The sequence below is a fragment of the Lycium barbarum genome, chromosome 5, assembly GCF_019175385.1.
Source record: "Lycium barbarum isolate Lr01 chromosome 5, ASM1917538v2, whole genome shotgun sequence".
Classification (NCBI taxonomy): domain Eukaryota; kingdom Viridiplantae; phylum Streptophyta; class Magnoliopsida; order Solanales; family Solanaceae; genus Lycium; species Lycium barbarum.
In genome coordinates, this window is record NC_083341.1 from 137,315,209 (window position 1) to 137,387,297 (window position 72,089).

The 72,089-nt window shown below is 36.1% G+C and overlaps 1 protein-coding gene and 4 long non-coding RNA genes across 5 annotated transcripts; all 5 read right to left on the minus strand.

Annotated features, from left to right (window-relative positions):
- Positions 1-7,648: 7,648 nt before the first annotated feature.
- Positions 7,649-10,427, minus strand: LOC132641804 (uncharacterized). The gene is made up of 3 exons (XR_009582976.1): positions 10,301-10,427; positions 9,711-10,226; positions 7,649-8,526 (listed from the first exon to the last, which is right to left on the minus strand). It is a non-coding gene; the product is annotated as an uncharacterized LOC132641804 (long non-coding RNA).
- Positions 10,428-29,157: 18,730 nt separating this feature from the next.
- LOC132641805 (uncharacterized) lies at positions 29,158-49,756 on the minus strand. Its single transcript, XR_009582977.1, has 5 exons — positions 49,395-49,756; positions 30,532-30,602; positions 30,369-30,439; positions 29,604-29,703; positions 29,158-29,491 (listed from the first exon to the last, which is right to left on the minus strand). It is a non-coding gene; the product is annotated as an uncharacterized LOC132641805 (long non-coding RNA).
- Positions 45,339-49,368, minus strand: LOC132641806 (uncharacterized). Its single transcript, XR_009582978.1, has 3 exons — positions 47,617-49,368; positions 46,631-46,698; positions 45,339-45,701 (listed from the first exon to the last, which is right to left on the minus strand). It is a non-coding gene; the product is annotated as an uncharacterized LOC132641806 (long non-coding RNA).
- A 1,334-nt stretch (positions 49,757-51,090) lies between the features above and the next one.
- Positions 51,091-54,362, minus strand: LOC132639885 (uncharacterized). The gene is made up of 3 exons (XM_060356270.1): positions 54,284-54,362; positions 54,000-54,214; positions 51,091-51,252 (listed from the first exon to the last, which is right to left on the minus strand). Exons 1-3 carry the CDS (start codon positions 54,360-54,362, stop codon positions 51,178-51,180), a joined length of 369 nt encoding a protein of 122 aa, XP_060212253.1. The 3' UTR covers positions 51,091-51,177.
- An 11,994-nt stretch (positions 54,363-66,356) lies between these two features.
- On the minus strand, positions 66,357-67,247 carry LOC132642800 (uncharacterized). Its single transcript, XR_009583344.1, has 2 exons — positions 66,751-67,247; positions 66,357-66,399 (listed from the first exon to the last, which is right to left on the minus strand). It is a non-coding gene; the product is annotated as an uncharacterized LOC132642800 (long non-coding RNA).
- Between the last annotated feature and the right edge of the window lie 4,842 nt (positions 67,248-72,089).

Genomic DNA, 72,089 nt, shown 5'->3' on the forward strand with positions numbered 1-72,089 from the left:
TTGCTGTTCTGTTTTGACTTCTTTTTTTTTATTAAAAAACAATTGAGTTGATCCATATCCAATTTGAACAATTGAGCTTTTTTTTAATTTTAAATACATGATAGGTATATGACTGATAACTGATAAGCTTTTATAATATCTCAAGAATCCATTAATTAATAAAACTTGCATATTATTCAATAATTAAAAATCATACATACTAATATGCCTTTTGGCTCTCTTTTTTTTAAATAAAAATAAAAATTAGTCTAGACTCTATATCCACATCCTACCCAATTAGGGTCTTTGAATTTGAACTGATTACAACTTCTCATTATGATTTTAGTGTTTTATCATTATCCTAACAATATGCATCGATTTTAAATTTGAATTGATCCATATCAACCTAACCAATTAAGAGGACACTAAGCTTCATAAGTATAAAAGAGGATAGTGAGCTTGAAAATTAAGCCAAGAGCTACGGTCATCTATCCTCATTTCCATTTTTATGTTTACATAAGAGAATTTATCAATATCTGCTCACATTGCATTTTATATAATTTTGAAATTGATACTATTGGTGCTTTCTCTATTGAAAATTGGAAGCATTCCAATGGAGTCAATTTGAACTATGCATTCTATTCTTTGAAGGATTCTTCATTGAATTTTTGTATGCTTTGGTTGCAGGAAATATTCGAAACTGTGGAAAGAACGGGATAAATATTACACATTAAATCAAGTTTTTCTCGATTTTTTCTTAAATTATAAGATTTTGCAGAAGCTATGCTCTTCTACATGAAGAGTGTAATTACGACGACTGGTTTAGAATTAAGTCAAGCGCGTCTTCACATCCAAGAACTCGATGGGTCATAAACCATCATCTCATTTCCATGCTTACGTAAGAATTCATTTGTATATGTTCATATTGTATTTTTATATAACTTTGACTTCTTACTATTTTTTATTTCTCTACTGAAAATTAGAAGCATTCCAAAGGTTTTGTTGAATGTAGAGGTGTATATAGATATTCTTATTATTTGGTTGCAGGAATTAGAGAAGCTACAAAAATATTGAATATAAAGAAATTCAAGTATCACATTAAAAATTTAAGAATTAAATTAATTTCTTATGTGGGTAACTCTAAAATATGGCATTTATAAGTTCTTTTTCTTTCCAAATCATATTTAAAAGTAAGTTACTAAACTAATAATTATGTCCAGTAAACCTTTTATTTTATAATGATATGATCTTTTTTATATGTTATAGATCAACAATTAATTAGGATTGTATAATGAACAGGGTTAATCATCACGAGATTTAGATTTTGTTAAATTAATATAATCTAATGTGTTCAAATAAGAAAAAAATATAATTAAAATTGCACAAATTATTAATTTATATATGTCAATGATATTTTTCTATTATATCAACCAAATAAGGTGATAATTTTTTATGATTAGTTTCATTTGAAACCGGTTGCGCATCGCGCGGGTACGAATACTAATTTACAAATAAGAAGACAAAAAGGCAAGGGCAATAATAGCCTGCACAAGTAGAAATGGACATGGGACCCACCACAAGAGATCATTAAAAGATTACAACAAACCAATAATAAATGTCCACCCAGAGTGCTCTTCACAAAATGAATTGAGGAAACAACCAAAAGCCAATTTACAACATGCACGTGTAAGCATAAAACATTGAAATTCCCATTGAGCCCCTGTGAGGACGACGATCCTTAGTAGAGAACTCATGCTTCTATTATAGTAGAAACTAGATTGTCTATGCGCACGGACTCAACACTTTAAATTATAGTATATTTATGTGTATGTAATTATTTTTGAATAGTGATAATATATATATATATATATATATATATACATAAAGTATATATTATGTTCAAAATATGATTAATATAACATTGTAGTTTGTGCTCCGTATCTAAAATTTTATTATATTAATGTTCGCTATGAACACAAAATCGGCAAATTTATTAATATTTTTTAAAAGAGAAGACTTGTTTAAAAGGAAACTATTTTCTTCTCTTTGAAATAAAACAATAGCAATATTTAAGCATCAGTTGATACTTTCAATTTTAATTTGATTAATTTAAAGGTGTAAAATACTTATTATTTTTTTTATCAAATTTTGATTTGAACAATTATAATTCAAATTATTAAATTAATTTTATATGTTTAAAACGAAACAAAGTAGAAATTGATTTTTTATTTAAACGAATAAATACTACTTTTTAATTTTTAGTAAATATTCTCGGTTTACCTCATTTTACTTGTCATGTTATCTTTTGCATGATTTTTTAAGAAAACGTCGATTAGAATTATAATTTGACTAATTTACCTTATTCATTATTTGATCTGCAGTTGATATTTTTTTTACGACATTAATTTCTTTTCACATTTATTAGAGTAAGAATAAAAATAAAAAAATAATTAAATTCTATCTTATTTTAAAATATAAATATTTTAAGTATATTTATTTTAGTAAACATAACAAATAAATGACATGGCGGAATAGCAAATACAACAGTTTAATAGCTAGATTAGATCTCAGGCTAATATAAAAAAAGAAAGAAAATTGTATGTTTTGACTACTTAACTTTTTGAAGAAAAGCAATTTCATGGATTGACACGCACGTGATAATGAATTCATCATTATTGACTTAATGAGATACATTGGAAATTACATGAATATTATTTGATTTTTTAATAGGGGTGCACTTTTTTTTTTTTTTGACATTATTAATTTGCACTATTTTTATGCATATATATATATATATATATATATATACTATGTTCAAAACACGATTAATATAACATTGTAGTTTGTACTCGATTTTATTAATATGGGGTCCACTTTTTTTTTATATTGCTTGATGTCGTTTAGTATGGGGTCCACCCTTTATGGGGTGCACTTTTTTTTTTGGACATTATTAGTTTGTACTATTTTTATGCATATAATATATATACATATATTATGTTCAAAACACGATTACTATAACATTATAGTTTGTGCTCCGTATCTAAAACTTTATTATATTAGTGTTTGCTACGAATATAAAGTCTGCACTTTTTTTTTTAACATTATATTTTTTTAATATGGGGTTCACTTATATATATATATATATATATATATATATATATATATATATATATATATATATATATATATATATATATAGTATGTTCAAAACACGATTAATATAACATTATAGTTCGTGCTCCGTATCTAAAACTTTATTATATTAGTATTTGCTATGAATACAAAGTCTGCACTTGTTTTTGACATTGTTTATTTTTTTAATATAAGATTCACTTTTTCTTTTTTATATTGCTTGATTTTGTCAATATGGGATACACTGTTCAAAACAAGATTAATATAACATTGTAGTTTGTGCTCCGTATCTAAAACTTTATTATATTAGTGTTTGCTACGAATACAAAGTCTGCACTTTTTTTTTACATTGTTTGTTTTTTTAAATATGAGATTCACATTTTTTTTATATTGCTTGATTTTGTTAATATGGAGTCCACCTTTTTTTTTCTCGTGAGTTTGGAGATGGTGGGTTCCACTTTATTTACTTCTTTTTTTTTTAAAAACAAATATTGGTTGGTGTTTTTTTTAATTTTTTAATATTGGTTGGTGTTTAATATGGGGACCACACTTTTTTTTAAACGCTTAATTGGTTGATATTTTTTGAATTTTTTAATATTAGTTGGTGTTTAATATGGGGACCACACTTTTTTTTAAAGTATTTTAAGTATGTTGCTGTACAATAATTTCATTTGCTCCCACTAATGGGTTGGTACGCATGTGACAATAAATCCATCATTATTGATTTAATTGTTTGGTTTTCTAAGCACTTTTGTATTTTAAGTATGTTGTTGTACAATAATTTCATTTGCTCCCTCTAATGGGTTGATACGCATGTGGCAATGAATCCATCAGGCCATATGGGCCCACAATTTTTTTTTCAAAAATTGGAAAACGGATATATATAAGTATTTTAAGTATGTTGCTGTACAATAGTTTCATTTGCTCCCACTAATGGGTTGATACGCATGTGGCAATAAATCCATCATTATTGATTTAATTGTTTGATTTTCTAAGAATTTTTGTATTTTAAGTATGTTGCTGTACAATAATTTCATTTGCTCCCTCTCAAAAATTACAAAACGGATATATATATAAGTATTTTAAGTATGTTGCTGTACAATAATTTCATTTTCTCTCACGAATGGGTTGATACGCATGTGGCAATAAATCCATCATTATTGATTTAATTGTTTGATTTGCTAAGCATTTTTGTATTTTAAGTATGTTATTGTACAATAATTTCATTTGCTCCCTCTAATGGGTTGATACGCATGTGGCAATGAATCCATCATTATTGATTTAATTGTTTGATTTTCTAAGCACTTTTTTTTAACATTGTTTGTTTTTTAATATGGGATTCACTTTTTTTTTTAATATTGCTTGATTTTGTTAATATGGGATCCACTTTTTTTTCCCCGTTAGTTTGGATGTGGCGGGTTTCACTTTTTATTTTTTTATTTTTTTATTACTGGTTGGTGTTTAATATGGGGCCCACAATTTTAAAAAAAATATTAGTAGTGGTTTAAAATATGTGGGCCACAATTATTTTTTAAAATATTAGTAGTTGTTTTTAAATATTAGTAGTTATTTAAAATATGTGAGCCCACATTTAAAAAAAAAAGATTAGTAGTTGTTTAAAATATGTGGGCCCACAATTTTTTTTGGGCCCACAAACGAACGACGAAACTGATAACGTCCAAATCCACTCCTCAAAGAGAAAGTGTGCACAGTCGTATGCAATATAATTTATCCAACTATGAGTCGGGGTCGATCCCACGGAGAACAATATACTAGGCGATTAAGAAAATAAGGAACTATCACCAACTAAGCTAAAGCCAAACGATAGATAATATTTTGGTTTTTGAAGAAATTATAACTAATGCGGAAATGTAAACTAACCTAGAAAGCAAGTAAAATGATCAATGACCACAAGCATGAATACAAGGGAAATTACTCTCTAATAACGATCCAATGTATTTTACAATTTTACAACTAAGAGAGGGTTTATGTTAATAGATAATGATTTCTAAAATCTCATTGAAAGTCTTCCAACCAAATCAATGAATTTCACTCTAAGCTTTTCCAAGCCTTAGAGTGTGATATTAGGCACAATCAATTTAACCTCAAGTAACTATCATCTTCCGAGCTCAAGTTATTAGATGGGTTTAATGACCCAAATCCTTGCTATCCAACTCTTTTCCTAGCTTTCACTTTCTTTCTCAAGCAAAGTAAAAGTACTTAGGCACAAATAATGTTTACAATCATTAAGAGACATTTAAGCATGAAGAGTTGATAGAAAAACATTAACCCACTTCATTAGAAATAAAAATCATTCAATACATAAGCATAACAAGAGATTTAATCCAACACTTGATAATGAATAATATCATAAACAAGATTCAAGTGAAAGAAGAAAATACTACACACTTAAATATTCAATACAAAACAAGGAATTGAAGAAAGGATTAAGAAATATCTCATTGAAGTGCTTCCAATCTTCTCTTCCAATTGTGTAGATGAAACCCCAGCCTCCAAGAACTTGTGTGCTATGCCAAAGATATGTTTAACAAACCCTAGTTGGCTTTTTAAAGGAACTGGAATAGCAGAAATCGTCAAAGCCCAAGTTCTGCTCGGACTGGGCCGAAAAACCTTCAACGCGAACGCGCCACTTTTCTGCGTGAACGCGTGGAATCACTTTCTTTCTTCAGCACGAACGCGTGACATCCGACCGCGAACGCGCAGAGTCACTGACGCGCGTAGGCGAGATCGCGTGACTTTACTGCGCGAACGCGCAGAGTAATAGTTCAGCCAATATTTCCAGAATGTCCAATTGTTTTCAGTTTTGCAGCTTTTTTTTTCTTTTTTTTGCTTGTTTTCCACACTTAGGCTCTAGGGACCCCGTATTGCCTGAAACATATTAAAACCACGTAAAATAACATAGACTTGCTTAAAAACAAGTAAAACTTATAGCCGAAAGACATCGATTGTGGCGTAAAATCACGCCACATCACAACCCCCAACTTAAAGTATTTGCTTGTCCTCAAGCAAGCCATACAAAACGACGACTCAATCTAACACCTAGATATCATAGAGTAACAATGTCTACATTGGTTTTGATTCTAAACTATCGGCATGCATGTTTTTCTTCCAAGGACCACCCCAATTTTCTATTTTAAAGCAATATACACAACTCAGGAACACTACGACTAACAATGAAGCTTCAATGCATGACATTACATTATCGAACTCATTATGATGCTCCCAAATGCCACTTTAGGTGGTCACTTTATTTTGCTCGATTCTCATCCTTATGCCCTCACATAGACCAAAGAATGTCCCAACACACATATATACAACAAGAATGGGACGAAGACGAAAGAGAAGAGAAAAACACTCACACTCACAAAGAAATTCATATCTACACATGCAAATATCATAGCACTACAAAAAAAACAGCATTTAGCGACGGACATATTCTGTCACTAAACAGCATATTTTCGTCGCTAAACCAGTTTGGCGACAGATTAACGACAGATTCAAGTTTGTCGCTAAAATGCTCATAGCTAAGCTCGTAGCGACGAAAAATACAAATCCGTCGCAAGACTAGCGACGGAATATATCCGTAGCCAAGTTTAGCGACTGTCGCTATTTTGACTAATTTTGTCGCTAAAGTTCATAACAAAATTCGTCATTTGTTATTAATAGCGACAGAAGTGTCCGTCGCCAGTCATTTTATAGCTAATTCTCCTTGATTTTGGCGACAAAAATCTTTTTTAGTCAATTTGTCGCAAGATTTAATTTTATGAAAAATATCCGTCGCTAATATTTTTAATATTCTTTTTATTTATAATTAAAAATATACCCTATTCAAGCATATTACATGAACGCTTAAATACACTTAATTAAAGTAACCGATATTCATATATATTAATATTCAACAAGGTCCAAAGGATAAAGCATAATGCATATAATTGTATCGTTAAGTACAAACCATCCACAAACACTACCAAATCCAAACAAAATAGGCTAACTATTGTGAGGCTGGAGTGTCCCGGGTCAAACAAAATAGGCTAACTATTTCCTGGTCTAAGCAATATTCCGTTAAGTACAAACCATCCACAAACACCACCAAATCCAAACAAAATAGGCTAACTATCGTGAGGCTGGAGTCTCACGGGTCAAACAAAATAGGCTAACTATTTCCTGGTCTAAGCAATATTCCTTTAGTCCTCCTGCATCTTCTAATCAAATTGGGTAGTGGGTTATGGCATATCAACAACATCCATCAGTTCCAGGTTCGGGTTACCTTGCAGGGGTAGTGGAATTCCATTCTTTAATCATCAGAACCCAATGCATGAACCTCATCAAAGTTAGCAGCAGGAGAGGTAGGAACTGTAAGTGTCACAACTGATGGGTGGTTGGTAAGATCAATATTTGGCTGATGCGAGGGCGAAGAAACTAATCCTCGTACCCGCTCAACGATCACAGGAATTATATGCTCTGTCAATACAGGAATCAAACGCATCACAAACTCCAATGATCACAGGAACAACAAGGTCCAAAGGATAAAGCATAATGCATATAATTGTATCGTTAAGTACAAACCATCCACAAACACTACCAAATCCAAACAAAATAGGCTAACTATTGTGAGGCTGGAGTGTCCCGGGTCAAACAAAATAGGCTAACTATTTCCTGGTCTAAGCAATATTCCGTTAAGTACAAACCATCCATAAACACCACCAAATCCAAACAAAATAGGCTAACTATCGTGAGGCTGGAGTCTCACGGGTCAAACAAAATAGGCTAACTATTTCCTGGTCTAAGCAATATTCCTTTAGTCCTCCTGCATCTTCTAATCAAATTGGGTAGTGGGTTATGGCATATCAACAACATCCATCAGTTCCAGGTTCGGGTTACCTTGCAGGGGTAGTGGAATTCCATTCTTTAATCATCAGAACCCAATGCATGAACCTCATCAAAGTTAGCAGCAGGAGAGGTAGGAACTGTAAGTGTCACAACTGATGGGTGGTTGGTAAGATCAATATTTGGCTGATGCGAGGGCGAAGAAACTAATCCTCGTACCCGCTCAACGATCACAGGAATTATATGCTCTGTCAATACAGGAATCAAACGCATCACAAACTCCAATGATCACAGGAACAATATGCTCTGTCAATACAGGAATCAAACGCATCTCAAACTCATCCAGATTTCCTGTTGGTGTTGATTGAGCAATCGGAGGTGCTCCTGAAGATGTAGCATCGAATCCGAAAGAATCACAGAGATTCTGCCCATACTAGCATTTTGCTTGAGATCCAAGACTATATACTTTTCTTTTCTTTCTCCTCCCGCGGCTTGATAATATGCTTGACACTGATCAACATCAGACTGAGTCAATGTTTTTTGTTGTAATATTTCCTGATATTTTTCCTGTAGAAGAGTTTAATAATTAATGAGATTTAAATATTAAAGATTTTTTCCATCTGTACAGTCATGTCGTAGTAAGTTACTTTCAAAAGAGAAGTGGAGATCGTTTTATTACTTTTTCTCAAACCATAACAAGCCCAGTTTACAATGAACATGCATATACAAACAACGCAGATTACGTGGTTTAGTTTGGTCCTATGTAAAGTATTTACGCAAATCAGCCATAAGAAATAATAGTAGAAGTCTAGCAGAAGTACCACCTAGTTTTCTACAGCACCAGTTTCTCAAAAAAAAAAAAAAAAGCACCACCTGATTTTCTGCCCTTATCTTAGTTGATTTACTTCGTTTGCATAAGTCATGTTCAAGTAGAAGCTTGCACTAGAACATAAAGCTGCCTTCAAACATATTTGGGATATTATCCATAAGACAACTACTTGAGAAGATCAAATAATGGAAAGTAGCTTCTCGCATTTGTACGGATATCATAATATTTACTTGGTTCTTTTATTTTCTTTGTGCTTAGGATGGAGAACTTATGCTTATTTTCGAGAATTGTAGAGTTCCGTTGTAACACACAACATATCCACCCTACATAAGTCTAATGGAGTATTACAATCACTATGACCTGCGATGGAATCAGATAAGCCATCTGATGCAACCACCAATGCTTTTGCGGATGTGGAGTCACACAGTATGTGAGACCATGACTTGTAAAAAGAGGTTTCTCTAAGCATGAAAAAGAGGTTTCTCTGAGCATGCTGGTACCTAGCTTTTACTTTTTTGCATAGTGCAATTTTGTAAAAATTCTTAATGATAAACTTTTATGTTATCTCTTTAATTTATGCTAAAACCGAAACCCTCTTAGGGTAAACACTACTCCATGAAATAAAAAATGAGAATCAAGAATGTCAACTAGATATGCTTTGTTACTTCAAATCAGTAGAAGTGCTCTTTGAAGTAAATATTTGATAGGCTGTTTAGATTTTTTTGCAGATATACCAGTTAAAAAAAAAACTAATATAGATACTCCACAAAATATACGCAAAAACCTCTAAGATTTAAGAAATCAAACATGTATTCCTTGAACACAAAAAAATCCCTATCTAAGAAAATAGCAGTTGTTCTAGGAGAGAATAGAAGTGCACAGGTATGGTAAACAATAAGGACAACAGAAAAAGTTGACTTACATGTACGATTTGGGATTTCTTACCAACAAAAGATGTTCCATCATGACCATGTGTATGGACGTGCAAATGCATCTCACTTTGTGTTGGATCTCGACCCTTTTCAACAGCCTATACAAAAGTTACTCAATTCAGAAGATTGGCAAAAGAAATTTTTGTGTACAATTGAGATTGAAAATAACATAGAGAAAATATTAGTCTCTGTTCATTCATAATATAACTCATGAATTCTTCAATCACCCCATCTGCTCTTCTTTGACTTGTGAACCAAAAACATTGATTTCCATCCATGTCTCGTATCTACAACTACAACCAACTATTTTTGCCTCATATCCCCTTCTGAAGAGACAAAGCATCTCGAAATTTCCAATTATATATGTGGTAATGTAGCGTTCATGTACTGCCAATTCATGTAGCATCAAGATTGAGTTCCTACCTTTAAGTCTAAAAGAAACACAACTAAAATTCCTTCAACCAACTGCTATCTTCAAGCTAGGCACACTTTTTAAATTCGGATTACTGCAAAATTAAATGAAATTTTCAGATTCGGATTAGTGCAAACTTAAATGAGATTTTTCGATGTTTACACTTACAAGTCTCTTGCGATGCTCCCCTACATTGATAGAGCCACCCGTGTGAGTCCCAGTGGCAACTCACATGAGTACATTTTTCTAATACAAAAGAAAGAGCAGACATAGTATAAAGCCAAAATAAGAAATACTACTTCAATCATGTTAGACATAATATAAAGCCAGAATAAGAAATACTACTTCAATCATGTTACAGATTTTCTAGAGTTTCTATAGCAAGAAACCTTTGAAGCTTTGTACATTTTAGACAATTTAAGTTCAAGACTGTAATTCTGCATATCATTGTACTGATACAGATCCGAAAATGTTCAAATAATTTGTTAATTGTTCCTAAATTAGTTGAAATTGCTCGGAGAGAAGATAAGCAGCATACCAATGGAATTAATCCCAATTTAGGTTTGAGACCCACCATGAAAATCACCTCTAGAAGACATCTCACTGGTCACATTATTTACCCTTGATACTTCCAGATAAAATAGTTCTCAACAAATCCATACAGAAAAAGGTGCAATTCAACGGTTTCGACATCCATGCATTTCATGTTGTCACATTTTTTACATGGACATCTAACATTGTCACCACTCATGCGATTGCGCTGAGAAAAAGCAAACTGGATAAACTTATTCACACCTGTTATGAAACTGGAAGTATTACTACCTCGGCCATCCAACCTTTTGTATATCCAACCTCTAGATTATTTAGCTCTTTTGAAGAATATAAATATTCCTCAATCAGTTCCAATAGTGCACTGCAATCCCTATTCAATATTTTGAAGCACAGATAATCAATTGTACTTAGAAAATTGATTTGTTTAAGTTATAACAGACTAACTGAAGAATGCTAACTATCAGAATAGCCAAAGGAATATTTAAAGAGATGATCGTTCTTTTCGGAAGGAACAACAGACAATTTCAGATTCACGAAGTTAATCACATTACAAAGTTCAATAAGAAAAATTACCGAGAGAAGTCCTAATGCTACACAAGAGGTTCATTAATGATAATATCCTGTTTCTCTAGTTTATGTTGTGACTTCCAATGCTTAGAGAAGAAATTAAAGGAAAACAAGCATCAAAGTTAAGAAGTGAGCTAAGTACAACCAAATGTTAAGAATGAGTAGTCGATTGTATGTTAGATGTACATATACATTATATTAATAGTCTATATCCAAGGGAAAAAAACATACATAGCTTGTAGAAATACTGTCGAGATAGCCAACAAAGAACTTCAAAGTTAGAATCTGTCACTTGCACTGAATAATCTTAAAGTAAGATCCAAAAAACTGCAATCAAACTCATCATGTTTATGAGATAAAGCATATCAACAAGCAATTGAAGCGTGAATGGGTAAATCCCTGTTGAAATCTAATCCCTAAAATCGACTGAAGTGTGAATGGGGAAATCCCTAATAAGAACATTCCAGTTGAAATCTGAACCCTAAAATAGTATCAATTTTTCATCTACCCAAAACATCATTATTTACCGTATTATATCCTTGAAACTAAAAAGTACTACTGTCAAACTTAAAAAGTTCACAAATTATTCTAAACCTAAATTGTGAAGTAAATATTTATGAACATCCAAGTACGTTTTGTAACTTAGAAAGCAAAGGAAATGGGGATAAAAGTTACCTGAACAAAGACAAGAATAATGGTGGAGAGAGACTGAATTTCTAAGCACTTTCAGAATTTCTACAAGCAAATAATTCTGCAATTTGTAATTTTTTTTAATCCAACCTCTAATTTTATGTTTCCAACTTTCCATTGCATAAGAGCCTTATATTCACGCCCAATTTATTGGATTGGAATAAAAAAAACTCACATTATAGAAGAATAGAGCAAGAGGTAAGGTTTTTGAGAGAGGAGCTAATACGAGGTATGTGAGCAGATTTGTGCCCTAAATAAACTTAAATCCACATAGCGACGGATATAGCTACGGATCTAAATTTTGTCTCCAATAATAACTTTAGCTATTTTAGTTTTAAAAATTTAGCGACGAAATTTTCCGTCCCAACGAATTCGAAAATGTTTTGATAACTAAAATAAGAACAACCATGGATTATTTGTCATTAAATTCGTCGCTACTTTTTAGTAATTTTTGCACCCCATTTCGTCGTTAATTTTGTAGGTAATTTTAGGCGTCAAAATTTCCCGCCAATTTTTAGCAACGGATATATATATATTTGTCGCTAATCCGTCGCTATATTTGATACTAATTATTTTGTAGCTTATTAGGCGACAAAATTATAATTGGTCGCTAATACGTCGCTATTTAGCTACAGATTATGGTTTGTCGCTAAACGTTGTTTTTTTTGTAGTGTTATAGGCTTGCCCTTATTTTCTATGTTTTCGTCCTAGGCTAGTTCGATTGTGATCACATTAGGACTTGTTTTGGCTTGTAATGTAGGCTTAGGGACGGGTAGGATACTTTTTGGATATTAGTGACTCACCCTCCTTGAACACTACAATATCTCTTCACCTTAACTTACCTCTTTTCTTTCCAACCCTTTTATTTTCATTCAAGTTTACGACCTCGATGTGGTTTTACTCCTAACCAACTTACACTCTTTTTTTTTGTTACAATTTTCTGATTTTTTTTTCATATATATATATATATATATATATATATGCAACTACCACATCGAATCTCTACTAGCAGATTCCACCACCCCCAACTTATGTTTTTAGCATCTACTCCACATTTAATTCACCCCCAACTTAGGCATTTTGCCTCGTCTCTCTAGTAGCATCAAGGAGGGAACGGATGCGAAGACGGGTTAATTGCACAAAGGGTAAGGTTTCATAATTGGCTAGCCAAGAAAAGGGGTCAAAAGGCTCAAAAAGGGAAACTAGGGATATTTTCAGCTTTTGGTAAGGTTTATTTAGGCAAAGTGATTATTTACACAAAGAAAGCCTAAGATCATTTTACAACCAAACTCACTTTCGGATTTCATACAAGACCAACCGGGCAAGTTCTAGATTATACATGCATAAACAGAACCAAACTAACAGCTCACACACACATTGGCATAAGGACACTTATTTTTACACTTGTGACCTCATAAGTAGTCATTTATCACACACAATACCCTAATAATCATAATGTCATATAAAGAATCAATCATGTCAACCAATAAATGTTCTAAGTATGTATTTTTTAAAATTTTGAGGGGTCCATATTTTCCAACAAACCACAATACATGCCATCAGTTACAAAGTAATACCAAATAAGCCAAAATTACTCTACTCAACCTAAGCAACATCCTAAACATGCCAGTTTCAACAAAATAACCCCCCCCCCCCCCCCCCCCCCAGGAAAAGAACTCTGGCAAAGAAAAGCCGAGGGGGTTCCTAAACACATATTTATAATACAACAATACCATATAGCCACCCCCAACTTAAAAATTTGCAGTGTCCTCACTGCATCACATAAGCATACAAAAAAAATCCTAGGCATACTGCTAGCACTGAGTGCTATGATCATCTATGCTCACCCTCGGAACTGGAGCTGCTGGGCTCTAGCAGAACAAAATCTTCCTCATTTTCCTCCTCTTCATGCTGTGCTCCGCATACACTCCTTAGAATACTCATCATCTTGTTCAAAAACTTGCTTTGCTTTTTGGCGTGCTCTCTTGCCTTTTTCTGCCTCCTCTCCATCTTACCCTGCTTTTCCTTTATATGCTTCAGTTCCTCCACCACACCTGCTAATGTCGGACCACCAGGACCAGAATGAGCTATAGATGTGCCCTCTCCACATGGGCCCGAAGGGAGACTAGCCACTAGCTGCTGAATCCGAGTGTCCACCCCATGGACCTGGGTGGAGATATACTGAAAAGGCCTGGCGGCTTCTTGCAGTGGTGGCAAGAGTGGTATAGCCGTGGGAGGAGCAGGTGCCCCACCAGTCGAATCCGATGCAGTAGAGGTGAACTGCCCAAATGGCGGGGCTGCTACATCAATCCTACTTTTCTTCTGCACATTACTGGGCCCTCTCTTCTTCAATGGATGAATCGGTCCACCGGGCCCCTTTTCTTTGTCACCTGGCCTTGTGGGCACCCCATCAGTGGAGCACAAATAAGTGATCAACGATGGGAAGAATAGACTCTTAGTCCTTTCAAGCACCACTGATAAGTTGGTATTTTACCAACTTATTTCTTCTTTAATCTTAGATTATTGCTATATTTTGATTGAGAAAATAGTGCATTTAATGTCGTTTATTTCCATTTTATAGGTTTATGTGATTTAGAAGTGATCGGAAGAAACCAAGCGAAAATAAAGTCAAAAAGAGGCCAAATTGGACAAAAACTGCACAGTTTTGCAAAACTGTCAAAAGTGAACAGTTTTGCAAAAACGGGACAGAACTGCAAATAACGGGCAGAACTGCAAAAACTGAAATCTGGGGCATATTTTGTCATTTTTTGAACTTGGAAAAATTAGGCAACTACAAAAGGAGAGAAAAGGACAAAAATGGTCCCTTAACTATGATAGTAGGTTCAAAATAGTCCCTTAACTATGCACTTAACGGTTTTAGTCCTTTAAGTTTGTTACAAGTTAACAAAAATGGTCCCTTAACTATGAGAGTAGGTTCAAAATAGTCCTTTAACTATGCACTTAACGGTTTTGGTCCTTTAAGTTTGCCATAAGTTGACAAAAATGGTCCCTTAACTATGAGGGTTGGTTAAAAATAGTCTCTTAAGTATGCACTTAACGGTTTGATAATGTCAGAAAATTGTGTCTCGAAACACAAAGACCGACAGACTCTATCGATTAAAACTGAGGGAATCCATCAACTAAATAAAATACACTAGACTTTATAAATAAATTAGAAATAGCAGAAACTAAAAAAGTTGTCACTACAAAAAACAAGCGAAAAAACGATGGACTGAAACCGATGGATAAAATCGAGGGACACTATTTTTTTTTTTTAATTTTTATTGTTTTTTATGAAAACCAACGGAAGTCCATCGGTTATTTTTGAGGAAAAATGCGCGGAAACTATTTAAAAAAAAAGGAATCACTACACTGGAAGTATTTAGTTTTCTCTAGTTTTCAGTAAAAATGAATCTAGTGTATTTTACTTAGCGAATGGAATCCCTCGATTTTAATTGACAGAATCCGTCGATCTTTGTGCTCCGAGACACTATTTTTTTACATTATCAAGTCTGTAGGTTTTTCCTCAGTTTTTTCCTATAACCGACTAACGTCCGTCGATTTTGTCTCGAGTTATTTGACCGATCTAGAGTTCTCACTAATTTTTCCCTTTTTTTTCATAGTTCTCGTCAAATCTAACAAATAGAGTTCGATGAATATTTTGTCGAGACTAAAACTGTCAACTTATGGCAAACTTAAAGGACCAAAACCGTTAAGTGCATAGTTAAGGGACTATTTTGAACCTACTCTCATAGTTAAGGGACCGTTTTTGTTAACTTGTAACAAACTTAAAGGACTAAAACCGTTAAGTGCATAGTTAAGGGACTATTTTGAACCTACTATCATAGTTAAGGGACCATTTTTGTCCTTTTCTCACAAAAGGAAGACAAGGGAGCAATTTTATTCATCTTTGGCCATATTTCATACAAGTTTGGAGGCTAGGGTTTCATCTACACCATTGGAGGAGAAGATTGGAAGCACTTTAATGAGATATTTCTTAATCCTTTCTTCAATTCCTTGTTTTGTATTGATTATCTAAGTGTGTAGCTTTCTATTCTATTACTTGAATCTTGTTTATGAAAATATTCTTGATTAAAGTTTGGTTTGAAATTCTTGTTATGCTTATGTATTGAATTATTTTTATTCCTAATGAAGTGGGTTATTGTTTCTTTAATTAATCTCGTTCTTGAATATTTCCAAAGGGATTAGCTAACCCTAGGACTCACCCATTTAATTTGATTTGAGCTCGAGAGAGGAAAGTCAATTTGGAAAAGATTAGTTAACAAGGATTTGGGTCATTAAACCCATCTAATAACTTGAGCTCGGAAGAGGATAATTACTTGGGGTTAAATTGATTGTTCCTAATATCACACTCTAAGGCTTGGAAAAGCTTAGAATGAAATTCATTGATTTGGTTGGAAGACTTTCAATGAGATTTTAGAAAATCATTATCTATTAACAAAAATCCGCTCTTAGTTGTAAAATCGTGAAATACATTGTATCGTTACTTGAGTGTAATTTCCTTTGTATCCAAACTTGTGGCCATTGATCATTTTACTCGCTTTCTAGGTTAGTTTACATTTCCGCATTAGTTATAATTTTCTCAAACAAAACCAAAATATTATCTATCGTTTGGCTTTAGCGTAGTTGGTGAAAGTTCCTTACTTTCTTAATCGCCTAGCATATTGCTCCCTGTGGGATTGACCCCGACTCATAGTTGGGTAAATTATATTGCATACGACCGTGTACACTTTCTCTTTGAGGAGTGGATTTGGACGTTATAAAAAATGGCGCCGTTGCCGGGGAACAATTTGGCGTATTTGAGTTAGTTTGGGATTCAAGCTTACTCGCTTTGGTCCAAACTTGTTGTTTTGTTGCTTTATCTTATTTTTATATATATAAAAAAATGGCATCCTATAATGAAAATTGATCGGATGGTAGTTGTTCATACTTTGATGACCCATGTCCATATTGTGGAGGATCCCACTTTTGGCAAGATTGTGAAAATTTTCCCGGGAGAGAGATGCGCGCACCGTCTCAATTCTATGATGGGAATATTTGTAATATATGTGGTGGTCAAGGTGGACATTGGGGTGATTGTCCCAATTATTTTGCTTCCCCTCTTCCAAGTTGTTCTAACGAAAATGCTAGTTGTACTTTTGAGTTTGATAGGGACAATGACATGACAAGTGAAGGGAAAAGTGCCGGATTTGAAGGAATCATGGCAATGCTCCAAACATACTTAGATCGAGAAGCTAAAATAGAGGAAGAACGAAAGCTCGTCCATCAATCCATTTTAGAAAATGGAGAAGCTATGAAAAGAATGAATGATTCATTTGAGGATGCCAATTCCTCAATTGTCATGGAGGTGTCTACTCCTCAAAATGAATTGGTTGAAGAAGAGATTTCAAGTTTAAAAGATGAGCCCGAACATTCTTGTGAGCACAACGAAAGTTGTGAAATTGAAGAAATGGTTCAACTTGAAGATGAAGAGCAAAATCTTGAAAAAGAAATCTCCAATTCTCAAAAAGAAGAAGTTGAGGAAATTTTGAAAAGCATAATGGAGAGGAATGAAAAATATGGACAAGTCTTGACCAAATTGTGGGAAGAAGTTCAACATGGAGATGATAAAACTGTCCAAAAGGTGTATCTCACCATGGATGGATTCTTACAAGAGCTGGACGACTCTCACAATGAAGAAAAACTTGACAAAATGGAAATTTTGAGCCAAGATTGGCTAATGAATCAAGCTCAACAACTTGAAGCCTATGGAGATCACCGTGAAGGCATTTCATGGATGATGGAAGAATTTCTAAAAATGCATGTTGAGCAAAGTCAAGAAGTGGAACTACTTGAAATTGCTATCCGGAAATTGGAGGCCGAATTGAATGCAAAGATTGAAGCATGTAATGCTCAATATCAAAGGGCCATGTATTGTAATTCTGAGTTGGTTTCCAATGAAGAAGAGGTCAAGATTGATTTTCATGAGCTAATAGTGAATTGCCAACCGACTAATCCAAAAATAATGCAAGATGCCGAAGTTGAAGAAATGATACTAGAGTTGCATAAAAAAGTTCATGAAATGGTTTTTGAAGACTCTAGTTCATTTTTGGGTGAGGATGTAAAAAATGAAGCGAATTTGAAAATGGAGCGCCTTAGACCACATTCCAACCATTTTTCAACATTATGCTTGGTTAGTGAAATGGAAGTTGAACTAACTGAGCCTATCGAGAATTTTGGAGATGAAGAAGAAAGCGTTTTCATTTTGAAGTTTGCTATGCCAAGAAGACAAAATGGCATGCCTCACTTACGGGCCAAGAAGTGCAAAATGCGACACCCGAGAGTTGGCCTCTTTGCTTTTCTACCACCGCCCCATGAGCGTCATCATAATCTTGATTCAAAGTTGGGGCGCAAATTCATATCTTCCAAATGGAGGGAAAAGTGGTAAAGTAACCGTCGTACCGCGACATTAACTTAAGCGCTTGGTGGGAGGCAACCCATCATTTTAAATTTTTTTAATCGTTTTTGAAATTTTATTTTTTAGAATAGTTTAGTTTATGGTTTTTGACTAATCTGCAAAGTTTCAGAATATTTGGAGTTGTTTTGAGCATGTCGGATATCCGGACAACCCCCAAACCAGTAAAAGCTGCAAAAAAAAAAATTCTGGTGGCATAACTTGCGAATCGTAGGTCAGGTCGCAAAGTGTGACAGAGATAATTTTTTTTTCCAGGTGACATCACCTGCGAATCGCAGGTCATGCCTGTGAGTCGCAGGTCGTGACAGTAAAAAACAAAAAATTAATTGCTCTCAAACTATTTTATGTTTTGTTTCGATTATGTGCAGTAGCCGAGGGTCTTTCGGAAACAACCGCCCTACCTTTCGAGCTGGGGGTCAGGTCTGCATACACTCTACCCTCCCCAGACCCCATATGGTGGGATTATATTGGGTTGTTGTTGTTGTTGTTGTTGTTGTTTCGATTATGTGCAGTGAGGACACTGCAATGTTTGTAGTTGGGGGTGGCATGTGGTAGCACATTATATTTCAGTTATGCTTGATTTGTGCCCTTGTCGGGCTTTTGTCTTATGTATGAATATTGTGTGCCCTTGCCGGGCTTGTTTTATGATTGTTGGTGTGGCTATGGATAGTTGTTGTTACAAATGGAACTTGCTCAAAGTTTTGAAAACCTTTTTGTTGGCATGTTGTGGATTAGTTACTTTTATTATTTTATTTCCGTTCTTAGTTATGTGGTTTAGGAGTAAAAATGGTGTTCCCCTTGACCAATTTTGGCTTGCTTGGTACCAACTTATTTAAACCTTGGCGTATGAATTCTTGATTTAAAAAAAAAACGATTGAAGTAAAGATTCTTGTTGTGACATTTAGACTCAATTTTTGTCTCTTACTTTCACTAATTAGTCTCTTTAGGCTATGGTTGACATTGTGAGTTCATTTTGTTCAATTGATTTTTGGATACATATTTCACTTGAGTTTGCATGTGCCATGTGTGGTAAGGTTTTGTGAGTTCTTTTGCATTACTTGTGGTCTAGAACTTGCCCGGAATGTGTTTCAAGGCGAAATCCTAGTCTACACTTGGTTTAAAAAATGATGTTAGGCCTTCCTTGGACGGTTTTTGCGCCTTAAATATCCTACCCTTGCATGTTTTCCCTAGTTAACCCCTTTTGAGCCTTTAACCTTTTCTTTGACAACCATGTTACAAGCTTTACCTTGTTCTTCATTGATCCATCTTTTGGTACTCTACCTCCTTAAGTGCGTTGAAAGTGCAAACATAGGCTAAAAGCCTAAGTTTGGGGGTGATGGTTGGAAAAGTTGTTATGTGGGAGTTACTTTAAAAGTGAAAAGGTGAAATTTTTTTTGTAAACTTCCTTGTTATTTTGAAAAAGAAAAAAAAATGAAGGAAGAATAAAGAGTGTGATTAATGGGAAGACTAAGTGGTGAAATGAAAAAAAATGAAGAAAGGAATGGAAAAGTTTCAAAGGAAGTGTGCTTTGAATGTTGAAAATTGTAGTGCTTAGGGAGGTTTTGAGTCACTTTTACCCTAATTGTGTCCTACCTTAACCAAAAGCCTAAATTACAACCCTTTAAGTCCTAATTGATTTTGAACCAAGTGTGTCTACATTAGTGGAGAAATACATGAAGGGCAAGCTTATGGTACTACTTGTGTGCATTTGAACATCTTTGTGAGAGAGAGAGCTAATTCTTTCTATTTGATATCTCATTTGAATTACATTTTTTAAGTGTGGGATTCTCTCTTGAGTGTGAGGGCACATGAGAATTTAAGTTATGAATTTGTTACATTTTCCAATTGAGAGGAATGAACAAAAGAAAGTTGTTTTGTGATAATGAGGCAAATTTTGAAGCTTTATTGTCATGACGTGATTGCTACTTTGATTAACTTGGTGTTTGGACACTTGAAATGAAAATGAAGTTTTTGAGAAGAAGTTGGTGATTCCTATGTTTTGGATTAATTGTTGGTACCAATCAAAGTCATGTGTTTGTGCTTAAAGTAGACCTTTTTGACTTGGTATGATGTTGGTGCACTTTTGAATGGAGTCCTTTGAAGGAAATTATAATTTGATTTGCTTGAGGACAAGCAATAGTTTAAGTTTGGAGGTTTGATAAGTTGGTATTTTACCAACTTATTTCTTCTTTAATCTTAGATTATTGCTATGTTTTGATTGAGAAAATAGTGCATTTAATGTCGTTTATTTCCATTTTATAGGTTTATGTGATTTAGAAGTGATCGGAAGAAACCAAGTGAAAATAAAGTCAAAAAGAGGCCAAATTGGACAAAAACTGCACAGTTTTGCGAAACTGTCAAAAGTGGACAGTTTTGCAAAAACGGGACAGAACTGCAAAAACTGAAATCTGGGGCATATTTTGTCATTTTTTGAACTTGGAAAAATTAGGCAACTACAAAAGGAAGATAAGGGAGCAATTTTATTCATCGTTGGCCATTTTTCATACAAGTTTGGAGACTAGGATTTCATCTACACCATTGGAGGAGAAGATTGGAAGCACTTTAATGAGATATTTCTTAATCCTTTCTTCAATTCCTTGTTTTGTATTGATTATCTATGTGTGTAGCTTTCTATTCCATTACTTGAATCTTGTTTATGAAAATATTCTTGATTAAAGTTTGGTTTGAAACTCTTGTTATGCTTATGTATTGAATTATTTTTATTCCTAATGAAGTGGGTTATTGTTTCTTTAATTAATCTCGTTCTTGAATATTTCCAAAGGGATTAGCTAACCCTAGGACTCACCCATTTAATTTGATTTGAGCTCGAGAGAGGAAAGTCAATTTGGGAAAGATTAGTTAACAAGGATTTGGGTCATTAAACCCATCTAATAACTTGAGTTCGGAAGAGGATAGTTACTTGAGGTTAAATTGATTGTGCCTAATATCACACTCTAAGGCTTGGAAAAGCTTAGAGTGAAATTCATTAATTTGGTTGGAAGACTTTCAATGAGATTTTAGAAAATCATTATCTATTAACATAAATCCGCTCTTAGTTGTAAAATCGTGAAATGCATTGGATCGTTACTTGAGTGTAATTTCCTTTGTATCCAAACTTGTGGCCATTGATCATTTTACTCGCTTTCTAGGTTAGTTTACATTTCCGCATTAGTTATAATTTTCTCAAACAAAACCAAAATATTATCTATCGTTTGGCTTTAGCGTAGTTGGTGAAAGTTCCTTACTTTCTTAATCGCCTAGCATATTGTTCCTTATGGGATCGATCCCGACTCATAGTTGGGTAAATTATATTGCATACGACCATGTACACTTTCTCTTTGAGGAGTGGATTTGGACGTTATCAACCACCTCCCGTATTTCTCGCTTAATAAGACTCCCCACGTCAACAGACAATCCTTCCATCACAGCACAAATTAATTTATCCCTCTCAAGGGGCACCTCTGAATCATGTTTAGAAGGCAACACCCTGGATGTCACAATATCTAGCCAAGTTTTGGCCTCAGCAGTGAATTCTGTGGAGTCAATCTTCCTTTGCATTGTGGTCAACCACTTTGGTTGCTCCCCACCGTGAAGGTGGGTCACAAACCATTGTTGCTTCATTTGTTCGTACCTCTACGCCATCTCACTATTGTCACCATCCTGCAGATTGTAGTAGGCATTGATTCGAGAAGCATTGCACAGGACATCTACGCCTATGACTTTGACAATCGCCAGATCTGTAATGTCTGCCTCTGCAGCATTTGCATAGAATTCCCTCACAAGGGTATAATTTGCCTTGATTGGTTCATCCGCAAAACGTATCCATCTGCTTATTACCAACCTTTCATAGAACTCGGGCATCTTTTCTTCCAAATTTTCTGTTACAATGCCCCTTTCTTCGATGAAGCTCTTTTCCAGCAGTCTATCATAGAGCTTCGAACATTTTGCTGACTGAAAGGTGGTGGTATCGTAGTATTCAATCAAGGGCACTTGGGCAACATTGGATGTTGAAGCCATTTTTCAAGCTTAAGTACCTACAAAACAAAAGCACATGTCGAACATACATATAAATACCTAAAACGATGTATAATGAGGCAATTAGGCCAAGGAAATTGGTCACCAAAGTTTCTAGCAACTCTGTGCGAGCATTCTGTTTGTGCACTGCCTGTTTTCCTTCAGCGCGATCGCGCAACAAATGGGCGCGTTCGCGCTATTTTAATTTATTCGTTCTGCGCGATCGCACAACAAAGGGTCACGTTCGCGCCATTTTGAATCATCTTTCCAGCGCGTTCGCGCAGTGTATCAGCGCGATCGCGCTGAGTCGGTTCAGATTTTCATAAGGCATTTTCAAAAACAGGTTATGGGCATGATTTTTGGGGCTTCATTTTAATGGTTTTAAGCACGTATTTTGCCCCATCTTTTGCACACATCAGCATCCAACTCTCAACTCACATCACTCAACAACTAATAACAATTTACATGACAGGAAATTCAACAATTTCATCAAATTTTTATGCTTAAGCAAGTGAAAGTCAAAATTTTCTTTCACAATTTCTAACATGAAAAGATGATAAAAACAACCCTATGAACAAGAGAATGAGAGAATCACATACCTTGTGGTTGCAAGTTGAAGAATTTTTCTTAAAATTTGAAGTTGGGTTTGAGAGAAAAGTGAGGGAAATGGGGGTTATACCCCCTTTTTCTTCTGTTTTGTATACTTGGGAACTGCGCGTTGGCGCGTTCGCGCTGAACAATTTTTTTTTTTACACACTGTCACGACTTGAGACCCGACCTGCGACTCGCAGGCATGACCTGCGATTCGCAGGTTATGTCACCTGAAAAAAAAATTTCAGTAGCTTTTACTGGTTTGGGGGCTGTCCGGAAATCCGACATGCTCAAAACAACTCAAAATATTCTGAAACTTTGCAGATTAGTCAAAAATCATAAACTAAACTATTCTAAAAAATAAAATTTCAAAAATGATTAAAAATTTTTAAAACGATGGGTTGCCTCCCACCAAGCGCTTAAGTTAACGTCGCGGCACGACGGTTACCTTTACCACTTTTCCCTCCACTTGGAGGATATGAATTTTCACCCCAACTTTGAATCAAGATTATGATGACGCTCCTGGGGCGGTGGTAGAAAAGCAAAGAGGCCAACTCTCGGGTGTCGCATTTTGCACTTCTTGGCCAGTAAGTGAGGCATACCATTTTGTCTTCTTGGCATAACAAACTTCAAAATGAAAACGCTTTCTTCTTCATCTTCAAAATTCTCCACAGGCTCGGTTAGTTCAACTTCCATATCATCAACCAAGCACAATGTTGAAAAATGTTTGGAATGTGGTCCAGTGCGCATCAATTTCAATTCGCTTCATTTTTGACATCCTCACCCAAAAATGAACTAGAGTCTTCAAAAATTATTTTGTGAACCTTGTTATTCAACTCTAGTATCACTTCTTCAACTTTGGCATCTTGCATTATTTTTGGGTTGGTCGGTTGGCAATTCACCATTAGCTCATGAAAATCAATCTTGACCTCTTCTTCATTGGAAACCAACTCAAAATTATAATCCATGTCCCTTTGATATTGAGCATTACATGCTTCAATCTTTGCATTCAATTCGGCCTCCAATTTCCGGATAGCAATTTCAAGTAGCTCAATTTCTTGACTTGGCTCAACATGCATTTTTAGAAATTCTTCTATCATCCGTGAAATGCCTTCACGGTGATCTCCATAGGCTTCAAGTTGTTGAGCTTGATTCATTAGCCAATCTTGGCTCAAAATTTTCATTTTGTCAAGTTTTTCTTCATTGTGAGAGTCGTTCAACTCTTGTAAAAATCCATCCAGGGTGAGATACACCTTTTGGACAGTTTCATCATCTTCCCATAATTTGGTCAAGACTTGCCCATATTTTTCATTCCTCCCCCTTATGATTTTCAAAATTTCCTCAACTTCTTCTTTTTGAGAATTGAAGATTTCTTCTTCAAGATTTTTCTCTTCTTCAAGTTGAACCATTTCTTCAATTTCACAACTTTCGTTGTGGTCACCAGAATTTTCGGGCTCATCTTTTAAATTTGAAATCTCTTCTTCAACCATTTCATTTTGAGAAGTCGACATTTCCATGACAATTGAGGAATTGACATCCTCAAATGAATCATTCATTCTTTTCATAGCTTTTTCATTTTCTAAAATGGATTGTTGGACGAGCTTTCGCTCTTCCTCTATTTTAGTTTCTCGATCTAAGTATGTTTGGAGTATTGCCATGATTCCTTCATATCCGGCACTTTGTCCTTCACTTGTCATGTCATTGTCCCTATCAAACTCAAAAGCACAACTAACATTTTCGTTAGAACAACTTGGGGGAGGGGGAGCAAAATAATTGGGACAATCACCCCGATGTCCACCTTGACCACCATATATATTACACTCATCATAGGATTGAGACGGTGCACACATCTCTTTCCCGGGAGCATTTTCACAATCTTGCCAAAAGTGGGGTCCTCCACAATATGGACATGGGTCATCAAAATATAGGTTGCAACTATCAAACCCATTTTCATTCCAAGATGCCATAGAGACACAGGTAACAAAAATAAATAACAAAAAATAAAAAAACTAACACAAAGAAACACAAAAAATCACAAACACATATTCACAAGTTTGGACCAAAGCAAGCAAGCTTAAAATCCCAAACTAACCCAAATACGCCAAATTGTTCCCCGGCAACGGCGCCAAAATTGATAACGTCCAAATCCACTCCTCAAAGAGAAAGTGTAAACGGTTGTCACAATATAATTTACCCAACTATGAGTCGGGGTCGATCCCACAGGGAACAATATACTAGGCGATTTAAATAAGTAAGGAACTATCACCAACTAAGCTAAAGCCAAACGATAGATAATATTTTGGTTTTTTGAGAAAATTATAACTAATGCGGAAATGTAAACTAACCTAGAAAGCAAGTAAAATGATCAACGGCCACAAACATGGATACAAGGGAAATTACTCTCTAGTAATGATCCAATGTATTTTACAATTTTACAACTAAGAGCGGGTTTATGTTAATAGATAATGATTTCTAAAATCTCATTGAAAGTTTTCTAACCAAATCAATGAATTTCACTCTAAGCTTTTCCAAGCCTTAGAGTGTGATATTAGGCACAATCAATTTAACCTCAAGTAACTATTCTCTTCCGAGCTCAAGTTATTAGATGAGTTTACTGACCCAAATCTTTGCTATCTAACTCTTTTCCTAACTTTCACTTTCTTTCTCAAGCAAAATAAAAGTACTAAGGCACAAATAATGGTTGCAACCACTAAGAGACATTTAAGCATGAAGAATTGATAGAAAAACATTAACCCACTTCATTAGAAATAAAAATCATTCAATACATAAGCATAACAAGAGATTTAATCCAACACTTGATAATGAATAATATCATAAACAAGATTCAAGTGAAAGAAGAAAATACTACACACTTAAATATTCAATACAAAACAAGGAATTGAAGAAAGGATTAAGAAATATCTCATTGAAGTGCTTCCAATCTTCTCTTCCAATTGTGTAGATGAAACCCCAGCCTCCAAGAACTTGTGTGCTATGCCAAAGATATGTTTAACAAACCCTAGTTGGCTTTTTAAAGGAACTGGAATAGCAGAAATCGTCAAAGCCCAAGTTCTGCTCGGACTGGGCCGAAAAACCTTCAACGCGAAAGCGCCACTTTTCTGCGCGAACGCGTGGAATCACTTTCTTTCTTCAACGCGAACGCGTGATATCCGACCGCGAACGCGCAGAGTAATAGTTCAGCCAATATTTCCAGAATGTCCAATTGTTTCCAGTTTTGCAGCTTTTTTTTCGCTTTTTTGCTTGTTTTCCACACTTAGGCTCTAGGGACCCCGTATTGCCTGAAACATACTAAAAACCGCGTAAAATAACATAGACTTGCTTAAAGACAATAAAACTTATAGCCGAAAGACATCGATTGTGGCGTAAAATCACGCCACATCAGAAACCTGACGATTTGATTTTCTAAGCACTTTTTTTTAACATTGTTTGTTTTTTTAATATGGGATTCACTTTTTTTTTAATATTGTTTGATTTTGTTAATATGAGATCCACTTTTTTTTCCCGTGAGTTTGGATGTGGTGGGTTCCACTTTTTTTTTTTTAATTACTGGTTGGTGTTTAATATGGGGCCCACATTTAAAAAAAACAATATTAGTAGTTGTTTAAAATATGTGGGCCACAATTTTTTTTTTAAATGTTAGTAGTTGTGGTGGGTTCCACTTTTTTTTTTAATTACTGGTTGATGTTTAATATGGGGTCCACAATTTTTATTTTAACTATTAGTAGTTGTTTAAAATATGTGGGCCACATTTTTTTTTAAATATTAGTAGTTGTTTAAAATATGTGGGCCCACATTTTTTTTTATTTTTAAATATTAGTAGTTGTTTAAAATATGTGGGCCCACAATTTTTTTTTGAGCCCACAAACGAACGACGAAACCTGAAGACGAGAAGTGAGGAAACTCACTCTTCTAAATAGTTAGAATATTTCCAAGTACAGTAGCTTCGTTCCTTTTTTTTTTTTTTTACTCCCTCAGGTTCATATTACTTGCCTCCTTCTAAAAATAAATGATCCAAAATAGTTATCATTTTAACAAATAAAAATATAATTAAGTATTAATTTTTACCTTTACCCTTACTCAATAAATATAGAGAGATATTAATATAGTGAAAAAGAGTAGTATTAATTTGATATCAGAGATTAAATAGTGATAATTTAATCAAATTATCTTTTTAGTTAATGTTTCTTAAGAGACGTACAAAAGAAAAACATGACAAGTAAAATGGATCCGACCGGAGGAAGTAATAATTATGGGCATCGAAATTGATAGGGTGGGCTAATTTGGATTTGTATCGCATAAGATCCGTTAAACGAAAGCACTAATCTTTTCTCCACATAGTGTCAATATAGAAGTAATTCTGAACATCTCAGAGTTATACTTCATAACTGATTTGAAATCTTGTAGCCTTAGATTGATCCATTCATGTCGTGCTTTTGGGAGGAAGACCATCTTCAGGTGGTCATACCTTTCTTTCAAGTTTTTCCATAAAATGAGTGGATTCTTAATAGTATAATATTCAATTTTCAGGTCCTCATCAAGATGATGACGCAAGAATATCATAGCCTTGGCATTTTCTTGGTTGGATGCTTTATTATTTTCTTTAATGGTGTCTCCAAGACCCATAGCATCAAGATGGATTTCAGCATCTAGCACCCATGATAGGTAGTTCTTGCCCGAAATATCAAGGGCAACGAACTCGAGTTTTGTAAGGTTAGCCATAAAATAGAGAGAATAAAAATATTACCTTAACCTTCAAAAATTCCTTGAGACGGTAGAGTCTCGTGCTGATAACATGTTATAAAATAAAAGCAGTGCAATAAATTAAAGTAGCAAAAATGAAGGGAGAGGGAAACAGAAAGTACTAAGTTTTCTTTTTGTATTGTTGTCTGTGTCTTATATTCCATCTAAGGCTATATTTATAAGCCAACAAAACATGGGGAAACATACATGCTGCAGTTGTGTGGCCTCTACATGGGAATCCACTATCTCCACTACATGGACATCCACTATCTCCACTATCTCCACTATCATTTCATAACAAGTAGAAATATTTCCAAGTATAGTAGCTTCTTTCCTTCTTGTTTTTTTTACTCCCTTCGGTTCATTTTACTTGCCTCCTTCTAAAAATAAATGATCCAAAATTGTTATCATTTTAACAAATCAAAATATAATTAAGTATTAATTTTTACCTTTATCCTTACTCAATAAATATAGAGAGATATTAATATAGTGAAAAAGAGTAGTATTAATTTGATATCAGAGATTAAACAGTGATAATTTAGTCAAATTATCTTTTTAGTTAATGTTTCTTAAGAGACGTACAAAAGAAAAACATGACAAGTAAAATGGATCCGACCGGAGGAAGTAATAATTATGGGCATCGAAATTGATAGGGCGGGCTAATTTGAATTTGTATCGCATAAGATCCGTTAAACGGAATCACTTTTTATTAGGAGAAGTTTTTAAATTTTAAGAATCACGGCTGGTCGGGAAGACAACTATATGAGCCTGTTACAAACTTACAATCATATGGAAAAGGGTGAAGGAAGTCAAGAGAAAGAGGGAATAAAGGGTTTTACCATCAGGCTTAAAAACAAAATCCCACTAATCAAGATCTAAGATCTAGAGCCTGTCCATATACTTGTATTGTCAAGATCTAAGATCTAGAGCCTGTTTATAGATCTGCATCACGAGCAGCTAAATCCTCTAAGCACACTTCTCGTGCTTTCTTTGGTAAATAAATTCTCATTTCTTTCATTGCTTATTTGAATTATAATCTATGTAGTCAGATTTGTTGTTTATCCATCAGCAATCAGAGTCACCAATTGTTAGAGATCTCAGCTTTGACCACATTGACATCCATAACCAAAACCCTATTTCTCAATCAAGTACCACAACCACCGTCGGCCGCTATGGCCACCTCGGCCGGTGGACAGCCTCCACCGGAGCATGTTCCACCTAACCATTCATAGTACCTTTCCACATTCCCATCCCTTAAACCTACCCACAATGCCATGACTGCATCATGTCTTTCAAAATCAACAACCCAACCAACCAGTGCACAACCCCTAAACGTCCCTTTAGATATGCCCAGCGGAAAAGATAAAGAACAGAATTATGCAAATCTTTTGAAGCCTCCAACAGCAGTACAGAATACACAACAGATTAATATCCCATCCAAGACTGTTAATTTTGTAGATGGTGAACCCTACATAACTTGGAATTCTAAGGAAATACACCAGATGATAATCAAAGAAGATTTACAATATGCAATCTTGGGCAAATTCTCTTATGATATCATAGACATAAAGAAACTAAGAGAAGTAATTCCAGTACAATGTGCAATCAAAGGGAATGCCACCATTGGCCTTATTGATGAAAGATACATTCTGATTAGATTGTCTCTCTTTGAAGACTATGTGAAGATGCTATCCACTCCAGCATATTACCTTAAAGTACATGAGAGATATTGTCAGATGAGACCATTAATTTGGGACCTATGGTTCAGACCAGAAGAAGAAACATCAGTGGCAGTAGCTTGGATTAGCTTTCCAGATCTACCTCCAAACTTTTTTGCAAAAGAAGCTGTTTTCTCCATGGCAACTGCAGTAGGAAAGCCTTTGACAGTGGATTTGGCTACGGCAAATAGGACAAGGCCTAGCTGTGCAAAAGTGAAGGTGCAAATTGATTTATTAGCAACTCATCCTAGTAGAATCAATATTGCAGAAGTAGATGAAAGTACTGGAAAAAACAAATCAAAATGGATCAAGATAAATTATGACTATTTGCCAAAATATTGCAAACATTGCAAATTACAAGGGCATGGAGAAACTGAATGCAGAACTTTGAATCCAGAATTGCAAAAGAAACATAGAGAAGAGATGAAAGCTTTTCAAGCAGAGGAGTCCACAGTAGTTCAACATAAAAGGGAGAACAATAGCAAAGGGTGGAATTATCACGGTAAGATGGAATGGATGCAAAGGAGGAACAATAAATACATCAAGGATAAGTCAGGGGTTATTATTGCAGAAGTGGGAAAGAAACAACATGCAGTAGGAGGAATGAAAACAAGCAATACATTTGCAGTTTTAGAAGAGAAGCATCAGGAAGACATAGCTAATACGGAAGAAAGGGAGGAAAGCAAAAGTGAGGAAAGTGTTCCAGCAAACACAAAGGAATGGATTGAGAGGGTTTTTCATTCTGATAAAAGGCAGCCAATAAGTTCATCCCTTAAAAGGTTAGAAGAAGGGGGAGATGAAAGACAAAAAGAAGATGATAGTAGTAGCCAGAAGAATATAGAAGAAGCAAAAGAAATAGATATTTTACCTGACCAGCAAGCAGATATAAGGGAAAAGAAAAGCTCTATCATAGGAGAGAAAGCACCAGAAGATGAAAACCTGCAAGTAACAACAATAATGAGTGAATCATCACATGTTACCAATAAAGACAAGTTACAAGGTACAGAATTTAATGAAGAAAAAAGAGATACCAATAGTTCTAATGGGGATCCACCAGATAATATGGAGGACACTGGACAGAGCAAGGAGGATATATATGCACCTGTACAATATACAAGCCCAGTCAGCAGTGGTAAGAAGTCACAGCAAAATACGGAGGATGGGGATTTTGACTTAAATAAACAAGTAGACAGTCAGGGTAACATGATTCAATGCAGTGATGGTAGAAATGATATGGATGGCCAATCACTTGAGCAGCACTATCAGTCAGCATTAACACAAGGGGACATCTCACCAAAGTGTCTCAAAGGGGGAGGAAGAGGCAAAAAGAAGCAACAAAGAGACTCTAGTGTTCCACCTGGAACTGGTATACAAACTAGAAGGGCACTGAGTAAGACTAATGTTTGAATGATGAATGCAATGATATGGAACATTAGGTCAGTGAATACTATGGAAGCTTTTCCAAGGCTAACAAAAATGAACCTTAAGTACCATTTTGGTTTCATAGGGATTTTGGAGCCTTTTCAAGATCCTGAATATGCATAATGCTGCTGCAAATATATCTGGCAAGATCTGGATCTTTGTGGATGAGATGTTTGAGATGGAAATAATTCACGATCACATGCAGCACATTACTATAAAGATCAAAGCTCAAGGAATGCAGGAAGCTTTACTCATCACTGTGGTATATGCAAAATGTACCCAAGTGGAGAGGAGGGTTCTGTGGGAAAGCTTAGAAGACATTGCAGAAAATTGTAACAGTCCCTGGATGATAGGAGGGGATTTCAATGCAATTACTTCAGAGGAGGAAAAATATGGAGGACTTTCCGTCAGTTTGCAGGAGATACAAGATTTTAAGTCTTGTATTAATAATTGTGGGATGTATGATCTAGGATTTAAAGGGAGCAAATTTACTTGGTGGAATGGTCAGAGTGGGAGTGATTGTATTTTTAAAAGATTGGATAGATGTTTAGGAAATCAGTTTTTACAAACTGTTTACCCTAATATAGATATCCAACATCTGGTTAGATCAGGGTCTGACCATGCTCCTATGCTTATTTCATATGCTGGAAATTTTGAACCTTTTAGAAAACCTTTTAAGTTTCTAAATTTCTGGGTGAAACATCATACTTTTTTGGATATAGTGAAAGAGAACTGGGATGCAGATTTCATGGCTAACCCTTTTTCATTATTCCATTTTAAGTTAAAGAAGATTAAAGCTGCTTTGGTGATTTGGAGCAAAAACACTTTTGGGAACATATTTCAGCAGATAGAGTCTCTGGAGGATATTATAAAGGCACAAGAAGTCTAGTTTGAGTTGCACCCATCTCCTCAGAATAGGGAGAATTTACACAAGGTACAGGCTGAACTAAATAGATATTTACACCTTGAGGAGGCTTTCTGGAAACAGAAAGCAGGGATGCAATGGTTTGATGATGGGGACAGGAATACCAAGTTCTTTCATACTTATGTGCAAGGTAGAAGGAAAAGATTACAAATAAGGAGGATACAGGGGCAGAATGGGGAATGGTTAGAAGAAAGAGAAGAAGTTGTAAATGAAGCCATTAGATTCTTCCAAGATCAATTTGCAAAGGAACCAGATCCTTCTAATTTTGGCATTCTAGACCATGTACCCAGAATGGTCACAGAGAAGCAGAATGACAGAATCACAGTCCTGCCAAATAAGGAAGAAGTTAAGGAGATAGTGTTTAAACTTAATGGTGAAAGTGCTGCTGGTCCAGATGGTTTTACAGGATTATTCTATCAATTCTGTTGGGATATAATTGGGGAGGATGTAACTAACATGGTGAAAAGTTTCTTTTGTGGTACAGAATTACCAAGATTTGTGACTCACACAAACTTGGTCCTCTTACCAAAAAAGGACTTGGTGAATACTTTCTCAGATATGAGACCTATAAGTTTGAGTAACTTTAGTAACAAGATCTTTTCTAGATTAATCCATGAAAGGTTGGCAGATGGGCTTCAAGGAATGATTTCTCTAAATCAGGCTGGTTTTGTTAAAGGGAGGAGTATAGTGGAAAATGTGTTGCTAACACAGGAAATTGTGTCAGATATAAGGCTGAGGACCAAAACTGCAAATGTGGTACTTAAATTGGACATGGCTAAGGCATATGATAGGGTCTCTCGGTTATTTCTGACAAAAGTCATGAGACAGATGGGATACTCACACATGGTTGTGGACATGATTTTCAGAATAGTCAGTAATAACTGGTATTCCATCCTACTAAATGGGCAACAACATGGTTTCTTTCAATCATCTAGGGGGGTTAAACAAGGAGACCCCTTATCCCCCACTTTGTTTATCTTGGCTGCAGAAGTTCTTTCAAGAAATCTAAATCAGTTGCACCAGATACCACATTTCAAAGGATATGGGCTTCCTAAATGGAGTCCTAAGTGTTGACACCTAATTTTGGCTCGACATGCTTAAAATTAACGTTTTGGGGGGGCCCTGATTCGTTAAAAAGCACGAAATACATTTTTACACATTTTTACATTTTTTTTTCAACAATTTATTGATGATTATCCTTATTTTAGGAATTTTCTCAATTTATTGTCATTTTTTCAAGAATCATTATTTTGCACATGTACAGCGTAATACTATCATTTTTTGTGCAATTAATAATTATTTTTTAATTTTATAACAATACATTTTCATATCATAGATATTAGTGTTTATATTTTATACTTGCGTTATTATTTATACATGTATTAATTAACTATATTTTAGTACAGTCTGACAGTGCAGAGCAATTAATTTATAAACGCGGAGCGAAATTCAATCAAATCAAGGTCTCGTCATTTTTTGTTAAAAGTGAACATTTTGAGGTAATGAGTTAGGTTTTGATTAGTTAAAATAAATAAGGGGACAAAGGGGTATGGCTCCACATTTGTTTTGGACTTTATGTTATAAAATAAGGGGAGGAGTTTAATTTTAGGGGGAATCCTACACATATTTGCACAAGACACAAGCACATTTTTCAGATTTTTTTCTCTCCCCTAAACCCTAAGCATTTTTCTTTCCCCACCCCCCACTTCCAACAGCCGCCACACCACGCCGGAGCTCGGAGCTCCGGCGACGCACCCAACTACACCACCATCTTCCTCCCATCGCACAACCCCACTTCGTCTCCCTCTCTCTCTCCATTAACGCCGACCACCACCCCACTGCCAGTGACGCCCCAAACACCACGCCGCCCTTCCCCCATTTTTCCCTTTGCTCTTCCCATCGCCACCGCTCCGCCAACCACCGCGAAACCACTATAACCCCTACAAACAGAAAACACAATTTCCTCTCTTTTCCCCTTTCTCCATCGCTGCAACCAGCGATCTCCACTGCCGATAAACTCCCACCAGAGCTTCGACGAGCTCCACAACCACCATACCACCGCTGCCCACCACCAAAAAAAAAAAACATCCTTTTCTCCGTCAAGACCACCAGCTGTGAACTCCCCGCTTCATCTTCTTCGCTGCTCCGGCGAGGAGCTTCAAACTCCGGTGAACCGGAGCAGCCAGCGAGCAACCGCACCACCCTTCACCATGTTTTTTTTTTTGCTCTTCTCCTCCGTTCTCTGACCACCACCCAGTACCACCAAACGCCACCACACCTCCACATGACCTTCCCTCTAGTCGCTACCTCCTCACTATTCTACTCTTTCTTTTCACAAACTCAATCTCTCTTTCTTTTCCATTGCTTATTCGAATTCAACTGTTGTTTTGAAGCCTAGCATTTGCATTTGCTTGCTTGGTTTCAGATTTAAATCTGTCTTCAATGCTTTTTTTTTTTTTTTTTTTTATTCTAACACGTATTAATGGCACGGATTTTTAGGTTAAGTTAATGTCTAGTATATACCATTAGGCCTCTGCTGCACTCTGTTTGGCACAGGCTTGTCTTTTACTCTGCTTTGCTGGAAAGGATATTTCTTCTCAGTGGGTATCTTGCTCGGAGATTAAGGCTATAAATTCAAGAATGTTGACTTGTATAGCATGTTCAAAACAGCTCAATACTGGATCTCAAATGGCCGATGAAGAAATTTCCGTCGATTTCCAAGGCCTTCCATGTACAAAGACGGATTTTTATTTTTAGTTTATTCATTATTTTTTTAATTCATCCGATAATTATTTATTTTCTTACTAACATTTTTATTAAGTTTCATGCAGGTATCTGAAGTTATTTTTTGGGAGATGGCACTCAAAAGAAGTTCAAATAGCTTCTTAAATTCTTTGTTTATATATATATTTTTTTTACATTCTTAAATTATGCAAGCATAAAATATAGTGAAACTTTACATTTTAGGGTGTAGGCTAGTGGTATTTATTTATGATCTGCTTAGGTGATTTAAATTTTATGTGTTTTAGATAAACTAATATTAGACAGTTATTATTTTTGTAGTTAATATTCTTATAGTTATCATGTTTCGCTAGAGTTTTAATTTAGTAGCTTAGCACACTTAAGTAAATAAATAGGGTGATTTGCCTCAATATTTAGGCTTTAGAATGTACTCTCATAATTAATTGATTAGGCGTACATACTTAACTAGTTAAATTAGTTAACTCACTTCGAGTGCAAAATAATTTCATGTCCATTTTCTTTTTATACCTTTGTCACATACCCAAGTTTCTAAGTTGCACATAACCTTTTTTTTTTTTTTAAAAAGTAATTATTATATCACATATGTAAAAAAATACATATTGCACGATTATTTATGTGAATAGTCATATTAGTTATTCTTTAGTCTAAATTCTACTAATTTTTGTAAGTAATAATCAAGCCTTTTTTACACATCCCTCGAATAGTTAAATTGGTCCAGCCGGGAACCACATTTGTGGATTCTGAAGGATGCCTAACACCTCCCTTCGGAATAATTTGAACCCTTACCTAGAATCTCACTTATTTTCGTAGACCATGTTAAGCTGCATATATTAATAATTTATAGGTACCCTAGTATACCTTAAATGCTAGGTGGCGACTCTGTACATAATTAACTATTTCAGAGCTCCATAAGTTGTGCTTTGTTTAGCCTTTGGTAAAAATGGGGTGCAACAACATGGCGACTCTGCTGGGGACACTTAGGTTCTAATCATATGGACTCAATTTGTTATTCGAGGTATGTTATCTTTATTTGAGTCTTTGTTTATTATTTTACTTGACTGTATTTATTCGTCAAGTATATCCTTTCCCTTGTTTCCTTATTTGTTTACGTACATATCTGTTTTTAATTTCATACACTGTATTATTGCCTTTATTTTACTAACAAGTTTTATTTACCATATCCATTTTTTACTTTATTGTAAATTATGCATCTTGCTTTTATTGTTTTTTTTTAATTTCTATCTTTTTGTGGTTTTATATTAATATTCATATGTGTTATCGGTTTATATAAAATGACATTCCGTTCATATTTCCTCCACTTCTGGAAAATTCACACAAATTCACACACTTAAAGCGGTTTCGCGGTTCGCGGTCGTGCACTACTAAATTACCCTTTTAGTTGGATCGATCTTGTGGATTTAGTCGATCGGCGGTGCAGTCGACGGCCACGGACTTTCCACTCCCAAGTTGTCCGCTTGGGGGAGCCTTGTGTCATAGGAAACCAACTCTTAGAATTCCTAGGTTACTGTACATTCCATTTTGCAATTGTTTTTAGCTAGGTTGAATTTTATCCTTTATTTCGAACATTCTTTTTATTTTTTCACATATTCTTTATTTGTTACATGTTTTTGTTTTTAAATAAATATTGTTGTTATTTGCTTTGTACTACCTTAGCACTTTATCTAACTATTTTAGTTGACTTGTGTTGAACCCTGCATTTTGTAAAATATTTTTCTTCAATCATGCATTTTATACCCTATCTGCAACGAACTACGCGCACCTGATTCTCATCTAAGATGAGATACGTAGGCAATCCTTCTCGGGTTCGGTACTCCTTATTCAAAAATTTAAAAAAAATACAAAAATATTTTTTAGTTTCATATCTTTGATTTGGTTGGTACCAACATAGTTAGGGTTGTGCATATGAAAGAAACAAGTGATAATCAATATAATGGAGAGGACTGACTTCGTGGTAAAACTATAGATTCTTTTGGTACCTCTCATTCACACTTTAAGGGACACTTGAAAAATTCTCTTGCATGCTTGTAAGACAAGAACAAAACCAACCTCATTGTTTCATGTGCATTGTGTGGTGAGCTTTATATAACGTTCAATTGCATTGCATTGTGATCTAGAACTTGGCCTGAATGTCTGTTGAGGCGAAATTATGAGTAACATTCAGCATAGAAAAGGATCGTAGGCCTTCTTTGACCCGTTTGAGCCTTTCTAGCCTACCAAATGACATTATCCCTAGCATTCCCCCTTTGAGCCTAAAACCTTTTCTTTGACAACCACATCATAAGCCTATACCATTTCTGAGTGCTTACATGCACTATCTCTCTCTTGGCCCAACCTCCCTGAGCGCACTAACAAAATGTGCAACTGCGGATAGAGATCTGAGCTGAAGCTTAAAAAAAAAAAGGGATTCGACTGTCCCAGAAAAACAAAGGCTAAGAACGACTTCCAAAGCAAGAAGGAGCACACCCAAAAAAAACAAAAAAAAAAAACTTAGTCATTCGGGATCTCGGACATACAACCCGTTATTTCTTTTTATTTTTTTCAAACTCAGGCATACAACTGCCTGAAATTACTATCAAGACCTCGGGCATGCAACCCAGGTCAATTCCCTTAATCCCCACAGAGTTTCGGGCATGCAACCCTAAACTCAAAAAAAAAATAAATGAAAAAAGGGCTTTAACTTGCAAAAGAGGTCGCACAAGTACAAAAGAAAGGGACAATAAAACAAAGTGTCAGAGCACACAAATACTGAGCACAGACATAGTGCAACGCTTAGGGAAGGATTAGTCACTCCTTACCCAAATAATATCGTACCCTTTTCCCAAGCCTACATTACAACACCATAACAAGCCCTACGTGATTCTATGCTAAGGTTTCTCTCATTAGTGGATACTTACATGACGGCCAAGCTTATGGTATTACAATTGCAAGCATTGAACATCTTTCTGAGTTTGAGTGTACTTCTCTAGATGTCTCAAAGTTCAAAAATACTGAATATGTGTGAAAAGGGACTTTCTTTCTGGTGAGGGCACTTGAAACATGAGGATAGGTATAGTTCATAATCCTTGTTTGAAGCAAAATGAACCAATCTTGTCGATCTTTAGGTATGTCTGAGGTACCACTTGAAGCTATAGAAATTACCAATAAGTCGATCTTGGTTTGTTGGACGATAAATAATGGTGAATTCTTATACACAATACTAATTGTTGGTACCAACTGAAGTCGGGGCATGTTATATCAATCATTGTTATTATTAAAAAAAAAAAACAATTTTGCTGGATTTTGCTTTCGTGATTTTGTTATTTTTTTTTCTTAATTTTGTTTTTTATCGTTGCACAGTAAATATAGTTCAATGTTGTTGTGTTGTTACTAACTCTACGAGGTATCGACATTTGGTCTTACCATGAAAGATCCTCGTATTTCTCCGCTGAAGCATGAAATTGGGAGAACATTTTTGAGTAGCTTAAAAAAAAAAAAAAAAAAAAAAAAAAGCAAGTGCACATCACTTTCCGCTGGAAGTATGTGAATTTTTGTTTGTTTAAACTGGGACAGAATTTTTGAGGGGGCCCTCAAAAATTCCACCAATGGCACATTTTGAGAGAAAAGGCACGGGCTCATCCGGCCCCACAGTAGGACACTGCATTGGCTCGTCCAGCCCCACAACAGGACATCGAGGGCGTCATAGTCTAAAGGCATCATTCTCATCGCCTAAAGGCACCATTTCATGGCCCAAGGACCTTACCTTCTGCACTTCATTCGCGTCGAAGCAAAGGCGTTACCCTCCACACCAGCATTGCTTTATTATTTTCAAATGCCTCTGCATATGCTCGCAGCCGCATTGCATTGCACCTGCATTGCTCACCGCCTTTTATTACTGCCTGGGCCATGCACCGCCCTTTTAAATTTCTGCATAAGGCTGTGCACCGCCTTTCATCTGATGCATGGGCTGCGCACCGCCCTTTGCATCGCTTTCATATATTACATGGGCCATGCACCGCCCTTTGTAATTTCTGCATAAGGCTGAGCACCGCCTTTCATGTTGCATGGGCTGCGCACCGCCCATTTAAATTTCTGCATAAGGTTGCTCACCGCCTTTCATATGTTACATGGGCCATGCACCGCCCTTTGTAATTTCTGCATAAGGCTGAGCACCGCCTTTCATTGATGCATGGGCTGCGCACCGCCCTTTGCGTCGCTTTCATATATTACATGGGCCATGCACCGCCCTTTGTAATTTCTGCATAAGGTTGAGCACCGCCTTTCATATGATGCATGGGCTGCGCACCGCCCTTTGCATCGCTTTCATATATTGCTTGGGCCATGCACCGCCCTTTTAATTTTCTGCATAAGGCTGTGCACCGCCTTTCATATGATGCATGGGCTGCGCACCGCCCTTTGCATCGCTTTCATTTATTACATGGGCCATGCACCGCCCTTTGTAATTTCTGCATAAGGCTGAGCACCGCCTTTCATTGATGCATGGGCTGCGCACCGCCCTTTGCGTCGCTTTCATATATTACATGGGCCATGCACCGCCCTTTGTAATTTCTGCATAAGGCTGAGCACTGTCTTTCATTGATGCATGGGCTGCGCACCGCCCTTTGCGTCGCTTTCATATATTACATGGGCCATGCACCGCCCTTTGTAATTTCTGCATAAGGTTGAGCACCGCCTTTCATGTTGCATGGGCTGCGCACCGCCCATTTAAATTTCTGCATAAGGTTGCTCACCGCCTTTCATATGTTACATGGGCCATGCACCGCCCTTTGTAATTTCTGCATAAGGCTGAGCACCGCCTTTCATTGATGCATGGGCTGCGCACCGCCCTTTGCGTCGCTTTCATATATTACATGGGCCATGCACCGCCCTTTGTAATTTCTGCATAAGGTTGAGCACCGCCTTTCATATGATGCATGGGCTGCGCACCGCCCTTTGCATCGCTTTCATATATTGCTTGGGCCATGCACCGCCCTTTTAATTTTCTGCATAAGGCTGTGCACCGCCTTTCATATGATGCATGGGCTGCGCACCGCCCTTTGCATCGCTTTCATTTATTACATGGGCCATGCACCGCCCTTTGTAATTTCTGCATAAGGCTGAGCACCGCCTTTCATTGATGCATGGGCTGCGCACCGCCCTTTGCGTCGCTTTCATATATTACATGGGCCATGCACCGCCCTTTGTAATTTCTGCATAAGGCTGAGCACTGTCTTTCATTGATGCATGGGCTGCGCACCGCCCTTTGCGTCGCTTTCATATATTACATGGGCCATGCACCGCCCTTTGTAATTTCTGCATAAGGTTGAGCACCGCCTTTCATATGATGCATGGGCTGCGCACCGCCCTTTGCATCGCTTTCATATATTGCTTGGGCCATGCACCGCCCTTTTAATTTTCTGCATAAGGCTGTGCACCGCCTTTCATATGATGCATGGGCTGCGCACCGCCCTTTGCATCGCTTTCATTTATTACATGGGCCATGCACCGCCCTTTGTAATTTCTGCATAAGGCTGAGCACCGCCTTTCATTGATGCATGGGCTGCGCACCGCCCTTTGCGTCGCTTTCATATATTACATGGGCCATGCACCGCCCTTTGTAATTTCTGCATAAGGCTGAGCACTGTCTTTCATTGATGCATGGGCTGTGCACCGCCCTTTGCGTCGCTTTCATATATTACATGGGCCATGCACCGCCCTTTGTAATTTCTGCATAAGGCTGAGCACTGTCTTTCATTGATGCATGGGCTGCGCACCGCCCTTTGCGTCGCTTTCATATATTACATGGGCCATGCACCGCCCTTTTGTAATTTTTGCATAAGGCTGATCACCGCCTTTCACATGTTGCATGGGCTGTGCACCGCCCTTTTTGTAATTTTTGCATGGGCTGCGCACCGCCCTTTCGTAATTTCAGCATAAGGCTGAGCACCGCCTTTCATATGTTGCACGGGCCGCGCACCGCCTTTTGAAAATTTCTGCATAAGACATCGCGCCGCATCCGCCTTGTTTTATTATTGTTTTCTTAATGCCCCTGCGTATGGTCGCAACCGCATTGCACCGCACCTGCATTTCTTTATTGTTTTCAAATGCCCCTGAATATGCTCGCAGCCGCATTGTACTGCACCTGCATTGTTTTATTGTTTTCAAATGCCCCTGCGTATGCTCGCAGACGCATTGCACCGTACCTGCATTTGTTTGTTTCAAAATGCCTTGCGTATGCTCGCAGATGCACTGCACATACATTGCATCATTACTTTGCGAATGCTCGCGAACACTGCACATGCATTGCATTATCACTTTCAGATACCCTTCAAACGCATTGCATCATGTCGGCTTTTAAAAAAAAAAAAAAAAAAAGGGCGTTACATAACACGACCGTTCTTCATCCTACACTTGCTAGGACCATTCTAACAACACTGGGGCAAATTTTGATTGGACGATCAAAATTTGCCACAACATCCATTAGTTATCACCTTTCGAACTACATTGACCTGATTCTCGTGATTGACGAGATATGTAGGAACCTCTATGCAGAGTTTGGTCACATCGGGATGAGAATCATTCTTTCCCCAGCAAGTATGCAATCTTGCACCCTCCCAGTACCTCGTAGCTCGATACTGGGGCAATTTCGGAAGCGACGACGTGGGTATGCGGACATTTTTTCGGCCCTGAACAATCCTTCCCGTTTATCATTTTTCTTTTTATTGCAACCCCGCCGACGGATTAAGAGTATTGTCAAAGCTCTACCAACGTTTGGCCTCTTTCTCCATACATATCCTTTTAGCAATTCTTTGTCGAGCCAAAATAAGCTGCATGTCAACGTCTTCGTCCGAAAATTCTTTCATCGTCTCCGGTCGAAGAGGGACAAGTTGTTGACACCTAATTTTGGCTCGACATGCTTAAAATTAACGTTTTGGGGGGGCCCTGATTCGTTAAAAAGCACGAAATACATTTTTACACATTTTTACATTTTTTTTTCAACAATTTATTGATGATTATCCTTATTTTAGGAATTTTCTCAATTTATTGTCATTTTTTCAAGAATCATTATTTTGCACATGTACAGCGTAATACTATCATTTTTTGTGCAATTAATAATTATTTTTTAATTTTATAACAATACATTTTCATATCATAGATATTAGTGTTTATATTTTATATTTGCGTTATTATTTATACATGTATTAATTAACTATATTTTAGTACAGTCTGACAGTGCAGAGCAATTAATTTATAAACGCGGAGCGAAATTCAATCAAATCAAGGTCTCGTCATTTTTTGTTAAAAGTGAACATTTTGAGGTAATGAGTTAGGTTTTGATTAGTTAAAATAAATAAGGGGACAAAGGGGTATGGCTCCACATTTGTTTTGGACTTTATGTTATAAAATAAGGGGAGGAGTTTAATTTTAGGGGGAATCCTACACATATTTGCACAAGACACAAGCACATTTTTCAGATTTTTTTCTCTCCCCTAAACCCTAAGCATTTTTCTTTCCCCACCCCCCACTTCCAACAGCCGCCACACCACGCCGGAGCTCGGAGCTCCGGCGACGCACCCAACTACACCACCATCTTCCTCCCATCGCACAACCCCACTTCGTCTCCCTCTCTCTCTCCATTAACGCCGACCACCACCCCACTGCCAGTGACGCCCCAAACACCACGCCGCCCTTCCCCCATTTTTCCCTTTGCTCTTCCCATCGCCACCGCTCCGCCAACCACCGCGAAACCACTATAACCCCTACAAACAGAAAACACAATTTCCTCTCTTTTCCCCTTTCTCCATCGCTGCAACCAGCGATCTCCACTGCCGATAAACTCCCACCAGAGCTTCGACGAGCTCCACAACCACCATACCACCGCTGCCCACCACCAAAAAAAAAAAACATCCTTTTCTCCGTCAAGACCACCAGCTGTGAACTCCCCGCTTCATCTTCTTCGCTGCTCCGGCGAGGAGCTTCAAACTCCGGTGAACCGGAGCAGCCAGCGAGCAACCGCACCACCCTTCACCATGTTTTTTTTTTTGCTCTTCTCCTCCGTTCTCTGACCACCACCCAGTACCACCAAACGCCACCACACCTCCACATGACCTTCCCTCTAGTCGCTACCTCCTCACTATTCTACTCTTTCTTTTCACAAACTCAATCTCTCTTTCTTTTCCATTGCTTATTCGAATTCAACTGTTGTTTTGAAGCCTAGCATTTGCATTTGCTTGCTTGGTTTCAGATTTAAATCTGTCTTCAATGCTTTTTTTTTTTTTTTTTTTTATTCTAACACGTATTAATGGCACGGATTTTTAGGTTAAGTTAATGTCTAGTATATACCATTAGGCCTCTGCTGCACTCTGTTTGGCACAGGCTTGTCTTTTACTCTGCTTTGCTGGAAAGGATATTTCTTCTCAGTGGGTATCTTGCTCGGAGATTAAGGCTATAAATTCAAGAATGTTGACTTGTATAGCATGTTCAAAACAGCTCAATACTGGATCTCAAATGGCCGATGAAGAAATTTCCGTCGATTTCCAAGGCCTTCCATGTACAAAGACGGATTTTTATTTTTAGTTTATTCATTATTTTTTTAATTCATCCGATAATTATTTATTTTCTTACTAACATTTTTATTAAGTTTCATGCAGGTATCTGAAGTTATTTTTTGGGAGATGGCACTCAAAAGAAGTTCAAATAGCTTCTTAAATTCTTTGTTTATATATATATTTTTTTTACATTCTTAAATTATGCAAGCATAAAATATAGTGAAACTTTACATTTTAGGGTGTAGGCTAGTGGTATTTATTTATGATCTGCTTAGGTGATTTAAATTTTATGTGTTTTAGATAAACTAATATTAGACAGTTATTATTTTTGTAGTTAATATTCTTATAGTTATCATGTTTCGCTAGAGTTTTAATTTAGTAGCTTAGCACACTTAAGTAAATAAATAGGGTGATTTGCCTCAATATTTAGGCTTTAGAATGTACTCTCATAATTAATTGATTAGGCGTACATACTTAACTAGTTAAATTAGTTAACTCACTTCGAGTGCAAAATAATTTCATGTCCATTTTCTTTTTATACCTTTGTCACATACCCAAGTTTCTAAGTTGCACATAACCTTTTTTTTTTTTTTAAAAAGTAATTATTATATCACATATGTAAAAAAATACATATTGCACGATTATTTATGTGAATAGTCATATTAGTTATTCTTTAGTCTAAATTCTACTAATTTTTGTAAGTAATAATCAAGCCTTTTTTACACATCCCTCGAATAGTTAAATTGGTCCAGCCGGGAACCACATTTGTGGATTCTGAAGGATGCCTAACACCTCCCTTCGGAATAATTTGAACCCTTACCTAGAATCTCACTTATTTTCGTAGACCATGTTAAGCTGCATATATTAATAATTTATAGGTACCCTAGTATACCTTAAATGCTAGGTGGCGACTCTGTACATAATTAACTATTTCAGAGCTCCATAAGTTGTGCTTTGTTTAGCCTTTGGTAAAAATGGGGTGCAACACTAAGATCAATCATCTGGCATATGCAGATGACATGATCATTTTTGCCTCTGCTGATATCATATCCTTACAGAAAATCATGGAAGTTTTGAAAAGATATAAAGAAACATCAGGTCAGAAGGTAAACAGGGATAAAAGCTCTGTGTACATGCACCATAATGTCACAGGTGATATAAAAGCAATTGTTGAGGTGATAACAGGAATTGGAAGAAAGGATTTCCCATTCACATATCTTGGTTGTCCTATTTTCTATAGTAGGAGGAAAAAGGATTACTATAATTCTATTCTGGTAAAAATAATGCAAAGGTTGCAATCTTGGAAAGGAAAAATGTTATCCTTTGGAGGAAGAGCTATTTTAATAAAACATGTGTTACAAGGTATGCCCATACATCTTTTATCTGCTTTGAACCCCCCAGATTGTGTAATTACACAAATGCATAAGCTTTTTGCACAGTTTTTCTGGAATAACACAAGTGGAGGTAAAAGTAGACATTGGTCAGCATGGCATAAGTTGTGTATACCAGAAAAGGAGGGGGGACTGGTTTTTAGATCACTTCATGATGTATCCATGGCTTTATATTGCAAAATATGGTGGAAGTTTAGAACTTCACCATCCTTGTGGAGTGTTTATCTCAGCAATAAATACTGTAAAAAAGAAAATGCAGTTGTGGTACAATGGAAGTATGGGTCACAAAATTGGAAGAAGATGCTTCAAGCTAGGGACTTGATAGAACAGCACATTTGGTGGCAAACCAAAATGGGCAATGCTTTGTTTTGGTATGATAATTGGACAGGATTAGGGGCTTTATACTATGTCACAACAGGGGACACATATGATGACAGAATTCAAAATGTTTCTGAAATGGTGATTGATGGGAATTGGGATGTGGCAAGATTGGAACTAATATTACCTGGAGATGTAGTACAACACATAAGGGATACTATTACACCAACTGTGATGACTGAGGAGAAGGATATTCATTGGTGGTGTCACGACCCAACCCCGTAGGCCGTGACTAGTGCCCGATCTGGGCACCCGAACCCATCTATCAAATATTATCTCAAATTCTATCAACTCATTCTAGTATATGGCGGAAGCCGACAAGGCTTTATTTCAAATTTAGGTAATTTCCAGAAAAATTTCGACAGAGTTTCCTTTGTTTTACGGACTATCCAATATACCCTGCACGCAGAAAATACCAACAAAAGCCACACAGGGCTAACCAAGCAATATATAAACATATACGGACCGGCCGCCTCGGCGTATAGGATCGCCCAAACAACATATGCGGACCGGCCGCCTCGGCGTATGGGATCGCCCAAACGACATGTACATACATCCATACAGAAAGACCCCAACCCACAAACATGTCCACAGACCTCTAAACAGACCGACAGAATCATATGACGGGACAGGGCCCCGCCGTACCCATGAACGAATATATACAAATGCACTAATAAATATATATACCAAAAGTATAAGCTCCGGAAAGAGAGGAGCACTCCGAATAGCAGAAAGGGTGTCCTAAACAGGTGGATCACCAGGCTGTGCGTCTGTACCTGCGGGCATGAAACGCAGCCCCCGGAGAAGGGGGTCAGTACGAAATATGTACTGAGTATGCAAAGCAGAAGGTACAGAAATAAATCTGAATAATAATCGAATCAGATATATAGAAAATAATACATATCAAAATGTTTATTTCCAAAGTATAAATTATGCATAGGGCACTGGAAAATGTGGTCGCCCGCCTGTCGATGGCGCCACAACACAGCATAACACCAGAAAGTTTCAAATCTCCGAATCCCCGTCACACATCACAACACAGCATAACGCCAAACACAGCATAACGCCAAACATAAGTGGAACCCGGCCCTCGAGCGAGGAGCACGGTGAACCATAAACACAGCATAACACCGGAATGTATCAAAAAGCGCACGACAATAGAACCGGCCCGGGAACCGGCGAACGATATCATAGTAGGCACGAGCGGAGTAGTGAGGAATCATATGCATAAAATCATTATTATAAATCCGAAGGATAAGTAAAATAGTCATATTCGAAATCGGAATGATAATTATCACTTTTTGATTCAAAGTTGTCGAATTTACATAAAGGGCGTCGCGGGACCCACGGACGAGTATAGACCCGAACTGAGCCCGCCTATGAAAAACATACTCATTTTATATCATACAAACTCCTACGAAAATTTCAAAGCAATCCGAGCTTTTCTGAGGAAATTATGGGCGTTTGAAGTTTTGAAATCGCTAAAGAATGAACTTTAAAACAAAAATCAGCTTTCATGTAATCTTTACAAATTATGAATTCCAAGTACATAAGGATCAATGTTTTGCCATGACAAGGCAAGGATGCCAAAGAACAAATGCGATTCATAAACATGCTCGGATTGTGAGAATAGAGTTTCCTCGAGGCTTATATCATAGCCTATTTTAACTAAGGCATGCCGAAGAAGGAGGATTACTTTACATACCTCGTACGCCCTTCCAAAATAGCCAATCTAAAGTAAATTTCCAATCCACGCCTCGGGCTCCCCAAGGTCTACAAATACGCCAACGAATACCAAACATTAGTTAAGGGCACTTGAGCCATTCTTTCCAACTAATCATTAAATTCTACAGAAAATTCGGCAGCACTTCCCCTATAAATAGGCCATCCCGAGAATTTATCTCGCTCAAAATCAACAACAACAACCACAATAACCAACCTAGCAACATCAATAATCAATTCGAAAGGCAAAACAACAGTAATAGCTCTCTTTTACATCTTTCAACAACTTTCCAAATATTCGTTTCAACGGCTTACTTTCAAGCCACAATATCGTTCGTACATTCGATTATTAACCCAAATCCATACTAACAACATTCAAGAACATTCTAAACAATTCACATAATTTTTCCAACAAGCCAAGAATTTTTCTCTATGTTGCCCGAAAACAGTCCCCTTAGCCGAGCAACCCCCTTTTTTTTCTTTTTTTTTTTTTTTCACTTTCCTCATTTTCAAGTCATGTTTTGTATCACAATCCACAATAGAACGATATGATTTTCATAAAATATACAACTTACGTCAAACGCACAACTAACCTCAAAACAGCCCACAAATTCTCAACATCAATCTTGAGTTATTAATTGCTCATTTCCAACACAAAAGTCATCACAACAACCATTTCGACGCTAAGCGATATTAATTCATTCTTTGCTACAAATTGGAGGCCATATACACGGCTACATACCCACCTATATACATACATCGATAGTTCTCATTCATTTCTTCACCCTACAACAATCAACATACTAAATAGAGTTAATTCTTCACTTAGTCACAACACCCATTTACACAACTTCACACACCATACACGACCCAACTTCCAACATACTACATTTCATGATTTTTCATCCATATTGACATACTATAATATGCATACAACATTTATAACTCAAAAACAAGATTAGATCTCACCTTTCTTCTTCAATCCACCAATAGGCTAGGGTTTGCAAATCTCTTAAATGAAAGACTTGATCACTCCAACAATGCTTCCAAGTTACTTAGGGACCTCTAATTAGTTGATTTGTACCCAAGAAATATTTTTAGAGGGGCTTGATTTGGATTTGGTTTTCCATGGTCTTGGCCGTGAGCCATGGTTTTGGTTCCTCAACTTCTTGCTTTATTTTCTAAGTGTGGGAATGTGAAATGAGAGAAAGATGACTAAGTGGTCATCTTTTAAGTCCCCTTAAAATATCTCTTATTGTCTTTGGGCCCACACATGTGTTGGACCAATTAAAATTGGCCACAACAATGTGTGGGGACCACTTCAATCCACACATCTTCCCTTTTTTTTTTTTTTTATGCAAGAGTTTTAATTTCCAAATTTATGAATTATGGTCCCAATTTTTCCTAAGTGTTCAAGCTAACAATTTCATACACAACTTATGTCTCAAAATAAAATCAAAGGTCAAAAGTCCCGACTTCAAATCCCGGAATAGTCTTGGCCTTAATTTATCATAGTTAATCCGGGTTGTCCCAATGTATAAAAATACGGGACGTAACAGGTGGCTTCTGGATAGCAAAGGGGATTTTACAGTTAAATCAGCCTGGGACTATTTGAGATTGAGAGGACAGGAGAATGAGATTTATAAATACATGTGGATAAAAGGACTACCATTTAAGATCTCCTTTTTCATGTGGAGATGTTGGAAATTTAAGGTTCCATTGGATGATGTGTTGAAAAGAATGAATATTAATCTAGCATCTAGATGTTGGTGTTGTTCAAATCCTAAGGAGGAAACAATTCAACATCTTTTTGCTAGGTCTTTTTCTGCTAACAGGACTTGGTCCTTTTTTTCCTCTCTTGCAGGTATTAATATTGAAGGACTTCAACTACAACAAATCATAGTTAAACGGTGGCAACAACCTGTTAATAATAGGTTGAAACCAGTGTTTTATGCTATGCCAGCTATAGTTCTATGGGAGCTATGGAAGAGAAGAAATGCATATAAACATGGAGAGAGGAAATCAGTTGGAAGATGCATATATCAGATCTATGTTACAATTCAGAACTTGGTTAGATTCAGAAATCCTTCAATACAACAAATTCCTCACAGTTGGAAGGACATGTTACAGCTTTTGGAAGGATACAGAACACAGGTGAAATACAAGAAAGTGATTTGGAAACCCCCTCTTAGGGGTTGGATTATGTGCAACACTGATGGTGCATCAAGAGGTAACTCTGGGAGAGGGTCTTTTGGTTTTTGTGTGAGGAATGAGGAGGGCAATTTAATTTTTGCCAGAGCAGCAGAGATAGGACATGTTACTAATAATGAAGCAGAAACAGTGGCAATCTTGGAAGCTATCAGGTGGTGCAACAACAATCAGTTCAATAGAATCATAATACAATCTGACTCACAATTTGTTCAAAAGATTCTAAAAGAAGGCTGGAAACCACCCTGGAGTTTAGCAAATTGGGTTGATGAAATTAAAAGTATGGGAGAGGGGAAACAGGTAACATATACTCACATTTTACGCGAAGGAAATCAATTAGCTGATGTATTAGCTAACAGAGCTTTAGACAAAGGAACAACATTATATGAACATTTCAATGAGATGGAAGTGGAGCTAAGAAAGATTCTAAACAGCGATAAATCCCAAGTTCCATACTTAAGAGTGCAGATCAAGTAATAGAAATGAAACACACAGCGTATGAGGAACGAAATAGAAGGCTTGAAATTTTGGAGACATACCTGAGTTTGAAAGGTTCAAGGGTTGAATTGCAGATTCAAAGGGAGATCAATTTTCTCAGAAGTCAAATTCATGATTCCAGCATATACATGAAAACAATTAGAATGTTAGCAGCTATAATGTCAAATGCGTACAAGATTCAAGAAACAAGGAAAATACCTGTGATTTCGAGGACAAAATGAAGGAGCTTGAGAGCATTAGCAACCCCATCAGCGCAGCAACGATGAGAAGATGCTTCGAAGTTTTCTCCTGATGACAAGAAGAAGATAGAGCAGGTGATGAGCAGCTCAAAGAGCAGCTAAGGCAGAAGAGAAAAATGGGGCAACAAGAAGCAGATAGGGCAAATCGTTTGGACATTACTTTCCTAATTATATTTTTGTTCTTTTTGGACGTTTGCTGTTAATGTGGGGTTGGGCCACTTTTGGGCTCAGCCTTTTTGTTTTTTACTTTTTGCTTCATTTTAATAAAATGCCCAAACGGGCTTAATTAAAAAAAAAAAAAAAAAAAAAAAAAGCTATATGAGCCTGGGCCTGAGTAGATTTTTGTGGCTAGGATTTAGGACCAAGCAGAATGGCATAATTCATGGGAATATATGCTTTTATTTTTTTGCCTAACATGGGAATATATGCTGGTTTATTTGTTAATATTGAGTTCATGTATATACAATAGTTTGGTACACGGTATAAGGTGGTATATCCCAGCACTAATTTGGGATTAATTTTGTACCATATTTTGTAGAAGATATAAATTTTTCTTGGAATAAATTTATACCTTCTACCAAACAGAGGACAAAATTAGGTCAATACTTAAAGATGAGATATCCCACCTTATCACATTAACCTTGAGATTATTTTATCTCACCTTTTAGATGGGATAAATTAGTCCCAAGATTATAATCCTGGGACTATAATACCGGGATAATTTTGTCCGCGTACCAAACGACCCCGTACCGTAGAAATATTACAATGTTAATGTATTTTAAAGCTATTATAGTAAATAACTTATCTTATTTTTTAAGTTAATTATCACTCTCGTCTATAATGGACGATTCAGTTACCTATACGATGTTTGTTATCTTTTAGATAACTCATATAATAGTGTAATTTTTTATTTTTTTACATTATCAGTATATAATTTATTTTTATTTTAATCAACCTACCTAAGACAAAAGGGGAAGAACAATGCTCTATTCTTGGGACAGTAATTCTTTCACTATTCTAAAAAAAAAATCCATGTGTGCACGCGAGGGATTCGTTTGTATCCTATGACTACTTCGATTGGTCTTTGTTTAAACTTTAAAGCAACCTAGTACATAGCATAATATTGCGTCGAATTTTTATAATCTTCCTAAACTAGTTTTACCCTGGATATTAATGTTATGGAACTTGAGCAACAAATAGTTTAGTTTTTTTTCCTAATTTAATTGTTTTTGACAATTCCGAAATTATTGAGTCCAGAATATCTTTTAAAAATATAATAGTTTTTCTTATATTCCTCTAATGAAAAAATGCTGGTCTTTGAATCAGGAGATCAATGAAATCCTAGGTAAGCATTAATAGTTGAACTTGAGCAGCAGATGTTTAGTTCTGCTTCTCATCTAATTGTTTTGAAAATAATTCTTTATCCAACTTGCAGATTATATGCATGATTTATTATAGACCGTATGTAAAATATTTTATGCGATCAACCAACAATAGCAAACGCAAACTATTCAATTATTAATATTCACATTGATTACTACAATTTCTATATTACAGTTCATGGCTAGCTTGCCTTGAACAACTTTCACATTTTGAGTATTGATTGTCGTAATCTATCAGCAAGATAATTTGTTGTTGTCTCACAGAACTCGTTATTCATCTGCAAAATAATAAAATAGAAAATAAAAACGTAAGCATAACAAATGGAATACGTACATTAAACCGAGTAATGTCCCGTGCAATTCATATGTTTTAAAATGTTCCCTTTTTTTCTCACCAACGTGAGCTATCATTCAATGCGTATATATGTAGCTTATTAATGCAATTAACTAGAAAAGCCAGAACTTTAATTAATCTTGCTTTTTAAAGATGTTCCCTATCAATGAGTAAGCATGTGATCGAGAAAAGGACCAAAATCATCCATTATGTTTGAGTTTGAATCAAAATCATACATATTCTTTCACATGGAGCACTAATAGTACATTATGTTTGCATAAGTGGTGCACTTTTAGTCAAACTCCCAAATAAATTTAACGGAAAAGAACAAAAATGCCCCTGAACTTTTAGAAAAGGTATAAAAATACCTTTTATTCATCTATTTTGCTAAAACTACCCCTCAATTCACTTTTTGGCTCATTTATTCCCATTGACTAACGGACAACACTAATTTTTTTTTAAAATAAAAATAAATTGTACATGACATTTTATTACTGAAAAATTGATTTATTCTTTTAAAAAGAATATCTGAAACCTTGGAATTTTTGTAAATTTGAAAAACTTTTTTTTAACGAGTAAAACCTTAACTAACGGACAACACTAATTTTTTTTCTTTTCAAAATGTGAAAAATTGGATTTTTATAAAAATCTGAAAAAAATAATTTTTTTATGGAAAAACTGTGTGTAAAAAAAAAAAACAGAAAACTATCTTTTTTTAAATCTAGAAGAAAATTATGGAGTATTAGTTTTGCACATTTTACTTAAAAAAACAATCAGTTTTTCAGATTTAAAAATTGAATTTTCTAAAAAAAAATGGGGTTTCCACCCGTTAAAAAAATGTTTTCCAAACTTAAAAAAATTCCACATGTTTTAATGAAAATCCAATTCTGTTTTTTTTTTTTTTATATATATATATATATATATATAAAAGGCTTACTACATTTGTTTTTTAAAGAAACGGATGTTGAAAAATTATTTTTCCTTATTCTACAAATAACGATTTTTCAGATTTCTTTTTAAAAGAATAAATTAATTTTTCAGTAATAAAATGTCATGTGCAATTTATTTATTTATTTTTTAAAATAGTGTTGTCCGTTAGTCAAGGGGAATAAATGAGCCAAAAAGTTGAATTGAGGGGTAGTTTTAGCAAAATAGATGAATAAAGGGTATTTTTATACCTTTTCTAAAAGTTCAGGGGTATTTTTGTTCTTTTCTGTTAAATTTATTTGGGAGTTTGACTAAAAGTGCACCACTTATGCAAACATAATGTACTATTAGTGCTCCATGTGAAAGAATATGTATGATTTTGATCCAAACCCAAACATAATGGATGATTTTGGTCCTTTTCTCGCATGTGATCCACCAATTAGGGTGTATTTAGTTCGGAGGAAAACATTTTTTTTAATAAAAAAAATCAAATTTTTGATATTTAGTTGGCCAAAATATTTTGGAAAATAAGTTTCTTAAAAATCACAGATTAGGAAAAACAAGTTTCATAAGTGGCATTCAAGCTCATTGTCCGACCCCCACCATACCGTCCAAATGTTTTCATTACATATAAATACTCTTAAGACAATATTTTTTACTTACTTTTCAAATATCGAAAATAAATAAGACAATCACTTATTTTTCAAAAAAATGTTATTCTATGTATCAAACACACCCTTAATGGTCTTAGTTTTTCTTGACATGTGTTTTCTCAATAATTGGCATGTGTAATCCTCCCCCCCCCCCCCCCCCCCTTTTTTTTTTTTATTTGATGGATAATGTTTGATCCTGTACTTTGGTATGTTTTTTAATTAAAAGCAGTGGCTGGTGATAATTAAAAGCAGCTTTCTCAAATATGTTTTTGTGCCTATTAGTTGATAATGATAATTAAAAAATTAAAATTGCCTTTATGGTTGCTCTATCAACACCCAAAACTTGAAAGTGAAGAAAATAGTATTCTACCAAATAGTACCAATACTACGTCAGTATAATCATAAGTTCACCTTTAACAACTTGTTACGTATTTGTCATTAACAAAAAATTAACATACCACGGGTGTTTAAAATTTTTGAGAAAAAATACACTATCTCCCTACAACTTTTGAATATGACTTAAAATTACCGTTGGATTATAGTCTTATCAGTGGTCAACACCAAAAACTAGACTTCCTAACAGCAGAGGTAGAATTAGACCAAAAGTTTAAGAGAAGAAAAAGTTGATTATTCAAGCCAATGCTACAACATATATGCTCTCTCGGTCTCTTTGAAGGTTCAAAAAATGTGTACCATTCAGCTAATAATGTCATTCTTTACATTTGAAAACTTTGTATAGTTCAAAGTCCATTAATTATTTATATTTAATCCAGATAAATGGTGTCAATTTTCAAATCACTATCAAACAAAGTAAATTTCCTACTTTCCGTCAGAAATTGGCTCGTTGATAAATAATTTCCGAAAGAAAATTCCTCGGAAATATAATGTTTCTAACGATTCAACACTGGACTCCGTCAAAAGTTTCTTTCAGAAATTTCCTTTTTTTTTAATAGTGAATAACTAGGACGAATAGAGTATAATCATTAGTTAAAAAAAAAACAAGTAACCAAATGGATAACATTCCCCGCCTTTAATAAGAGGTATCAATTATGCAAATTAATAATTATAATAATCAACTTTACTCCCCTAAAAGAGGAGGAGGAAATCAAACCTGAGCAACAACTGTAATATGCATTGCTGTGCTGCCAAATGGAATGAAATTGCTGCTCTTGATAGTCAGATGAAGCTTGTGAATCACACTTAATATTTCATCTATATTTCCTGCAGTTTGTTGCTTTTTGCAGTATATTGTAATCAGCAACTCATCTTCTAAACTTCTTACTTCAACTTCTGGTAAAGTACTCATCATGTCAATGGAAGATTCATGTTCATAATTTCGTGCCTTCACCGGAGGAGTTTCTTTTTTCTCATTGTTTGTTTTGGCCTCCAAATGATGATGTTGCATTGTTTCTGCCCTTTCACGAAGTTGTGTAATGAGAGTGGTTGCTCCTTCGAGAATTGAAGCCTTGTCCATCTATAGAGTAGGAGTAATAATTTTAACATGTTTACTCCACCTTGTTTTTAGTAATGTTATATTTAAACTACACATCCAAATTCAGAATTTAAATATTATGGATTCGAGTTTGGCATTCTATCGCACCGTTCAGAGTCTGTTATTTATACTTATTAAGTGAATTTCTTAACACATATACGGCCTGAGCCAAAATATTGGTCTGAATGAAATAATATTTTATGCATTACATCTTACATAACAATCTTCTCTCTCTCTCTCTGGAAGAGGCACACAAGGCTTCCCTTCTAGTCTTTGGTATGGATACCGAATTACAAGTGGATATAAAGGCCTCGTAGGAGGATGACAATTTTGGATAGGATATATAGTAGTTCAAAGGGAGTTAGGTATAGGCTCTTTTTCCTCTTTCCTGGCTGCAATCGTAAGATCAAGATCAGAAGTTTCAGGGTTAGTTTCACTCTCTTCATCTTGAGGCCATATATATATATATATATATAAAATTGCAGGACATAGGCACTCTTACATGGCATGCCTCATTGTCCAGAACACTTATTTATCTTTTTCCCTGTAATTTCTAGCTTTTCCGCTAGCGGTTCTTAGTAAAAAAACACAAAAAAATACGTTTAATAATCCTAATAATTGCGTCTCTTCCTCTAATTTTGGCCAGCAGTCTCTACTTCCTCGTGTTACAACACCTCGCTTCTACTTCCTCTAAACCGGTTACTATTTTACTTCTGACTTCAAACGTGGCTTCTGTTCTAAGCCCACAATAACTGCTAGGACAATAATCAGATGTTTCGTAACTCTTTCTTCTCCCCAACTCTGTCTTGCTTGGATCAAATGAATATGGATGTCTAGAATCGTATCCTTCAACCCAACAAGCCGGATTGTATTTATTACTTGCGGACGGTCGTCTCTACTTATGGCGCTTGATGTGGTTCAAAGGGACTCACGACCATGGTTTTGTAATTTCTCTTCTAATTCCCATTAAATCGTGTAATCTAGGGTTCATTTTAAGGTATTTATGTTTAATATGTTTGCCACATGATTTACTTTGTTACATTCCATTTCAGGTTGATCTTCTAAAATATCTTCTCACTCTGATGGTTGAGGCTTATCTTTCTTGTTGCGATTGTTATATCGGTAACTTCTATTATATATGCATATGATGCATCGCAAGGTTCTACAACTAAGTTCGTGCTTTGTTAATCTTTTATTCTTCTATCTTCTTTTTCCTCCTCACCTTCTCTCAATTTATATGTTAATTCGTACTGTCTAAACATTCTTATTTCTTTTCCTTGGCGAAAGCTTGACATCAAAGCGTAAATGGACTGTGATGAATACGAATGTAAAGCACCAATATAGTTAAGAATTTGGAAGGTTTATACAATTTCAAAACATTAGCTTTCTTCTTGATTACAGGGATTAAAAAAAAAAACTTTAATTCGAAAGTTGAATTTCTAGAAAAAGGATTTTTTCATTGCTATATCATAGTTTCCAAGAGTGTTTAAATACAACTCCAAATATTTAGGGCTTTCCCTATCCCCTAGTTTAAACAGTCCTTACACATTTCAAGTAAAATTAATCATTATATTCTTAGGCTTGCTCTCCGGTCCTTCTTCCTCCAAATTGTGCACCAATATTAATATTCTCATTAATCTGTGAGAAACTTATAGTATTTGGCTCAGCCTTTGGGATTAAGAAAGTTTCGAAATTATTCTGATGGTTAATATTGGATATGGCTGAATATTGTTGTGACTTGCTGAATGAAATTAAGCAAGCCAAATTAGCATCTGCCTTTTCATCGTCTTCGTGAAGTCGTTTTCTTGAAGTGGTGGTAGTCTTATGATGAGAAAAGATAAGAGCTAGATCGTCCATTTCTTTTGAGATTATTGGGAAAGAGACTAACAAAGCCAATTAATATATAATGTGTACAAATAATCATGCTTCGCAGTGTAACTATGCCTTTATAGTGCTGAAAAATTAATTTCATAAGAGGAAGGTGCAAGTTGCTCAAACTGCTACGATGTTACAGCCTAACATCTCACATGTTGTAATTTCATCTTGTGATAATTAACGTGACGCAAAAAGGTTTTCGGTCAGCAAATCCTCTCTTTTTCTTTTTCTTTTTTTTATAAGCGTGGTGTCTGCCCCAGTTCGTGCGCATCCAACTGTGTCTAGGTCGACTAATTTCACAGGGTAGTTATTACCTCCCACCAACATAAGTACCGGGCGACTCTATTCACCAAAACTTGGACAAATTGAGAGAAATCACCTAGTGTTTTTGTCTCTGCTGAAATTGAACCTGAGAGTTCATGGTTCTCGGTGCACTTCATTGACCACTATGCCACAAACCCTTAGATGAAAATCCTTTCTTTCATTTTTTTTGCGCTGCCAAATGTTCAATAACAACATTGGAGTCCGATTAAGTCAAATTCGCCCTCCATGAGGTCCATTAATGTAGAAAGTGCTACCTAGCTATCAAAATTTCTAACATACCCAGGGCTCGAACCTAAGGGTTAAGGGTGAAAGGAAGAGGCAGATGTGGAGTATCGATGATTGCTGAAACTCAGTACTTTTGACATGAAGCATAAATTAATATTAGATATGAATTCATAATTTTAAAGATATAATAGATTCAATATTAAAAATCTTAAATATTAAACCAATAAAACTTAAATCTTAAATGCAAAATCTCTTTACCGAGGGGATTCTATCCCTCCTATCATAACCTTGTTGATAGCAAATCCTTTCTTTGTAATATAAAAATAAAGCCTTTGTTTCATTTGTTTAATTTTGTAAACTTTGTCTCGTCTTATGTTTAGAATAGGAGAGTGGACTAGGGAACAGGCGGAAGGTTTAGTCAGATGTGGACCCTACACTACCCAATTTAAATTAGTGCCTTAATTAAGTATGTTATTTATTATGACTCTCATATGGACTTGAAAAGTAGTCTAATTTGAAAATTCAGACATAAAGTCTGAAGAAGTGCATCTTGCCAATGAAATATCATAGTATTCAAATATACTAGGAACATTTGACATTTGCATTAGTGCAAAACAATTTATACTCTATAGTTGCATGTATACGTGAAGTGAACCTTGTTATTAGCCATAAAATTCTATAGTACTAGTTTGTTAGCGTGAAGGTGTTAATCATGCCATATTTGCAAAGGCCAATAATTGTTAAAAATAAAAAAAAGTTCGTTTCCAATTTGTTTGTCGAGGCAGCTTTTTTATAGATAGTTGTGATGACCCGCCACATCATTATGTCACCTAGGTGTCACGTGGAACTATTTTTGCCATGTAGGAAGCTTATGTGGATGCTTACATGGAAAGGAGGCTAGCTTATGTGAGAAGGTTCTAGAGAAATATGGAGATTTCTCATGAAAGACTTTAGAACCTTATGGAATTGCATGGAAAGTCCTTAGAATAATCTAGTTGTGTAGAGATTTCTAGAATAGAGGCTTATTTGTAAATATGTTGGGACTTGTTTAATAATTATTATTTACATACTAGTCCCTAGGTGAGTAGTATAAATAGGAGGGTCATTCATTTCTAAACCATCAAGCAAAATCAATTAAGTCTTCTATAATAAAAAGCTTCCTTCTAGCAAATTTCTCTTATCTTATTCACCTACTATTCCCTTAGCGATCTTGAGTGTAGTAATCTAGGCTGACTTGGCATAGCAAGATCGTGAGCAAATTGTGCAAGAACGTGAACGAGTTGTCAAGTGCCGCATGTGCGCTTAGTTGAAGACTAAGGACGTGACAACGTGGTATCAGAGCGAAGGTTACGACTAAGGGAATGACAAACGACAGAGAAATCAACTGTAATGACCCGACTAGGGGCCGTGACGAGTACCCGATACTTGTACCGAGCACCCCATATCTATCGTTTTACCTTTACTTCTCAGCGGGCTGTAGGAACTGTGCCATATATTTTTTTTTTTCGTTACTGAACATTAACATTAGTAGCATCATCGTAAACATAGATTAGTAAACTTTGCTATCACGTTATACGGCGACATGAACATTCCAAAATATAACACATCTAACTGTACATATCTATCTACGAGCCTCTAAACATAGTACATATATACATAGAAAGGGCCGAGTACTGCCGTGCCCGAGTATATACACAAAAATAGTACCAAGGGACTGAGGCTCCGGAACAACTGGAGCGCTGTCAAATACTGCTGATAGAGCTCCTAGGAACCAAATCCGCCTGTCTGCTGACCTGCGCGGCATGAAACGCAGCGTCCACAAGAAGGGACGTCAGTACAAATAGTGTACCGAGTATGTAAGGCATAAAAGATAATACAAGCAGAAACATAGAATACGATTAACAATATCATGAGGTCGTAGGACATATAATGAGGCTAGAAAGTGACCTGTACGTAGGAACGCCCCTTTTAGGCCGGATACCGTGCATGCTTGTCTTTCCCTTTTTAAAACGTTCCTTTTTCATAGGCATAGAAAATAGGGTTTATATCATGTCATGTTTTATCATATTATATCCTGTCATCTCATAGCGTGTCGTATCATATCATGTCGTAGCATATCATATCATAGTATATTATGTCATAGCGTATCATGTCATAGCATAGCGTGTCATAGCGTATCATGTCATAGCGTAGCGTGTCATAGCATATCATGTCATAGCATAGCATGTCATAGCGTATCATATCATAGCATAGCATGTCATAGCGTATCATATCATAGCATGTCAGGTCATGTCATAGCATAGCACCGAACAATGTCGGCTCGCCCACATAGCGCCGAAATACCGGCTCGCCCATATATCCTGCGTCCGGGCATCCCGCGTCCAGGATGATAAGCCAGCTGACCAGGTGGCAATGAAACATGTTTCCCTTCCCATTCCCCCATGTATCCTTTCCCCCCATCCCATGTTCATATACATGTCTTATATACATATACATATTTTATATACATATACATATCTTATATACATATAAATATTTTATATATATATACATATCTTATATACATATACATATTTTATATACATATACATATTAGCATGCAAGAGAGCCTAAAGAAAAATCATGTAGCCATCGGAGTGACGTAAGGTCGATGACCTCCGATTACATTATGGAACAATCGTGATCGCTTTGTCTCTCCTTGAAGGAACAAGTATTTTAAGGCGAGACCACCAACGGAGAATAGTGTTAAAAGAAACATAGAATGAAATCATGGATGTCATAGAAATCAATTCATCTGCTTTGGAACCTTTAGAGGATGGTATCATACCCAAGGAATAGAATTAAAATCGAGAACTAGTTTGATACTTTCATATTCATATTCATATTGGGTCCTTAGCTTAAGACTCTTAGTCATGGAATCATTCTTGTCATACTTATCATAGACGTATTCTCTTCCTTAGCATCATCGTTATCATGGTCGTCATATACATATTTCCATTAGAATGGTACAGTACTTATCGTTTGATAATCGGAACGAGGATCAAAAGTTTCCTTTGAATTCTACTCCAAAATAAGTCAAACGGAGCAATAGGGAAAATCCAGGAACAATGGGCCCACCTCGGGTCAAATGAGGCGGCGTACCAAATTTACGTACATTATATTTCATGACGTCACTTGTGAGGGTTTTAAGGTAGTCGGGTCATATTTATGCCAGTTCTAGATGTTTAGGAAGTTTTTCCAATATTTTACACAATTTCTAATTCAATTCTACTGAATGAAAAAGGGAAAACTTTAAGTGCGGATTCCGGGAAATAGAGTTGTCCCCGAGGCTCGTACCCAACTTATTACGTTTAAGACATGCCATAGAAGGAAGGGTGAAGCCTTACATACCTTTTCCGCTTCATACACGTCTCCAAAATCAAGTTTCAAGTTCGCCAAAATCTACAATTTGGTCACAATTACCAAATGTTAATTGTAAGGCTTTAAGATTTCAATCTTAACCAATACTTGTCTACAAAAATTTGGGCAGCATCTCCCCTATAAATACACCATCCCCAAAATTCAACTTAGCCAATTTTTAATCAACAAAAATCCGGGAATTCAACCCGGCCAAACTATCAACACAATGACAACAACCATGACTACAAAACACAATATAACACAACTAGTCTTCTTTCCAACATAATGCAATAGCTTTCATTCCAACTTCACATTTCCAAACCAATCTCAATGTTTTTACATTCATTACTAATCAAGATCATTACAATATAATTCGGAAGCATTTCATATCATTTCTACCAAATATTCACAAGATATACAAAATATACAAACTTTCCACCAAAACCATAATCCATCCAAAACTTCTAATCTTCAATCTACATATTCATAACATATTTCCATCTTCCAATTTCATCAACCATAATCATAATTTGCACCTTAATAATTTCATTTTCATAATTACATAAATCTACCATAAAATCACAAAACTTCTCATAACCACTTAACAACCAATCTTTCATGCCAATATGGACTATTATCCTTCCAAATTCACCAACTAACATAATAATTCACATTTAAAACTCCACTTCTATAATTACAAAAAAACTTCATTAAAATCACATAATTTCCTCTAAGTATTTCCAATAATTTTCCATGCCAACTTGAACCATTTTCTTCCATTTTCAATATAAGGTCCACCACAACTACAACTAGAATACAACATAAAATTCAACTCATCTTATTTATACAACCTTACATACACATGCACACATGCAAACCCACTTTGTAAACTTCCATATTTCCATAAATTCTACTCATTTCTACATACTACAACATAAACCAACCTTCATAACATAATAAAAAGGGATTAATTCTCACCTTTTTCTACAATCTTCTTCACTTAACAAAGTTGTCAACATGAAGAAACAAGTGCTCTTTCTTCCAAAATAATTACACCAAGTTATAAAGGACCCTTGAATTAGTAAGAATACCACAGAAAAATAATTTTTGGGAGAAGATTTCAAAGGGACAAAAATTGGAGAGCATGGCCGTATGCCATGTCTCCTTTGCTCTTCATTTTTTTTGTTTTTCTCCTCTTCTAATGTTCTTGAAACTTCTATATGTTTCAAGACAACTAAATGACCCCTTTTTATTTAATTATCACATGGAAATTAATTAGAATCCATGGGCTTGGGCCATTGTATGGCCGGCCACCCCTCTTTTGGGCCTAATTTTATTTTCATTTTTTTGGGCCAACTCGGTTGATCCCGAGTTGGGCCTAGCCCACTGACCTTTCGACCTTAAAACGTCCATATCTCCTTGTACCGATGTCACCTGGGAACCCACAACCTATGGTTAGAAAGCTAATTCAATTATCTACAACTTCTATTTCTCGGTATTTTTCCAAATTCCAAACTTATAATACCGTTTTTGCCCCTAGAAGTCAGGTCACCCGAAAACGTTTTCTTAAAAATATTCGTTTGGAGGACTTCCACTTTGATTTGGCCCAAGGGTCCTTCTTGAGTTGTGTTTAACTTCACATATGTGATTCATATGACTTTTCAGATGTCCAAAAAAAATCTCAATGTGTGGGCCCCACCTCAGCTTACAAATAATCTGACATTCAAAAATATGGGATATAACATCAACGCTACTAAAACCCAAGCCAACGTCATCCAGGATGTTGCTGGCAAGAAGGGCCATAACAAAAAGAGGAATGATGCCAACAAGAGCTAGGAGGTGCCGCCAGAGGTTGTGCCAAATGAAGGGCTTACATCCCAAGAACCATCTACCACTGAGGCGAGCGAGGATGACGTGGAGGTTCTGTTCGTAGACGTCTCGCTCGGTAAAGAGTGGGTTATAAAGGTTAACGTGGGGATGGAAGCCATCGACATATTTGGCCAACGTTTGGGCAAGGTGGAAGGCACCCTTAGCGTTCTTGAGGGGCATACTCTTGAAGAGATTGAAAGCATCCGAAATGACTTGGAAGGGCACATGCAGGCTGAGATTGAGGTAAAACAAACCATCACTGCCTTAGAGCGCAGACTCATAGAGGCGTTAAGTACTATCGATGCCATGAAGGCAAAGATAGTGGCACTCGAAGAGCATATTGATGTTAGTGTAACCGAGGCAACCAACAATGTTGTCGTGACGAGAGAGGCTAAGATTGAGGCTCCTAAGCCACCAGTGTTCGAAGGAGTTCGTGATGCACAAGAGGTGGAGAACTTTCTTTGGCACTTGGAGAACTATTTCAAGCATGGCAAAGTAAGGGACGATGAGGCCAAGATCAATACCGCTGTGTTGTACTTAACAGAGACTGCCATGCTATGGTGGAGAAGAAAGGTCGCTGATACTGACAGAGGTCTATGCACAATCAACACGTGGGATCAGTTCAAGAATGAGTTCAAGCGACAGTTCTACCCAAATAATGTCTTGTATGAGGCAAGACGCAAACTTAGAGAGTTGAAGCAGACATGGAGCATTCGCGACTATGTTAAGGAGTTCACCACCCGTATGCTTCAAATTCTCAACCTCACTAGCGATGACTTGTTGTTTCACTTCATGGACGGGTTGCAAATTTGGGCTAAGCAGGAGTTGTAACGCCGTCAAGTCACAGACATAGACCAAGCCATAGTGGAGGCCGAGTCTTTGATGTACTTCAGGCATGACAAGCACGGCAAAGGCCAAGGCAATGAGTCGAGGGGTAGCGATACCAAAGATAGGAGAGATCATGGCGAGAGCAAGGAGTCACAACAACAATACTCCAAGACTCAAAATGCAAATAAGTTCGACGGCAAGAAGTCAGGTGGTCGTCAGGGCTATGCTGAAAAGAAGGCGCAGAACGAGAAGAAGTGATGCTACTTATGCGGAGGGCCGCACAGCTTCAAAAATTGCCCTGATCTGAAGAGCATTAGCGCTATGGTACGTGCAAGTCACGAGCAGACTCAAACACAGAGTACGGGAATCGCACAGTTGGGGACGATTAGACTATGTGGCGCTGTCGCGAAGAAAGATAGTCAAACCAATGATAATAAAAACCAGTACGTGGATCTCACCATCAATAACAAGCCCGCTCGTGCATTGGTGGACACTGGAGCGACTCACAATTTTGTGACCGAGGTTGCAGCGAAGAGACTAGAGTTGAAGCTCACTCCAATTAACGCCCTCGTCAAGACCGTGAATGTTATGCCAGAAAATGCTCGTGGTGTAGTTAATGGCGTTAGTGTCAAATTGGGCGATTAGAAAGGTATGACAAATTTTACCGTCACTACTATGGATATTTTTGACATTATTTTGGGGCAAGAATTCTTTACACATTTCCACGCAATGATTGATCCTTACCTCCAATGTCTCTTGGTCATGGAGCGAGACGGCGCTTTCATGGTGCCTACAGTGACTATGTCGCATGGACAGGGCCATGCACAACTTTCAGCTATACAGCTTGTGAAGGGGCTCAAGAAAGAGGAGTCAACATTCCTGGCAACCATTACAAGTTTGGAGGAAGATAATTTGCTCGAAGAAAACAAAAATGGTATTTCCAAAGAGCTACCTAAACGCTTGCCTCTTAGGCGTGAGCTGGATCACAAGATTGAGTTGGAGCATGAACCGGGAAAGGGTCAAATTATGCACCGATTACCGTCACCACCTCATACGATAGGGAGATTGAAGCTATCATTGACTACCAGGCCAGGCGGAAACAAGGGCAAGAAGCTACTGCCATTTTTCTCGTGCATTGGAAAGGGCAATCACCGGAAAAGGTCACATCTGAATGATACGAAGACTTGTGGCAATTTAAAGACAAGATTCGAGAGTTATACAGCAGCATTGCGCCGCGGTCGTCGCAACATCTGGTGGGGGAGAGTGTGATGACCCGCCACATCATCATGCCACCTAGGCATCACGTGGAACTATTTTATCCATGTAGGAAGCTTATGTGGATGCTTACATGGAGAGGAGGCTAGCTTATGCGAGAAGGTTCTAGATAAATATGGAGATTTCTCACGGAAGACCTTAGAACCTTATGGAATTGCATGGAAATTCCTTAGAATAATCTAGTTGTGTAGAGATTTCTAGAATAGGAGCTTATTTGTAAATATGTAGGGACTTGTTTAATAATTATTATTTACATACTAGTCCCTAGGTGAGTAGTATAAATAGGAGGGTCATTCATTTGTAAACTATCAAGCAAAATCAATTAAGTTTTCTATAATAAAAAGCTTCCTTCTAGCAAATTTCTCTTGTCTTTCTCAATTACTATTCCCTTAGCGATCTTGAGTGTAGTAAACTAGGCTGACTTGGCATAGCAAGATCGTGCACGTCACGGTTCAAATACAATCTCCGTAATATCTTATTTTATCAAACTATTTTAGAATTGACTCTATTAACCAAGTAGTAATTATTCTCCTCTTTTTGCTTTTTGGGGGTGGACCAAAATAGAAAACTTAAGGAAAGAATATCACAATAATATTACGACCAACTATACGAAATGATTAATTAATAGTCACACACAATATGGACCTTTTAGTTTCATGACTACTTTGTTTATGTTGCATTTACGCGTCAATATAAGGTGTAAATAGTTGGGGATACAACTAGTGCGAGGAATCAAAATTCTTATTAAGGGGTGTAAAAATATAAAAAAATAAATTCATGAATAAGTCAAGAGGTGTCAATATGTAATATATATACATAAAAAATATTTTTACCTTACTACACAGTGCAATTTTTTGATGAATGGGTGTCGGTTGACACCCCTTAAACACATGTGGCTCCGCCACTGGATACAACAAATTAATATATCAATAGCAATATATAGAGTTCTAATCAACAGGTGCAAGCTTTATTTGCCAATAACATTGACTACCTTTACCATAATATAGTAGGAGAAATTGGGTATTAAAACGCGACTGTGCTTATAAATAACATGATAAAAAAAATTCGTCGAGAATCACTCTGAAAGTAATACTAAATTCTTCCGACGGAATACTATAAAGAAGCGAACTTGTTCATCTTTTAAGATAGCGTTGAAGAGGCTAGGCATCACATACCTCTTGCACATGTATTCGCTTTTTGGATCTTAATATAGAGTCCGGAGCCTAAAGAGCATAAAAATACACGGTTTTTATCAAAAGGAAATGTCTAAAAATTATTATACCAAAACGGGTATATCGTGGGCTGATCCACGATATACCCCAAAAAATTTTTTTACCTTGTCAGACGATTCAGCCAAAAGCCAAAAATAAAATAAAAATTACATGTATAACGTGGATCCTTCCACGTTATACAAGTAAAAAAAAATTCTCTCTTGTTATATTTTAGGGTCACCTCAGTTCTCCTCTTTCACTGTTTCTTTCTAGTATTCTTTAGTTACAGTCCCTTCAAGAGCCGATAAAGAGGATATTATAAAGGCAATGGTTAGAAAGTTGATTAAATTTTCTGAATTATATATGAGCTAAGCAGAATAAGTTTCCTGTCTAGGTTAAGACCACAACAAGTGCACCAAATATGTCGATATCAGTATCTCATATAACTATCTTCGTAATAGAATCCAATCGAAAGATAAGATGTCATCCCAATAAGTGATGAAAGCTCATATCAGCACAGCAAACCATATTATCACCACACAATGTCCACTGACAAAATAAACGCAGAACGATGAGCTCATGGGTGCAATCTCACTCCTATCTCACTGTACATACAACACACCAATCATGTGGCATCCTTTTGTTTCTCTCAGTAGATCAGTAGAGCAAGAAGATTCTAAGAAGAGTAATGAGCACATGAGGAAAGAAATTATTCTCTTAGAAGCGATCAACCAAATTGCATTATTCTTCTCCATGCACCAAATAATTGACAAACTTAAAACATATCTTTGATACATTTTTTTCCACACATTTGGAGCAGATATTCAAGCTAACATATATTTTGACGGAACTGCAGCCAAAGAGTCACCAGAAACAATATTTTTTTACCAAAGCTAAAAGGAAATAAACAGAAAAGTCAATGAGATTGATGAGTATACCAAAAGATTCTGAGGTTTGATGTCCCCGTGACACACTCCAATGGTGCGGTGTATGTAAGATAATGCCCTGAAAATCTGCCGGACAGAAACAACATCTTGTACTTCAGATATGTTAGAAAATACAACCTCAAGAAATCATTAGCTCAAGTGCGTTAACAACAACGTAACTGAAGTGAAACTAGCTTCTCATAAAAACTCGCGGTTGGATGGACTTTTCCAAGCTTAGCCTATCCTCAAAACAAACAAAAGAACTAGAAAATATTGGAACAATTTTTGCAACAATCTCTTGTCCAACATCTCACGCATATGAAAAAGAAGGGAAAACAATCTCTTGTATAACAGAATTTGCAGACGTGTCTCGTATTGGGTGTTCTTAACAAGGGGGCCTATATAAATGACAACTCACTTGAGAAAAGAGTACACTACCTGATATGTATAAAGCTTCACAAGTATCAATGGCATCCGTTGGTTCAGCTTGTTGTAGTGTTTGATAACACGGTGAACAGTTTCAGGTACATACTCAAGAACCAAGTTAAGATAGAGTTCATCCTTATCAGTTGTGGAAAAGAAGCAGTGTGTCAGAAATTTTTTTTTGCTTGTATAACGTGGATCAGTCCACGTTATACATGTAAATTTTTTTTTTTTTTTTGCTTTTGGTTGAATCGTCTGACAAGGTAAAAAAAAAATTTTGGGGTATATCGTGGATCAGCCCACGATATACCCGTTTTGGTATAATAATTTTTAGATATTCCCTTTTGGTAAAAATCGTGTATTTTTATGCCTTTAGGCTCCGGACTCTCTTAATATACGAGGTAGGGGTCTGTCTAGCCCCCCACCACTGAAGGCGGCTTAAATAAAAATGATAAAGCCTATAAAACATACTCCAATTACTGTTGCATTTACGCGTTGAATAAGGCGTACATTATTTTCTGGGGATATAACATAAAGTTGAGATAAGATAAAAAGAGTAGCCGTGCATGAGAGAGTGAAGTTAAAGCAACGGGACCTAACTCCTGGCTGCACCCCCATTAACATCTTTTCAAGGAACTACAGTAATTTGATTTTTGGCCCATTTTATTTTATGGCCGTCCAAAAATATGAAGATTATTCGAGATTTTTCATCCACTACAAACAGCCTACATGTGGACTTGAAATGGGCAAAGTCATCCCTTTATAACTTTGGAAACTTCAAATTATAAAAAATTTAACTTCTATAAACTTTTACACGATTAGGTTATTTAAATGATCACTACTGGGTACGAATATATCTTGCTCTAAGCGGTATTACAGGATATCGATTCGTCTATATTTGTTTTTACTATATACCTATATAAAAATAATTATAAGCAAAATAAAAATATTGCATATAAATAAATAAATGACATTGCTTATCATTATATTAATTTATTCACTTCTTCAAATATTGACATAACTTACCAAAAATTCCACGTACGTCAATAATCACTACATATTATCATCCATTATAAGTGAAATTATAATCCTAAAAATGAAATAAATAATTCGCTATAACAAATAATAAAAACACACTAAAGATAAAAAAAAGTATTTACACTATCAATATATATAAGTTAAATTCAAATCGGAACTCTTCTCAATAAAGCTGTCAATATGGGTTTGGCCCCGCTAGGCCTGTCCAACCCAACTCTTTATTTAAGTAGGGTTGGGCTAAGATTTATTTGGCTCATATAGAAGTGAGGCTCAAAAGTCCAGCCTCTCTTGGCTCGCCGGTCTCAAGGGTTGGGCTGAGGTCAGCCCTTGAGGCCAAAAAAAATAATTTAAAAATATATATAAATAAATTAAACAAAAAGATAAAAAGTAATGAGAAAAAAAGAATGCACTTACTACTAAGTAGTAAATTAGAAATTGGGGTATTACATTTTAGTCTTAGAATTTATATTATGTTTAATTTCTTGTGAACGTGATTTGAATTAGTGATAAAAAATAATAATTTATATTTGTTCTCTTGAATTTTTCTTCTTCTATGATATGGATTTGCGCAAGAATGTGTGGTAGAAGATTCTATTTCATATTGCAAAAGTTTCATGTTTAAATTTTACCAAAAATTACTTAGAAAATATTATTTCAGAAGACGAAAAAACTTAAAGGGCTGGCCCGTCCTAGCCCGCGGCCCGCGTAGGGTTGGGTTGGGCCGGGCCAGCCTATTTTAACACCTCTACTTCTCAGAGGTAATGGGGTTTCCATGTTTTGAGGACATCCATGGAACATGCTTGTCAATTTCACATGCTTTTCTTTCAGAGGCTACGGAGCCGTTTGGACATGATTTGAATTCATGAGATGAAACCATATTCGGACATGCAATTTGAATTTTTTAAGTTATATTTTCTCTTATAGACATAAAAATCTCACAAGTTGTGGAAACTATCAAAACTTTCCTAATTCTTATACAAACTTACCAAATGAGCAAGTCATAATTCATAACAAAATTAATACGCTACTAGAAGACCTTTCTAAAAAATACAACGCCAATTGGTCAAACTTTAGTTCAATAAAAAAGAAAATTTAACATGAATAGTAATGTAATCACTCTTTAATATTATCCTCCCACATGGTACGAACATAAATAACGGTTGATAAAAGTTAATGAGGTTGGTAAATGGTTGGTGGGATTAATTATTAAAAATATTTACAAACTTATAAGACTTTTTTTGCAAAATATAAATTTATAGGTCAACTTTTATATTTAAAATTTTTGAAATTTCAAATAATATATTTTTGAATGATTTAAAATTTAATGTCATGAGATAAAATCGCATATTCAAAAATTAATTTAATCTCATAACTTGAAATCATGATATGAAATTGTACGTCCAAGTACGTTAGGGTTACTAGCTTTGATCTAGGTCAAACACTTTAGGTACAGAGATGATCATGCACTCAAATCAAAAGACTTTAGACCTTGGGATATGCACCAAGTTTATCGTTAGTTCTGGGTGTTCACTGTATGTATGTCCCCCTGGTTTGTTACCAAACATATTAAAATATGATAAAAGCTCCCTTATGTTCTTAAGAAGTCTTTGATTACATTATCATCTTCGAAAATTGCAAACACTATAATAACGTTTTTGACTCATTATCTCACAATTATACCCCTAAAAAGTTTATTATAATATTTGGATTGACATAATCTGAAGTTCAATTAAAATATGATAAAGGCTCCCTTATGTTCTTAGAAGTCTTTGATTACATTATCATCTTCGAAAAATGCAAACACTATAAAATGTTTTTCACTATTATCTCACAATTATACCCCGAAAAAGTTTATTATAATATTTGGATTGACATAATCTGAAGTTCAAATAATTTTATTTGAACTTCAAATTTGTGTAGGATTTTCATTGTTATTACGCAAGCCCATAACACGTATTATCCGTTTTTATCCAAACATGCCTCACATATTTGAGGCAAGTGTGCAACTATCCAATTGATGCTGCCCTTTAACTTGTGCTCATTTTCTATTTTTTTTTTGCATGTGTATCCATTTTGGACAAATTCAGACATATGGTGTCTGAAGTTAGTCTTGACAAAAACTAATTTCTGATACAATGTCCAACGTTTATAACTGAAGTTCAATTATTTTTGTCTTTACTTCACCAAATGTAACTGAAGTTTTGTCTCAGTTCAACCATTTTTGCTTGATCTTCAGGCATATATAATTAACCACTAAAAGTTGTGTTGGATAGATAGGATCCTCAACCCTTAATTAAAGATCTTGTATTTGAGCTCTGAGTATGAAAAAAATCTCGATAGAAAGCACTTTCCCCTTTAACGGGGCCTTACACGATGTGAGTTCAAATTAATAAGAGCTCCAATGCATAACCGAAACATAACATGAAACAAAAATCCTTAGAAATGTTATTATGGATATTATGGATTTCTTTAAGAGGAACACCATAAAGTTCTTATGTTCTTTATGAAAGTCATAGGAGAATAAGGTATCCCTCATCTTATGCTCACATCACAATAATTCCTCCTCCTTGCTGACAAAAGCATGTTTAATTGTCCTTTGGTGATGGGAGAGACGCCCACCAAAAACTGAAACAAATAAATAAAGAAAGAGAAGTACAGATCCATTTTCTATCCTTTAAGAATAAAAGCTCTTTTAGTACTTGCAAATGGGGCTACCACTTCCCCTTTATTCTTTAGTTTGAGCCAGGCATCATCTGGAAGCTACTTCTTTGTTGTTCTGTTCATTTCATCCTTTTTGACTCTGTGGGTATAATAAGAATCAAACTCTTGCCATCTCAAATGCATATTCTTGATAGAAAATGTGTGGAATCATTCTCAAATGCTCATCCATTGGATAGTTTGACATCCTAAACAAATCTCACATGAACGAATTGGGAAAGTCAACAAAAAAATTCGATTATAACTTCGTAGAGCAAGTACAACTGTTGCTTGTGTGTAGGGTCGTCCCCCAAATCTCACATGAACGAATTGGGAAAGTCAACAGAAAAATTCGATTATAACTTCGTAAAGTTGGTACAACTGTTGCCTGCGTGTAGGGTCCTCCCCCAAATCTCACATGAACGAAGTGGGAAAGTCAACAGAAAAATTCGATTATAACTTTGTAGAGCTGGTACAACTGTTGCCTGCGTGTAGGATCGTCCCCTTTCTTGAAAGGGTAAGACATAGTGTCACGACCCAACTCGCGAGTCGAGCGGGCACCCACACAAACCTTCGTGGTGGGAGAACCCTTCCCTTTCACTACCAATTATTAGAATTATCATGCAGAAGATTTAATAAAATAAGCAGTCTCAAAATTATGTATATAAATAACTAAGTGCGGAATAAATACTACAACATCCCCGGGGAATCTAGTCTGTAACAATACAAGAGCTACTAAACTACAAGTCTAAAATAACTATAAGTCTCGTAATACAAATACTGTCTCAGAATACAAGAGAAGACAAGTAATAAGAGAGGAGTCTCCGAGCTGCAGAAGTCCATCAAGTAGCTCACCCTAGAAACTCAGCAAACTGACATCGGATCACTCGCGAGAGGCAGAAGTAGAATCTGAGAAGAACTTTGCACTGAGAAAGAGTACAACAAGGTAGTATCAGTACCTGTAAGCAGCCAAATATAGTCACTAAGCATATTCACGTAAGACTTACAATAATATGAATCACAATAGATCTCAGTAGTCTACAATCACAGCCTAGGCGGAAACCTCTAGTCCTCGAATCGATCAAGTGTCTAGGTAAGAAATTAACAAGCACACAACAACTCAAATAAATCATCAACCGAGGAATCAATGAGGAAACGTACCATGCAATGCAATAAATGCAACAACCAGAATCAGTGATATGAGTGCAGGTAATTGTAACACCCCACATCTCGGAGCAGAATTAAGCTTAAATCATTAGAGTTCTAGTGGGTTGATAGGCCTATTTCGGGCAGTGATAACTCCTTGATCCGTTGCGAATCTGGAAGAACTTCCTTGATGAAAGTTGTAGCTCTATTAAATGGCTTTCCAATGGTATATTATGGGGATTAAACGGACATCTGTACAAAGAGTTATGCCCATTTGACTGAGGCATGTTCGCTGAAAAATTCGTCTGCGTTACGGTGACGAGTTATGGACCGTAACTCGTGTTACGGGCCGTAACAGTGAGCCGTAACACAGAGAAAATTTTTAGAATCTCACTGGAAATTTCCTCCAAGATACGGTCCCAAGATACGGTCCGTCCTTCGTGTTATGGGCCGTACCTTGTGTTACGGACCGT

What these genes read in the sequence shown, in the direction of transcription:
- LOC132639885 (XM_060356270.1), bottom strand. Translation starts at nt 54,362, where the DNA reads ATGGACAAGGCTTCAATTCTCGAAGGAGCAACCACTCTCATTACACAA. An exon ending in GGCAGAAACAATGCAACATC is followed by an intron (nt 54,215 to 54,283) that starts ATCATTTGGAGG and finishes GAAATTATGAAC; the next exon opens with ATGAATCTTCCATTGACATG. An exon ending in ATATTACAGTTGTTGCTCAG is followed by an intron (nt 51,253 to 53,999) that starts GTTTGATTTCCT and finishes ATTATTTTGCAG; the next exon opens with ATGAATAACGAGTTCTGTGA.